The sequence below is a fragment of the Anoplophora glabripennis genome, unplaced genomic scaffold, assembly GCF_000390285.2.
Source record: "Anoplophora glabripennis isolate ALB-LARVAE unplaced genomic scaffold, Agla_2.0 scaffold443, whole genome shotgun sequence".
NCBI classification, from domain to species: Eukaryota; Metazoa; Arthropoda; class Insecta; order Coleoptera; family Cerambycidae; genus Anoplophora; species Anoplophora glabripennis.
The window spans coordinates 30082-102170 of record NW_019416591.1 but is presented as its reverse complement, the minus strand read 5'-3'; the positions used below and the strand labels follow the sequence as shown (position 1 = coordinate 102170).

Sequence of the window (72089 nt, the reverse complement as noted above, 5' to 3'; positions counted from 1 at the left end):
ATCAGAATTCATTTTATTTGAAAATGGTCCGTCGTTTGAGTGAAAGGGAAAGAATCGAAATTTTTATGATCAGTTACGGAGCATGAATATTATGTCAAAAACGTACGACCTTCAAGATGGAAGTTTTCGAGATAATAGACAGTTTAAAACACAAACTTGCGAGAACAAACTTCAACTATCAAAACTGTAATTTTTCCAGCGCTTCCTTGATAAATGATTAGTATTTTGTCATCGCTTGTATAATGCATTCTTGAAACTTTGGAACCGAATATCTCGAAAACTTCCATCTTGAAGGTCATGCGTTTTTGACATATTCGTACTCAGAAAAATGTGCTCTATCGAAATCCGTGGAAAAAAATATGGGTTGCCATTTAAAAAAATTGCCGATGACGTCATAGATCAAAAACAAACAAAACAAAAAAAAAGTCGATTGCTAATAAAAGTGACATTTTATAAACTAAAGTTGACGTGTCCGAGCATTTCCTGTCAAAACCCTTCAGTAACGATTTTTCGAATTTATTCCAAACTTTACGAGCTCAGTGTATGTCTATCTAATTCATTCTTTAGCTATAGATTCAATACACACGGTGTATCAATACAAACAATATGCAAAGCCGTTTCTAAAATTGGCATACTTCAAATAGGGAACTATATCCTGAAGATTTATAAGAAGCAATATCCTACATTATTTTGGCCTACTTTTATTTCAGCTGTGGGTTAATATAACCAGAAAAGAAATATTGTTTCTTGTTATTAAAAACACCACCTTTTTACATATTGCTCCATATTTCGCCGAAACGCATTTATACACATAAGCCCTGCTATAAAGATAACAAAAGAAACTCGTTTCTGCAACTTGTAGGATACCTATTATATTTTGGGTATAGAAAAAAAAACATCGAAAAGGTTATTTATATATACTGTGGTAAATGAATACAGAGCTATAAAGGAATTTTTCTTTACGATCGAGGTAGAGGAACATTTTTTTCACTCTTATGAGAGAAAAATACTTTTTTTGTATTGTACTTTTGTTTGATAAATTCTATAATCATCTAGGTACCTATTATTTTCACGAATTGTCATTAAGGTATAAGGAGTCAGTTTCATTAATTTTAACTAGTCCAACAGATACCTACATTAGTTTTGACGAATAAACCCGCCTGTATTCTGAAAGATATCCGAATCGTCCAACCCCAATCATCAAACCTTCAGAAATATTGAAAGACATCGCATCGCCAATACAGAGCTGGAACCTCTTCAAGAAAATCTTTTTGCTCTATTATAGGTATATGCAATTTTTTGATAGCACGCCATATTGGATTTTTACCATAGGTAATTTGTTTGTATACTTAAGGCTTCTACTACTTAATTATTATTTTAATGAAGAATGCCCTTTTCTCGTAAAATGAAAAATAAACATTTTTTACCTTCCGTCTCTTTCAAAGGAGGTCGATTCGTAGGTACACAAATTAAAATTATAATATAAATTTCAATTCTAAACAACTTTCCTTAATAACATATTTCTGTACTGTTAAAAACAAAGACAGTTTATTCCCGAACGATTTTTATATTTACCAATTTTCTGAGCACCCTGTACATGCCAGGTGAAAGTTCTCCATGTCAACCGCATTTTAATGACAAGCAAAAATTTTAATGAAGAATGCGTAAAATGAGAAATAAACATTTCCGTTTCTATCAAAGGAGGCCGATTCGTATACAAATTGAAATTATAATATAAATTTCAATTCTAAATATTTAATTAATACAAGTCTATTGATTCTGTAAGATGTAAAAAAATATTGACAGGTTTCGACCTCTAGTCCGTAGCGAAGAAAAGGCAACACGAAATTAATAAAAATGTATCTTTAGAGTAACGTCTTTAACTTTTTCGGCCGGTGTATTGCGCCCGAGCAAACTTATCTTCATTTCGGGATCAAATCGAGATAGATGTCGGCGCTCACAATGCATCCAAAATGATTTTTAAAACCGCCCAGTCGAATTGATGGCCCCTAGGGCCCACTTCGCTTAACAGTTTTTCGAAACCGCCAACATTTATCACGATTACACTACCGCGGCAGGGCGGAATATCGAAATGATGTTTTTCATTCGAGAATTAACACTTAGGGGATCGCACGGGGTCTATCATAAATTATTTGAGAGATGCCCCATTTGTCTTTCCGTGTATACAGGGTGATTCAGTCATAATGTCATTAATTTTAACCACGTATTCGGAAGGCTTAATAAAGACAGAAAATCGTAAATAAAAATTTTTACTCGACTTTTAAAAATGAAGGAAATCAACCCATAACTCCCGCTACGAGGGCTGCCCTGCCGATGCCCGGATGCTCGGAAAATTTTGTAACGTAATGTCACGAACAGTTGTCGGCTAAAGGAACAGCGTTGCCAAGTTCAGGTTCAAGCTCGCCAGGTTAGTATTTGACATATAACCGACCACTTCGTACACTCGATGCACCTGGGCGACTACAGCTACTACGAAAACAGCCGGTATTTTAGATTTTAAATTAAATTTGTTGATACGATTTTCCTTTGATAAAAGACCGACAACTTTTTGCTACTACACTCGTATTAGTCTAGGGGCTAGGGGCCAGATAGGTTTCCGTAGCCAAACAGAATTCCACGGCTGCAAATAACTTATTTTTAAGTATTTTGACTTCTCGAAACCAAAAAACTTGGTGGCAAAGCCTGAAAGTGGTCAGTTTAATTGTTGTTAACAAATTGAATGTTTAAATGGCTGTAAAAAGTTTATTTTTATAGCTAGTACAATTTTTTATCTGTTAATTATTACGTTTTCTCACAACAAACATATATTTTTTTGAAAATTAAAAAAAGATTAACTTTAACCAAAGTTATTGCAAATTTAGTGCAAATATATTACATTTTCCGTCTCTGCGCGCACCAATTTTACCATATCTCTGGTTCAATTGGACGGATTGAGACGCACATCTCATTTTAAAACTTAAACTTTATTTTACAAGATAGGTAAGTTCCATTGATTAATTAATTTATTTAAAAATTAATGGCAGCTTAGAAAGTTGTGGAATTTCAACGAAAATGTTGGCTTTATTGGTTTATAAAACTTTTTTTGTTATTCAATTTTTATGAAAAGCCAAAAAAGTTACCGGTTATTGTTCCTCGCATCCTAACAATGATTTCATGCCTTGCTTGATTGTTAGAATGCAAAGAACAATATCCGGTAACTTTTTTGGCTTTTCGTCGAAGTTGAATAATAAAAAAAACCTTATAAACAATTAAAACCGGCATTTTCGTTGAAATTTCACAACTTTCTAAGATGCCATTAATTATTAAATAAATTAATAAATAAATGGAACTTAGAACCAGATATGGTAAAATTAGTGCGCACGGAGACGGAAAATGTAAGAAATTTGCACTAAATTTGCAATAACTTTGGTTAAAGTTAATTTTTTTTAATTTCCAAAAAAATACATATTTGTTATGAGAAAACGTAACTATTAGCGAATAAATTGTACTAGCTATAAAAATAAACTTTTTACAGCCATTTAAACATTTAATTTGTTGATAACAATTAAACTGACCACTTTCAGGCTTTGCGACCAAGTTTCTTTGGATTCAAGAGGTCAAATATTTAAGAATAAGTTGTTTGCACATCTGGCTCCTGGACTATATGGTGCACGTGTGCAAATTAAAACTGGGTTAAAAGGTTACTGAACCACAGGTTACCCTAGGTCGGAAACACGACGTACCGAGTTGTTTATTTGTCTCCGTCCCATTGTTTTTTTATGGAATATACAAGTCTCTCTTCTAATTGCAGTCAATATTTAAATACTGCATACAATTTATCCTCTCTTTATAATTTATCTAGTGAGTGTTGGTTTTTTATGACATTATTTCTGTAACGAAATTGAAATGGTTATGAAATGAAATTTAAATTATTTGAACTTTTGGGGTTTTGTAACTTCAATATTAAATCTTATTTAAAGTGAAACAGCTAATTTCTTTGCAGCCATAATAGTCACATTTGGTCAGATGAAACACACTACTACCCGCACACTACTCGTCGGTGGTATAGCTTTCAGAGGAGATTCGGTGTCAATGTCAATGGCGATCGTTTAATTGGGCCGCATTTTCTACCTGAACATCTGAATGGGCCGCGTTACTAATTTTTAGTAGAATTGTTTGAAAACCTTCCCCTTCGGGCTTACAGCAAATGTTGTTAAAATATTAAAATTATGATGCTAATAAAAACTGATTTTTGGCAAGGCATGCTCAGACCTCGAGGTTCTTGCTGGGCAACAATAACAATTTAATATGTTGATTGCATAAATAAAAAATAATTTATAGCATTTTAAATTATTATTGGTTGACGTGAGCAAAACCGTTTATTTATTGTCTTTATATGAGCGAAAATATATAAATATGGCAACGTTGCATCTAGGGCGCGTTGTTCATAGGTTCATATCGTAGCCGTGCATAATATTGTGACGTCAGCCGGTCAGTAACAGCCTGAAAAGGGGGTTAAATAATGATTTGAAAATATTTTTTTCAGCTTAAATATGCATTTAAATTTTTTTTTAATCACGCCATCGTATTAAAATTAATGACATTATGACTGAATCACCCTGTATAGTGTTTAGGGTAGTAATTTCTCATTAACCTCGGCTGGGTCTCTATAGAGGCTGCAGACGGTACCCGTAGCAAAAAAGAATATGGACCCATCTCTAAAACGTATTCTTTTTACTTCACAACGATACGATACGAATTATTCTTTAGTATTTGTTATCAAAGGGTCTATAACTTAATTTTAGAGTAGCAAATCGATATTGTATTTCGACAAAGCGCGCTCTATATAAGAGAGACATTCGGGTAAGAGTCGGGCCTTTATTAAATTTGAAACTGAATGTGTAGTAAATTGAGAACAGCCCTCTTCAATTCCTATCCGTTTAGGGACTGTAATTTTCGATGGACAGGATTAGATAGTAAATCAGTAGCGGACAAAGAACTTTTCAGTTCTAGTTCGATTTGTATTTTAATGAAATGAAATATTACCACGTACCCAGTATGCCTTTCTAAATCATTTGATAGCTTTGACTGATTTGACATCACTAAAATCAATTTTAATTTAAATTTAGGCAAAACAAAATGTGTAAAAGTTAAAACATGACGTTTTTTGGATGTTAATTCTTATTGGACGATGAAAAACATGGGATTACATTATGAACGATTCGTCAAGGCTCAGGTTTACGACAAAATAATTGTAACTGGACGCGGATATATTGAAGCAGCTAAAATCAACACCTACGCATTATTCAACGGTCGAAAAGTGCCGCTGTGTCGCGCCCGTTTTGTTTAAAGGGCAAACCCAGCAGGATGAATGGGCTTCCTGACGACATATTCATTGGGGGGTGAATTTAACTCTTTTACCCTCGTCAAATTTGCACATTATCCACTGATTCAGCTGGTAATTTCTCCGGTTGCCCGGAACAGTCATTAGAAATGATTCAAGTACGCAAGGGTGTTCAAAATAAATGCCCACTTTTTTATTTTAATTAATACAAAAGAGAACTACCTTGTAGTTTTGCTGTTTCAGCATCACCCTTGACACACTTTTAATTTTGGATAATTATTTATTATTAACTATTTACTTAGGCATTGTTGGTGTAATTCAACACTAGTTGGAGCATGTATAGTTGTTTCCCGCAATATCAACAGTTAGGAATCATATATGATATATTTTGCAGACCTAGACTTCTGGTATCGAAGAATATTATTTGATTTCATTCGATAAGCAGTTGAATTTGTTTAAATTAGTAATAAAATAGAAAATAACATGTGTTCGTTATTTCGTTCACTTGTAAAAAAAGTAGTGTTTGTTCTTGTACTTTTTGGCGAATTGCAACTAAAGTGAGATAAACTTTCGGAATTATGTATAGAGTAGCGACTGTGCAGGTGGCAATCAACAGCTTAATTGGCTTCCGGGAAGTTAGTTTACCATTAAAGCCGTCTAAGATAAGCCCGGACGGCCAAGAAATCCGTATAAATGAGGAATTTATTAGCTCAAAATATCAGCAGTTGGAAAATCGTGAGCGAAACAAAACTTGGTAATCACGGCCGGACCGAACTTGGCACATAAATTACTCAAAATTAATACACTAGAGTCACGGAGTTCGCTTCTGGCCTTCGGCTGGTAATAAAACTTCCTCCGGAGCGAGATCAACGCTTGCGTCGACTGGAACTTTGTTAGTATTTTATAATTAAATTGTTGTTGGAGTTCAAGACGGATTATAGCGGTCGTTTTTGAGAAAAGCTGTACACAAAAATTTTATCTTTTAGCTTTTAAGTTCCTAAATATTTGTCTCGCTAACCAACGTTATTTTTAACGAGCATTTTTATTTTATTTTATGGGTTTTCATTACTACAACGTAGTGTCCCATTTGAAGCTTTTAATAACACAGTTATACGTTTTTTTCCAATCGCATACAACGGTAAAATAATTATTTAAAATATGTGCGTGTCTGGTAAGGACCCGTTTCGACCGATAGTTTCGAAACTGCACCTGCTTGATCATTGTTTACACGATTGGAATATGCAAGTAGACTCTACCAAATCCGAATACGTCATCGCTTCATTTTATTAAGTTTATTTTATTTTTCAATTTTTCGGTTTTTGGGGACGGTATTTTCGCTATTTTCCGCGTAAAGTATGTTTCCACTGAAATCGAAATGTGTATACTGCACGCTGTGTTTTATTAAGCTTATCTATGTTTTTATAACGTTTTAATCTCAGACTAATAAATAAAGGGGACGCCTTTATTTACATTCGATAGTGAAGTGTTGACATATGTGTATTTACAAACATTGGTACTTTGTGATGTCATTGACATTGATGCCAATGTTACATTTTTATCTTTATAGCTAGGTACAGCGGTCATTTTAATTGATTATCGTACAAGGATCTACCTCATTCTTGACCTCGACTTACAAATTAGTTACATTGTAATATGCATAAGACTACGACACTATTTTCTTGCCACTTGTTTTATAATTATAGATTTTGAATATCTGAAAAAAAATACATTATTGAAATTCCTAGCAATACAAACGCCGTAAGTGGCATCATTGCCTGGTATTAAACGGTTCTAAAGGGGACGCCATTATTACAGTCTATTGTTGTGAAATAGATATTAGCCGAGTTCAGTGTTTTGTGTCTTTTTAAACTGTTTTTTTATCTAATTTCAATAAAAATGCCAAAGCGGCGTATAATATGCCGACAATTACAGGAAAAGAGCCAAATATGTGCTACTTCTTTTCACAAGTAAGTTTGACATTGTTTCCATGGGCGTTCTTACAAGGGTGTAAGGTGTCCTAAGTATTTTATTTGTTAATTTATTATGTTTGTATTTTGATACTGACACTAGCTCTGTGTTTATTTGTAGAATACCATAAGATCCTGCGATACGAGCAGTGTGGCTAGAAAATTTCGCCATATCTGAATATGATTTTTCAAAGGATAATTATGTCTGTCGAAGCATTTCCGTGCTACAGATATTAAGGTAACAGTAACTGGAAAACGATGTCTCACACATGGAGCTGTGCCTATTAATACAACATTTGGAAGGTAATACGTTTTAGCACAGTGTTGATGAAATGGTTGTGCCGTCTCAAAGGTTCCCTCTTCGAGAAATTGCCAGTGAAGGAAATTTTATAGATGTTGCTATAAAACATCTTCAATCACATGTTGTCCCTGTTCCATAAGAGACGAGCTGTCAATGTTATGAGCTCAAAATTCAGCTTATTTTTGTTGCGTACATTTAAAACATGCTTATTTTCCCATACGATTAAATGTTGTTCAATGTAAATTCATTTTTCCGTTACTTTTAGTACAAATATGTTTTGTTTTCTTTGCATTGTTTATATTCCAGCAGATTTTAATTAAATATATTTTTGCTCCTTTTCTTGTAGTTTTATTTAAATTATTTATTTTAATAAATGTTCTTCCAGTAATCGAGAACTATGAAATAATAGAATTAATAGTAGGCAATGACATTGCTATAGCTATAGTATAATGATAGTTTCAATCGAGGAGTTTTCTTTAGTCACTCTTTTGTTCTGGAAATGTTTTTAAAATATTAATTATAGATTTTGAAGAAACCATTAACTTTTTCCTATTTATTGTCTATTTATTACAGATGAAAGCTTAAATAATCGAGCACTTCTGATTTTATTCTATTAAAAAGTGTAATTTTTATGGTTTCCTTATATTATGATAGATTTTAAACCTAAACTCGGTACGCCACTGTACCAGGGACCATTGTGTTTATGTATCATTTGTTTATCAAGATACAATAGGTTGAGGTTACATGTTAACATTGTGTACTGAAATAGGGAATGCGGCCTCCCCTTTATTTATTACTCTGAGGTTTTAACCATCACGTTCTCATTGGGAAGTTGAGTAATTTTCTGTTGGAAATTGAGTTTTTCCTGCTCGCTCAACTCGTTTGACTTTTATATGAAATGTTTTCACGAATCGTTTCATATTTAAAAGCGGATAAAGTGTGCCTTTTGATGATAATTTTAAAAATGAATTATTCTCATGAAAGACATTTCATTACTAAAATCACAGGGCAAAATGTAGGTTTCTGTCACCACTCCGTAGGTCTGGTTTGCCCACTTTTGCCAGGGCAGGCATTTCCATTTTAATCCACCTACAAGTTGTACCTGTCTCCTGGAGTTTTTTCGGAGTGACCCGTGTCAACGGAGGCTTTTATATTGTTTCTGACACGTCCGGGAATCACCGTTGTTCAACTAAGTGGGCACGCGATATTACTATTTTCCCTTCCTGGAGCGAAGGTCTCCTTGCGGAGAAAAATAGGAATAAAGTATGTTAACAAATGCGGGGCGTTGAGTTATACAAGACCGTTGGTCACAGAATACGGAGCGTTTTTTAACTCCAAGTCGTAATTTCAGGAGGTTGTTGAAGGTCTGAAGCTTTTGATTTACAAGAGACAGGATGTTGAAATTATAATAATTTTATACTAATAGACTAACACTTTACTAATGCACATGTAAACCAGCAAAATCAGGTCGGCGGAGATCGTCAGACGTAATTAAAAAATTTTACAGGTTAAAAATCGGATTCAATAGAATTCAAAATGAATGAAAACGATGAAATGAGACGATGTGCATACAGAGCCTTCAAGTTCAGTCAAAAAACGCGTTTGAAAAAAGTATTAAAGATGATTAGACTTCTTATTTTGTTTACATATTTCACTATCATTTTGTAGTTAAACGTGCTAATAAATAAAAAACTTTGACACCGTTTGATATTTTTCAGATTTTCATCGATTTATTGTAATTTGTTTGGATGGACATCAAGAACTAACTTAATACGTATCGTGTCTTTTAGGGACATCCTATACAAATTATGTTATGCTTGAAACTTTTGGTCTAAAATAACCGGAACGATAACTTTCTTACAGAACGTTCAGTCTATTTGTTGAAACGATCAAGTGTGAATATGATGATTTAAGCGAGGGGCGATCCGCTGATGTAATATTCGTACGTTTGCCCTGGAATCTTTATGTAATCTACGTAATCTTATCTGTAATCCTCGTTGTAATCTATGTAATCAGCTAATGAATTTCGTCGATGTAGTCGTTATACAACGCCCCCCCCCTACCTCATTTTCCAAAGAATGCCACAGAAACCTCGACAGAAACCTATATGGTGCGATTGGTGTGTTCCGAAGGGCAATCCGCCAAGGAAAAAACAGACGAAGATTACAAAATTTCTGAAATCTCTTGTAATGTATCTGCAGATTTCAATATCAATTCAAAAAATATTACAAATTTCATATAAATAATCAAGATTACAACACATTTCAGGAGATTTCAGAGTTATTTTAGTAGATTTCAATGATTACTTAAGATTTCAATAGGATTATTAGAAATTAAAAGAATATTTCAAAATTTCTTAATAAGGTTTCAAGGAATACGGGAAGATTACAATAAGTTTTGAATGTCCATTTGAACAAAAATAATTGAATTAACTTCAAATGTCATTCATTTCATTCATTAACAGTAGTACTTTGATTAAGAATTTCCAGTATCAGGCATTTTTTGGGCAAAAATTGTAACATTCTGATTAAGTTTTTTGTTCGAATGAACGTTAAAAACATTTTGTCATGACAAAAATGATAATGCTATTTTGAAAGTAGGTAAGTATTTTCCCAAAAACTAATAAATAAAAAATATATTAAGCTTTTATTAATACTTGCATTTAATACTTTACTTGTATACAGTGTGTTTAAAAAAGACGCGGCAATATTTAAGGGAGTGATTGCTCAGGTCAGTTTATAAAAAAAGTCCTATAAACATAGGTCCGCAAACGCTTCGTTACCGATCTACAGAATGTGAAATTTCATTAAAAAACAGTAAAAATTAAATTTCTCTAAAACGCAGCCCCTTATTATTACCTACTACAAACAACAGTATGTACCACATTTCAAAAATCAATCAAATTTGATAATTTGAATTTCTTTGTTCAATAATTTAAATTTCTCAATTAAAACAACATTGGGTTTAGGTGCGCAATAAAATGTTTTTTATTTTTTTACTCAATAACGGTGTGACGTACGGTGCGTATAATCTGAGGAAAGCTTTCTTCTTCATAATTGAACAAGGAATTAAAAAATTATATTTTTAGAAAAACCAGCGGGGTCCTATTTTTTTCATTAAAAATAGCTAGTCACTGGTAAGACTAAAAAATCGTTTTGTATTGCAAAGTACGCGTCTGCCATAGCTATTGACAGGCCTAAAATTTCATTATAATATCAAGAGGTTTTGGAGAAATTTAATTTTTACTGTTTTTTTAATGAAATTTCAACATTCTGTAGATCGGTAACGAAGCGTTTGCGGACGTATGTTTATAGGAACTTTTTTTTATAAAATGATCTGGGCAATCACCCCCTTAAATATTGCCGCGTCTTTTTTAAATACACTGTATACAGGTAAAGTATTAAATACAAGTGTTAATAAAAGCTTAAAATATTTCTTATTATTTATTTTTTGGGAAAATGTTTATTTTATGTTACTTTTTTTTTTTTTATTTTTATTAGTTTATTGGATTATTATATTTTTATCTTTCAATAAAAATATATACTTACCTACTTTCAAAATGGCGTTATCATTTTTGTCATGACAAAAAGTTTTTAACGTTCATTCGAACAAAAACTTAATCAGAATGTTACAATTTTTGCGTAAAAATGATACTGGAAATTCTTAATCAAAGCACTACTGTTAATGAATGAAATGAATGACAGTTGAAGTTAATTCAATTATTTTTGTTCAAATGGACATTCAAAACTTATTGTAATCTTCCCGTATTCCTTGAAATATTATTAAGAAATTTTGAAATCTTCTTTTAATTTCGAATAATCCTATTGAAATCTTAAATAATCATTGAAATCTACTAAAATAACTGAAATCTCCTGAAATGTTTTGTAATCGGTTGAAAGATATTGTAATCTTGATTATTTATATGAAATTTGTAATTTTTTTTTAATCGATATTGAAATCTGCAGATACATTACAAGAGATTTCAGAAATTTTGTAATCTTCGTACGTTTTTTCCTTAGCGGATCGCCCCTCAGTTTTAAGTTTCTACGAATGAACAGAAACTTTGTTATTGACGTATCCTGCAATAAACGTTTATACGTGACGCGATATGTACATACATATATCCGTACAAAAGGTTAATTTTAAATCAACAAATTGTGTACATTGTGTTAACTGGACGATCTATCTAAAAACGTAACATGGGCAAACGGGGTTTCAAATCGCGTCCCGTGCAGCTATGCCGATAGTGTGCGACAAATTTTAATTAAAATTGAAAAACAGGTGGTGCAAAACTAATTAATTGGCTCCGACGAGTATTTACGCGGCAGTCACAGTAGTCATTCAGCGGGGCCGGGTATTGTTAAGCTTTAACGCCTGATCGCTTCGATTTGGGACTTAATGGAATCGATATTAGTGTTATTTTTGTGTATTATGGACCATTAAAATTGAAAAATATTTCAGAATTCTCACAAAATGCCTGTAATACCTGTAATATGATGAGATTAGCCGCAATTAAAAGCCATGAAACTAATAATAAGTTTGTAGAAAAATTTGAGACTATTCTATGTATAATAGTTTCAGAAAATTATGCGGTGTTGCCAGATTTATTAAACATATTAAAATATCAATTTTTGAGGTTTTTTCTTACTTATATTATATCATTGAAAAGACAAAAAAATGCTCGGCTTAAAATTCAATATGGCCCCCATAAGAAAAAAAAAAAAGTTGATGGTGGTTTCTCACAACCGAAACGTCGCAGTGAAGATCTGAATATACGGTGAAATTCCTCGAAAAAACTTGCTGTGAAAAAGTGTCCTCAGATTTTAAAAATTTCTCTAGGTAAATAAAAAAGTTACATACGATTTTCGAAAACGCCACATTTACTATTTTCCAAAATAACTGAAAAATCTAAAATGCTAGGATAATAAAATACAGTTGCAAGCATTAATTATTATGTTACAATTATTAGTTTCCCCAACGACGCGACGGTGTTTTTTATATCTTCAAAGTTGATAGATCATGAAGTCTCTCAGGATGAATTAAAGCTTTGCAGCGGATGGTTTTCTCACAAGATTGCGTGACTACCTAATTTTAACCTGATACCTAATAAAAATTTGAATTGATCTTTACGAGGTGTGAACTTTCAACGCGTTTGTGTAAGAAACGAGATCCGGATTCGAATCGACATTTATTATTATAAGCAGTTCGACAAATCTTACTGACCTGAAAATATTCTAACAAATATAATCTTTGCTTGCCCATGTTTCGGTTAAATTAAATTAACTAAATATATTAAAAGATAGATAGAAGATAAAATTAGATAAATTTGGTTGGAATTCATTTTGTCACAATTTAAACACTGTATACAGGGTGATTCAGTCATAATGTCATTAATTTTAAGAGCAGATAGAGAAAAATGAGTATAATACGATGGCGTGATTAAAAAAAAATGTAAATGCATATTTAAGCTGAAAAAAAATATTTTCAAATCATTATTTAACCCCCTTTTCAGGCTGTTACTGACCGGCTGACGTCACAATATTATGCACGGCTACGATATGAACCTATGAACAACGCGCCCTAGATGCAACGTTGCCATATTTATATATTTTCGCTCATATAAAGACAATAAATAAACGGTTTTGCTCACGTCAGCCAATAATAATTTAAAATGCTATAAATTATTTTTTATTTATGCAATCAACATATTAAATTGTTATTGTTGCCCAGCAAGAACCTCGAGGTCTGAGCATGCCTTGCCAAAAATCAGTTTTTATTAGCATCATAATTTTAATATTTTAACAACATTTGCTGTAAGCCCGAAGGGGAAGGTTTTCAAACAATTCTACTAAAAATTAGTAACGCGGCCCATTCAGATGTTCAGGTAGAAAATGCGGCCCAATTAAACGATCGCCATTGACATTGACACCGAATCTCCTCTGAAAGCTATACCACCGACGAGTAGTGTGCGGGTAGTAGTGTGTTTCATCTGACCAAATGTGACTATTATGGCTGCAAAGAAATTAGCTGTTTCACTTTAAATAAGATTTAATATTGAAGTTACAAAACCCCAAAAGTTCAAATAATTTAAATTTCATTTCATAACCATTTCAATTTCGTTACAGAAATAATGTCATAAAAAACCAACACTCACTAGATAAATTATAAAGAGAGGATAAATTGTATGCAGTATTTAAATATTGACTGCAATTAGAAGAGAGACTTGTATATTCCATAAAAAAACAATGGGACGGAGACAAATAAACAACTCGGTACGTCGTGTTTCCGACCTAGGGTAACCTGTGGTTCAGTAACCTTTTAACCCAGTTTTAATTTGCACACGTGCACCATATAGTCCAGGAGCCCGATGTGCAAACAACTTATTCTTAAATATTTGACCTCTTGAATCCAAAGAAACTTGGTCGCAAAGCCTGAAAGTGGTCAGTTTAATTGTTATCAACAAATTAAATGTTTAAATGGCTGTAAAAAGTTTATTTTTATAGCTAGTACAATTTATTCGCTAATAGTTACGTTTTCTCATAACAAATATGTATTTTTTTGGAAATTAAAAAAAATTAACTTTAACCAAAGTTATTGCAAATTTAGTGCAAATTTCTTACATTTTCCGTCTCCGTGCGCACTAATTTTACCATATCTGGTTCTAAGTTCCATTTATTTATTAATTTATTTAATAATTAATGGCATCTTAGAAAGTTGTGAAATTTCAACGAAAATGCCGGTTTTAATTGTTTATAAGGTTTTTTTTATTATTCAACTTCGACGAAAAGCCAAAAAAGTTACCGGATATTGTTCTTTGCATTCTAACAATCAAGCAAGGCATGAAATCATTGTTAGGATGCGAGGAACAATAACCGGTAACTTTTTTGGCTTTTCATAAAAATTGAATAACAAAAAAAGTTTTATAAACCAATAAAGCCAACATTTTCGTTGAAATTCCACAACTTTCTAAGCTGCCATTAATTTTTAAATAAATTAATTAATCAATGGAACTTACCTATCTTGTAAAATAAAGTTTAAGTTTTAAAATGAGATGTGCGTCTCAATCCGTCCAATTGAACCAGAGATATGGTAAAATTGGTGCGCGCAGAGACGGAAAATGTAATATATTTGCACTAAATTTGCAATAACTTTGGTTAAAGTTAATCTTTTTTTAATTTTCAAAAAAATATATGTTTGTTGTGAGAAAACGTAATAATTAACAGATAAAAAATTGTACTAGCTATAAAAATAAACTTTTTACAGCCATTTAAACATTCAATTTGTTAACAACAATTAAACTGACCACTTTCAGGCTTTGCCACCAAGTTTTTTGGTTTCGAGAAGTCAAAATACTTAAAAATAAGTTATTTGCAGCCGTGGAATTCTGTTTGGCTACGGAAACCTATCTGGCCCCTAGCCCCTAGACTAATACGAGTGTAGTAGCAAAAAGTTGTCGGTCTTTTATCAAAGGAAAATCGTATCAACAAATTTAATTTAAAATCTAAAATACCGGCTATGTTTTCGTAGTAGCTGTAGTCGCCCAGGTGCATCGAGTGTACGAAGTGGTCGGTTATATGTCAAATACTAACCTGGCGAGCTTGAACCTGAACTTGGCAACGCTGTTCCTTTAGCCGACAACTGTTCGTGACATTACGTTACAAAATTTTCCGAGCATCCGGGCATCGGCAGGGTAGCCCTCGTAGCGGGAGTTATGGGTTGATTTCCTTCATTTTTAAAAGTCGAGTAAAAAATTTTTTTTCCGATTTTCTGTCTTTATTAAGCCTTTCGAATACGTGGTTAAAATTAATGACATTATGACTGAATCACCCTGTATACATATTATAATGACAGTCAAGTAATAAACAACACACAGAACGAATGGAAGATACTTATTTGTTTTCAACAAAACATTATATAGAATAGCTCCATAAAATGTCCGATGCTTTAAACTCTAAACCATTTTGTAATGAAGCCTTACTTTATCAAAATAGCCATAATGAAGGGGCATAATTAAAATTCGGAACTAAAATTTTATAACGGGACTAACGCCGGTTTTAACCCTTAAACTTACGGCGAATTATCTCCCGGAATGTCGCCTTCAAAATTTTACTACCCCTAAAAGAATAACACTCCGTAATAGGTTATTTTATCGCGCCTTTTATGGACCATTTAGGGTGTTACCGTGAAATATAAAAAATAAATTTCTCTGGTAACCGAATCAGTGTTTTACTGCCTCCGTCCTTCCCGTAATGTAGCCCGGAATCAGAAAGTCAATGAACAGGAACTACATCGCCAATACATCTCTGGAACAAAATGCGGGTCAGAGTTTCGCAGCGTCTTAAACCGTTGAGAGAGGGAGAGTCTGAAATGAAAACGCGGGGTTTTGATTGCTTTAATCAATACTCCTGCAATATTGAAGTTGCCTTTATTGTGCAAGTGCCAGTGGCGGTTTTACCATAAGAGCTGCGGAGCTGCAGAACACATAAAATTTTATGTATTTAATCATATTAAATATCAACAAAATATTTAAAGAATCCAAATGTACTCGCGCTAAAATAAATCTAGGAGCTTATATTATTATTTATTGCGACGCGAGCTACGCTCCTTAATATATGCAACCTCATATACACAATGTGTGGACAGCGAACAATTATATGCGTCCTTTGTTTTTATTGGCTGATCAGGCACGTGACCCAGTACACGGAGATAGGGGCTTTTGCGGCTGCAATAGTGACAGCCACTGCGCTGCAGTCTGCAGTAAATGCAGTAATATTTCGTACGTGGTATGTGGTGGTTTATTTCTGCGAGCGGCACGTGTGAATATTTTCGTTTAGGCGTCTACGGATATTATAGTTATTAAAATGAATAGCGTTTCGTTTAAAAAAAAACTTTATTTGGTTCTCTGCCTTATGAGGATAAACTAAAAATAAAAGAAGTAAAAGTTATAAAAAAACAATAATGTATACACAAAAGCAGAGTGGGTGTGCGGGTGTGATTTAAAATATTCACTGTTTTGTTTTCCGTGCTTACTTTTCGGTGGGGATAAAGCATGGACAATATACAGTGTGAAAGATTTAAGTCATTAAGTCTTTAGGTAAAATAAACATAAGAAGTCAGTTAGATTCTGCATATTGGGATAATATACGGAAACATATGAACAGGTAATGAAAAATCGTCATGTATTATTTAAAATCATAGATTGCATAAAATTTTGCGGAGCTTTCGAATTAGCACTTCTCGGACACGACGAGACAGAAAATTCGGACAACCCTGATGTGTTTCGTGGACTCATAAATTTTAGTGTAGATCTTGACGACATTTTAAAAGAACATCTAGCCACATTGGTATGACCGGGATTTTCTGTGATTGTACCGGGAATTAGCTGTATGGTCCCGGATTTCGGATTTGCACGTATAACTCCCGGAATATAATATAATGTACATATATATAAAAAAAGATAAAGAAAAAATCATAACACGCCGAGGAAAATTAAAATTCGTTGAATCGTTGGTAAATTTCACAAACGATTTTTTTTTATAAACAATATTCAATAATTTAATAAAATATATTTAGTTTATTCCAATTTATTATACCATCAGTAGGTAATTCGTAAATGGATATTTCAAAAAGGTATCAATTTCAAAAATCATTCTTGTGAAAATCTGTATTTTTTTTATAAATTCATTGTTCCTTGAAATTCAGAAGTGCCAGGAAAACGCGTGACCTTGAAAATTTTAAAATTTTTCGCCTGCGGCGCCATTTAGAGACTCCGGGCACTTAATATCCCGGAATTCAATTCAACAAATGTAACAACCCTAAGCAGAACACATTCAATCAATGTTCACGCGCCGCCACTGGCAAGTGCTCTTATTTATTTACATATACAAATTATTTACACAGCGCCAGCGGTGGAAGGCCAGTCACAGGATGAAGTTCACAACTGAATGAAAAGTATAAAAAAATAAAATATATACAGCGTGTAATTTTATATGGACCTCAGTTTTCTAGGGGTAATAATACGCGTTCTCAGAACGTACTTACTAATTTATTGTAAGTAAAATTATTTTTTTAAAATAATTCTCTACCGTTTTATAAAACGTCCGTAATAAAAAATAAATAAAAATACTGGCTAATCTGATAGATTTGAATTATGAATCTTTTAAAATCATTTCAAGTTTTTAGTGAAAATTATTTGTTTCAATTAAAAAAAAAACACTGTTTGACCCACTTTATTTTAGGTTGTTTGTGTTTTTTAGGTACATATTGTGAATATATAATATTTGCGGAAGAAGTGACTGATACGAAAAGTTAGTACAACTACTACCAGAAGCGCTCCCTTGTTTAATGACGTATTCATGAACGACAACGTGCCTCACATTGTAATCAAGTTGAGAGGAAGACTAGAGTAACAAAACTTTAATGGATCTAACGCATTTTGGTGTTAAAACTTAAGTAAGTTTTTGATATGACTCGACAACAAGTAATATAGACAAAACAAGCCCAAGACTATTATAAGTTGCTAAGTTGACCATGAAAACTTTGAAGAAATAATAAATGGTAAGTATGAACGTTATAAAAACGAATAGGTATACTAAAATACCTACTGAAGCCGTGACCCGACCATTTTTAATTTTCCTGATTTTTTGGTATTATTTAACATCCATTTAGAGTAGCTTTAATGAATTTTTACAAACTTTTATTTCAACTCCTGAAGAAGTTATGAGCATTTGAATATTTTGATTGAAAAATTTTCAAATACTGTAACTTGGCTAATACTAAACATATCGTAATTTTTTTTTATTTTGTTCGTTTTGTGATGTAGTTTTATAAAAAAAAAGTAATACATTTTGTTTTAAACTATGCAAGTGCTTTTTGAATATATTATATTTTTACTTCGAAAAATTCTCAAAAAAATTGTTATTCAATATGCAAAGTTATGAGACAGATTCTACAGTGGGATCTTTTTATTCTATTTCTTTTTTCGAATTAAAAAATATTCTAATTTTTTGCAGATAAAGTACGCTCTTAAACCAAATTTTACTAATGTAAATGGCGATGACGTTATTAAACAAGTTATATTAGCATCCAAGTGACATCATGTTATTTTTTATCACAATATTAAGTTTCATTTAAAACTATATAGAATGTTAAGTAGAATATTATGCTTATTTAACATAAATTTATAAAACTTGTATAAAAACAGCTGTAAGAAAATCCGGAAATCAGATTGCAGTAAACTCGTAACAAAGTGTGCTTTATTGTGTACGCTTCCAACGTAACTAGTATGTTATTAACTCCAACGCAACTTTCAAGAATCTATTTTGTAGTTTGTAGTTTTGATTATTACTAGCCATTATCCTGCAATTTATAAACAGTTCATCTTTTTTATCTACCTGTTCGTCATATTCAATTTTATCAGAACTTGAATAATTATTTTTGGTTTTCTTTGACAAAACAAGTTTGAAATATGTTTGGGAATAATCTGAACTCCACTTAAAATTACGCACTGTATAATTTGATATCTTTTAGTTCGTAATTTTTAAGATGACTCCGGTTTCATCCCTATTATTTGTTGTATAGGATTCTTTCGTATCGCACGCGGATTTTTTAGAATTTAATATGCTTACACACACATCCGAGAAGGTAGCGGGTATTCGGGTGTTGCCCTAAAATAACCAACGCACCCGCCAGCTCATACACTCGAAGCGGAAAAACAAAGGACTTAAGAAATTTTCCCCGCGCGCCTACCACCCGAATGGTATTATAATACGCATTCTTCGGAATGCTCATTCTCCTTTGTCTCCGGCCTCCCTGAGAAATACGAGACAGGGAGAAGCACAAATAATTCCATAAAGTGGGAAAAATTGCTCGCTTTTGTGTATTGTATCAACTGAATTTTTCTTTTGTTTGGGGCGTCGGTGTTCGTTATAGTTACAGTTATGCGGGCCATTTTGTCACACTCGCGAACATATGGAAAGGAATTTTCGACGCAGCCTTTCTGTCTGCCATTGGCGTAGGAGGTGGTGACGCGACTTAAAATTGTTGTCCATTGTTGCCTTTGGCACGTTATCAGTGAATAACAAGTATATTATCCACCGTTCCCTGGAAATGAACTACTAATAGTGCCTAGTTCTTATCGCCTTCTTTTGAATTGTCTACCTACATATATGTATACACTTTATATATGTATGTTTCAATAAATATCTACTTACCTAGTCAATGGTATATTGGTGAAAGCGTTTAAATACAGTAAAATTGTGTATTTACCCATATCAGTCGATATTACTTGACTGATACATAATTATTGTAAAATTCAAGATTGTTTGGGACAATGAAATAAAAAAATATCAAAATAGCAGTGCTCAATTTTGGTTATTGCCACGTGACCTTTAGAAATACGTACCAATAATTTATTTTCTAATATTATATTCCGTCGCGAGAACTTAATTTTTAGTAATTCTCATAAAAAAGCAAATTTCCACATTGAGTGGCGCAACGAGCCCTATCATCCCACAAAAACGAAAATTTAATTCTTTTAATTACTCAGTGTTAAGTTAATATTTATTAAATCACATAAAACTGTTCTTTTTTTTTGGTTTGATCTTAAAACTTAAGGTCAAGGTCAGATCCAGTCTAACTCATGATATATTACAACTATTATCTGAAACTTTTTTGATATGACAATAATGAAAAATTATCAGGGGGTCGGTGACATTTTGGGAGATTCTTTTAAGAACGGAAATTGAAGTCCCGTTTCATCTAACAAAGTACTACAATATTCATATAGATGTCGTTACAGGAAATACGTTTATAGTAAAAATAGTACGATTAATTCATTCTTTCAAATTCCGGCAAAACACACCTGAAAAAACGAGAAAATGCCAGGTGCACGCACACGTGCACGATAATGAGTTGTCCGGCCTATACGTCCATCCCACTCTCTTGCTATCTCATAATTGCATATGAAAAGAGAAGGGTAATAAAATAATAAAAACTCCAATTTGCGGCCGCCGGTTTTTTGTTCTGAAAATATTTCTATTTTCTATCTTCTACATATTATTATGTACATATTTACAAAAAAGGAGGATGGCAAGTGGTTGTACAAATTTATAATATTTGCAGCCAACTAAAAGTTTTATTTCATATTATTTTCTACATTTTAGTACTTATATGGATTCGGACCAGAGTAGGTGCGAATGTAATTATTTCTTGTATGGATCTTTGAGCTGTTATCTTTTATTGTTGCGTTGTGGCTGCGAAATATTTTATTTGTGGAGTTTACTATTTTTTATATGAAGGAAAAAACATTAACAGAGTAAGTATTACAATTTGCTAGGCATAGTTGTACTTAGTACTAAATTCAAGTAAATAATAGATATTAAAATAAATATGTAGGTATTGTATTTGATTATTTGAAAATAAAAATTACATATGCGACAATGGACTTTCCGCTTACTTAGCCGTAATATAAATATGACATATTGTCGTTGCAATGCACATACAGGCTGTTCCAATAGTGTGACAAAGTTTATAATTATTTTCAGTTATAGTTGTATAGGGCAAAATCTTCAGGCCAAAAACAAGATTTTCTGAACGTTTAATTCGGTCTGAAAATAATGAATAATGGAAATAATAATAAAATGTGAATCCGAGCAAGTAACTTTTTTCGTATCACTACTACAGGCAGTTATACTAAACTTTATCGCACTATTGTGGCACCCTATATATGACTAGATATATCATTATGGTAAATCAAAAGCATAATAGGTAAAAATGTATAATTATCTATGTTTATAACAAATATTATCTGGTAAAATTCTTTTCTTACTTTCAGATACAGAGACAGTTAAATATAACCGGAAGAAGTCTATATGTTATTTCGTAATATACCTATAGTGGTGAAAACAACCCACTCTATGTAGAACAAATTAAGAAATATGAAGAATTATGGAAAAAATCAATGGCAACAAATTTGGAACAATTTTATAAAAATTGTATACTACCAGAAATAATATACAAAAATATTCCACAGGGAAAAAGATGTATGGATCCAGAATATATTATAGAAGCTCAAATTAATAAAAAGAAATAATTTTATTTTATGATTTTTTAAATTTTTTCCTGTTCTACTGTACCTATTCTATTTATTTCTTTATTACTTTCATTTATTTACATATTTATTAAACTACACTGTTCCACAGAATTTCTGTTTATATTGGAGGTATTAAAGTACCTATAAGACAACTATTTTTTCAATTGAAGTGAACTGAATTACCTATTTCTCATAAAAAAAATTTAGACTCAAATCGTCCTTTTGTACATAATTCTTTACACATTTTTTGGACAAAATAAGTATATCGTACATATTTTTTATATTTTCTCATTATTATGTATATTCACAATTAAAATTCTATTTATATTAATATGCGAATTTTTTTTATCAAGAATTACTTAATATTAATTATTAAAAATATAATATTTTCCATTTCTGTTTATACCAAAGTAAGCCGCTTTATTCACAAATCGTAATTATAACGTAACTTTCCGTTATGAACAACTTTTCTTATTAACATTTTTTTATATTATCAAAAACAAAAGCAGTTTATTCTTCAACGTTATTAATTTTGTTAAATTTCTGATCACCCTGTATATATATAAATTACAGTTTTTCATGACAAACATATTCACTTAAAAAGCCGAGTCCATTCAAAAATTAATTTTTACTAGTGCGACATCAATTACAAATCAAGCGAATTAAAGGTCGGTGATAATGCTATTCATGAATGGATATTTTTTAATAATTTTATTCCAATATAACTTTTTAAATAATAAAGAGATGAACAAACTATGAAATAGAGTCTAATCAGTTTATTTATTTAAAGACAACTATATAAAAAATTGCATAATTCTATAATACTATGAAGAAATAATCGTTTCTTTGTAATAGTCCAAAAAACCTTCATATCTAGAAATTAATTTGTCACGAATTATTTACCTATCCCAATTAATTTTTGCTTTACTGTCTTCGTTTATACTTTGCCAAATGTGATATTAAATTTTATTTCTTTCTTCCATTGCTTTAAAAAGACATGTTGGAATAAAAAAAGGGCTGTTTTCTACCATTTTTCGGTATAATTTAGGCAACCAGAAATGCATCAGTTTCCATCCGTAATGGGATTTTATTTTGTAACTCTAGAATGAAATCAAACCGTTTCCTCGGCGGCGAGTGAAATCACTGCAAAGGGCTTATAATTTGTTTTCAATGAGATTTACATCTTCATCGAGAACGCTTTATTTGATCCCTCGAATTCGACTGCGTCCACTCCACGATTGCAAACAGACGGATTGTTGGCGAGCACAAAAGTGCCGCAAGTGCAACAATTTCGGCGTCTGACTATTCGATTTCGGCGTTTCGATGGAACTATTATTACCGCGCGGTCCTAGAGTGGCCACAGGAGAGCTCGACGCTGCATCGCGGCGGCCTTTAATTAAATCCGGCTCCAAATATGCGGCGGCGCCGGATGAGCGTGGTCAAACGGTAATCGCCAAGCAATAATTATGAAATACCGAGGACTGTAAAAATCGTGTATTTGAGGCGAAACAGAAACGGAGAAGGGTATGCTGTCTACAGTAAGGGATGCCACAAGGAAGAGGGCATTGAAATAACTAATTACCTTAAAAAAATCGTTTTTAATATTTCCAAATCTGCCACAAATTGTTATTTTTCACATCTGCACTGAGACAAATGTTTTGTTGAGTAAATAATTAGAAGGAATCGAACCCCACTTTATTTCTCGTCAATAAGTTTATTCTACTTAGATTGGATGAATATATGAATCGTTTTAGAATAAATATTTTATTAGATATTAGAAATTTGTATTTTACAAGCAACTAACGACCAAAATTGAATATTTGATAATATTTAGATGCCTTTGGTATTTCTCTATAACACATTTAAGAAGTTTAGGAAGCAATAAATATAACGAGCGTTCAAATAAAAACGTGGTCGAAGTTGGCTCTGACACATTGGACGTAGGGAGTAGCTTATAGCGACCAACTTAACCTCATTTCTCAACGAGCTGTATAGCAGCTGTCAGTTTCAATAACGTTAATGACTATATAACTTTATTTTAAAGAATAATCGTGATAACAATAACAAACAATTAAAGGAGCTGCGGAAAGTGTCCCCCTCCTTGTTATAACAATAAATTAAAGCAGCTGCTGAAAGTGTCCCCCTCCTTGTTCCAAGCACTTTTCACACCTGTTCCTCAAAGAATTAAAGACATTTTCTAAGATGCTCGGGGTATTGTTAATTTCACGAATCTTGTCTATAAGTCGAGCCTGCAGATGGTTTAAATCAGGAATAGGCAGTTCAAAAATAGTGTTTTTAAGGTAAGGCCACAAAAAGAAATCACACGGCGTAATATCACATGACCTCGGTGGAAATTCATGTTCAGCATTGAGACTTATTAGTCGATTTTGGAAAACTTCCCTCAACATATTCATCGTCTCGCCTGCCGTATGTGCCCTTGCGCCATCTTGTTGAAAGTAAAAGTTTGTAATTTCGTTTTCTTCCAGCTGGTTAACAAAAGGAGCGATAATTTCTTCTCTATACCTTTGCGCAGTAAGAGTACCATTAAAAAAAATAGGTCCATAAATCCTCCTTCGATTGAGAGCACACCAAACTCCAATTTTTTGAGCGTGTAGAGGGCCCTCGACAAAAAAGTTATCTGGTTTTTCAGAAGACCACATTCTCATATTCTGTGAGTTTACGTAACCACTTAAATGAAACCAGGCTTCATCAGAAAAAAAGGTGATATTATGAAGTTCACCGTAGTTGTTTAAAAACCATTCACAAAATACAGCCCGTCGCGGAAAATCAACTTCATGAAGTTCTTGCTGACAAGTTAAACGATAGGAGAACAAACGCAAATCTTTTTTTAACACTGTGTGGCAGGTACCGACTGATACTCCCACCATTTGTGATAAAACACGTACAGAAGTTCTTGGCGCATTTTCCATTATTTGTTGGACATTTTCTTTTAATTCTTCAGTCCGCTTTTTAGGTCGGCCGCTTCCTTCTTTTCTTGTTACACTGCCCGTTTCACGAAAAACATTAACACAACGCTGAACTGCACTTTGAAAAATTTTGTACTCAACAACGCCGGGAAATTGATTTTGAAATTCTATGAAACATTCCTCAATAGAATACTTCCATATTCCATCAATCTTGCGTCCATTTCTAAAGTAGGACTCTATGATAAACACTTTTTGTTCTTGAGAAAACACCATTTTAAACGCTTTTTAAAACGAAAATATTCAAATTGATAGCGGCGATATAGCGCTTTGACAGATGACGTTTAAGTTCATTTGCTATACGCTACGCCCTACGTCAAAATTTTCAGAACCAACTTGACCACGTTTTTATTTGAACGCTCAATACTTAGGCAAAATATATTTATTTCTATAATTTCTCGTGTTAATATTACACCAACTACGTAATTGTCAATTTCAATCCAATTTACAAGAAAATGTATTATTTTTAGTAAATTAAAAAATTTACAAACCATGGAATTTGTACTTACATTACAAAATAGAACTTAATTTTTTCAGCGTAGGACCCAAATTTGTGTTGGTAATTTGAAGCCCTCTAAAAATCTGTGTGTTTTAAAAGTTAACGAAACAAAGATTGATCTATTGACAAAAATATACAAAATTTGCTGTTAATATGGAAAATACACATAAAGTCTAAATTGCTGAAAACAATACGACTTAAAACTTCTCTTCCTATTTTTATAACCATTAACTACAAGAATTATAATAGGTAACTACATTTGCTGCTGTCGAGTGTCCATTTGAAGATAATATAATAATACATAATATAATATATAATGGTAATTGTAACAATATTAGGCCCTGTTATGTTCTTTACTTACTTATTTTATGCAAAAACTTTTTGTTTTAATTAATTTTTTTTAACTATAATTATCGTCTCACTGCCTACCCCTGCGGTAACTATAACATAGGTATATTATTTTATAACAAACGATAAAAGAGCTAAATTACTAACAACTTTTTTCCAATGTGTTCACATTTGCCGTACGTAGCTTGTCATTTAATTTTTACGCTTTTGATCTTTGAATTTTACAGTTTAAAGCTTTCATACATTCAAATCCGTTTTATAACTTCATAGGCAAGTTAAATAAACCAAAAACTCAGATCTATGATATACGCCTGTTACCTATATGACTAAAGAGTTCATTGTAAAGTATGTTTCAATACATCTAACAAAGCGATACAGACAAAACACAAATAAAAGGTTTTTACATAAAACATTGTGCACGTAGCGCATGTAAACGACAAAAATTTCATTTACATAGGCACCTTTGACAGCGCAGCGTGACAAGTTAATGTATTTACCATTTATAACGTATGTTCTCTTTCCATCTTTCCAATTCCTGCACAAATATTCGTATACATTATACAGAAAAAGACGAATAAAAACATTGGCATTTTAGTTGTTTAATATCCACCTACGACGTCATAGAAATCAAATATTTTTTAGTTTTCTTTCAAAGCAGTTATACGCTTTTTGAACCGTGACGCTAATTTTTGTTAGTGCGCCCGATGACAAACGGGCGAAGGAAGAAAAACTAGGAGCCACCCGCAGACCCATTAACATTTTGGTGAATGCAGCGCGCAAAATTTTCCAGGTGATGTATGGGGCCCGCTTACTCGCTGAAGGTTTTTTGTGTTATGCAAATTATTAACTCGAACGGGAACTGCGTTTCGGTGGTTTACATTTTATGCCGGGGCAATAAAAATAAATTCTACATATCAGCGGGGTTTAAAATGCATTACATTTAACGAATTACAACGCGGCGCAAATTTAAAGCCGTTTTGTGCAGTCCAAAACGCAGTCAAACGTAACAATAAAAGAGATTTAACTAGGTTTTTGTTTGGGGCGGATGAATTAATTTAATAACTCGTCTACACTGGGAAAACGATTTATTTACCAGAAAACACAGATATCTCATGCTTTAATGGATGGTTCTATAAACTTACTAAAACATTCGTATAAAGATGTGATCGGAACCTCGTGATCAAAATTAATGAATATATGTGGCTTGTTATAAATTGCGAAAACAGTTGAGAACCTTCATTTTATTCGTAGATAACGTGCTTGCTTAATTAATAATTATTTATAACGGGTGTTCAAATAAAAACGTGGTCAAGTTGGTTCTGAAAATTTGGACGTAGGGCGTAGCGTATAGCAAATGAACTTAAACGTCATCTGTCAAAGCGCTATATCGCCGCTATCAATTTGAATATTTTCGTTTTAAAAAGCGTTTAAAATGGTGTTTTCTCAAGAACAAAAAGTGTTTATCGTAGAGTCCTACTTTTGAAATGGACGCAAGATTGATGGAATATGGAAGTATTCTATTGAGGAATGTTTCATAGAATTTCAAAATCAATTTCCCGGCGTTGTTGAGTACAAAATTTTTCAAAGTGCAGTTCAGCGTTGTGTTAATGTTTTTCGTGAAACGGGCAGTGTAACAAGAAAAGAAGGAAGCGGCCGACCTAAAAAGCGGACTGAAGAATTAAAAGAAAATGTCCAACAAATAATGGAAAATGCGCCAAGAACTTCTGTATGTGTTTTATCACAAATGGTGGGAGTATCAGTCGGTACCTGCCACACAGTGTTAAAAGAAGATTTGCGTTTGTTCTCCTATCGTTTAACTTGTCAGCAAGAACTTCATGAAGTTGATTTTCCGCGACGGGCTGTATTTTGTGAATGGTTTTTAAACAACTACGGTGAACTTCATAATATCACTTTTTTTTTAAGATGAAGCCTGGTTTCATTTAAGTGGTTACGTAAACTCCCAGAATATGAGAATGTGGTCTTCTGAAAAACCAGATAACTTTTTTGTCGAGGGCCCTCTACACGCTCAAAAAATTGGAGTTTGGTGTGCCCTCAATCGAAGGAGGATTTATTTACCTATTTTTTGTAATGGTACTCTTACTGATCAAAGGTATAGAGAAGAAATTATCGCTCCTTTTGTTAATCAGCTGGAAGGAAACGAAATTACAAACTTTTACTTTCAACAAGATGGCGTAAGGGCACATACGGCAGGCGAGACGATGAATATGTTGAGGGAAGTTTTCCAAAATCGACTAATAAGTCTCAATGCTGAACATGAATTTCCACCGAGGTCATGTGATAATATTACGCCGTGTGATTTCTTTTTGTGGCCTTACCTTAAAAACACTTAAAAACACTATTTTTGAACTGCCTATTCCTGATTTAAACCATCGGCAGGCTCGACTTATAGACAAGATTCGTGAAATTAACAATACCCCGAGCATCTTAGAAAATGTCTTTAATTCTTTGAGGAACAGGTGTGAAAAGTGCTTGGAACAAGGAGGGGGACACTTTCCGCAGCTCCTTTAATTGTTTGTTATTGTTATCACGATTATTCTTTAAAATAAAGTTATATAGTCATTAACGTTATTGAAACTGACAGCTGCTATACAGCTCGTTGAGAAATGAGGTTAAGTTGGTCGCTATAAGCTACGCCCTACGTCCAATGTGTCAGAGCCAACTTCGACCACGTTTTTATTTGAACCCTCGTTATTTAAAATGTGGTGTCACTCAACATAGGGTGCCATTTAAAGTTTATGATGGGTATTTTACGCCTCTGCCTCTTAGGGTAGCTTCCAAAACACCAAAACTTACGCCATCACGTGCCCCCCTTGAAAAAAAAATCGACGAGTTTCAGTTTTTTTTTTAATTCCGATATATTCCAGGTGGGAAGTTTTAATTGGAACACCCTGTACATTCAATCGACTTAAAGATAGGTCAACATCGTACCTCTGTCTAATCGTAAGCAATAGGAAATAATTTTAATATAAATTCAGGGATGACGAGAACGGCTGGAGGGCCATTACAAAAAATAAACCGCCCTATAAAAATTCAGCCGGCAGGAACATTTATTCAGCAAGGAGGAAATCTTATTTGGGCTCACAATGGCGGAGTTAACGCGTCAGTTGAGAACTGCATATTTACCAACCACTTTGCCGAATGTGATGCAAACACGGAATCCGGGAAGTAAAGAGGCCGGCATTGTGCGCGCTTTACGGGACAACTCCCGTTTCCGTTATAAATAATTCATATAGGCAGTACGAGCCGGAAAGATGTGTGGGATAAGGCGGCGGCGGCGGCAAGGCCAGGAGGTGCATCAGAACGGGGCAGTGCGTGCACCAGCTGCAGAGGACCAGTTTCAACTAAAAATAGGGTTGCCATCGAAGCTGACCCGAAGAAATACATATTATTTCAAATAGTCGAAACCGGGCATCTAGAATTAGCCTGGTAAGTTGTATCAGAGCGTTGCCAGTTGATACCTTCTTAAATCAACTTTTAGAGAGCGACAAGTAATGGAAAATAATTTAGTGAAACAGATTGCTTTTGTATAACTTCGCGACGTGTTATTTTAGTCATCACATTTTTTTTGTCAATGTGGATGAAGCGCCGAAGATTAAAAATATTCTATTTGTAAGAATAAACGACTAATACCACTAAACACTTTATTATTGTCGATTTTATATTTTCAATTACAGCAGCGGCTTGAAGCCATACATTATTTATTATAAACAAAAGACATGCATTGCCATGGCTATAACTAATGATCACACTTTTTCACGAACTCACCCTCAAACCCGCACTGGGAGCATCACTTATTCTAACACTATTGTTTTAAAAAACTATTTTTAATTTTTACATAGTGTATTAAGTATTAACTAGCCTACCTAGATACACGTTACTAATTTCAAATAAAACTAATACAGGGTGTAACTAAATAAGTGTAAAACATTTAAGGGGGTGATTCCTCATCGAAAAAAAGATAGGATCTTTCATATAAAGAAACTTCATTGGAGCATCCCTTGTTAAGATACAGCCCCTTAAAGGGGGTACATAAAATTTGTTTAACAATTTTTTTCACAAGCACTAAACAAGTTACAATATTGAAATTAACCTGACATTTTCTACTACCAAAAAGACACTTACCCAGTAATTTATTTGGTTTATCCCATGGTTGTAAGGGGTGGAAAACGCAACCCCTAAAATTTATTTCCAACGTAACTTTTTGTCTTATTATTTGTTTACCATTTAAAAATTTATTTCCGATAGTCTGTTTCATTCTAAAAAAAAAGTCTCTTGAATTTTTTGCCCAAAATAAACCAGTTCGCAGCAAAAAATTATTTTACGAACAAGATACATATCGCCATAAAACGAAAATACGAAACTAATTTATCTAGTAGGCCGCTATTAGCGATAATGACAATTAAATTGAAATCAAGCTGTCAGTTTGTAAATTTTTGAAATTGAAGTAATACTAATTGTGTATTGTTGTTCTGTTCTTAATTTGTTACTTTAATAATTCACTTGTTATTAAAATGGCATACACAAATGAGGAAATGGCTGATATGCATTACGTTTACGGTCTGTCGCAGGGGAATGGGTTAGAAGCTTCTACAAGATATGCTGAAATGTATCCTCAACGGCAGCATCCTTCACATAGAATATTTGTCTGACTTCATCAACGATTACGTGAATATGGTTCATTCAACAAAAGAACGCAGGATTGTGGTCGCCATCGAGAAGTAAGAACACCACAGCTTGAGGCAGCAGTACTTAATTTGATAGAAGAACAACCTACTACCAGTACTAGAAAGATTGCTTTCCAGCTAAATGTTGATCATATGACGGTATTTCGAATTTTAAAGGAACATCTCTTATACCCTTACCATCTGCAACGAGTACAGGCACTGTTACCGCGAGACTTTCCGAACCGTCTTGAATTTTGCAATTGGATGCTGGAAATGATTAGAAGAAATCGTGACTTTCTGAAGACGATCGAATTCACAGACGAATGTAGTTTTTCTCGGGACAAGATTATTAATTTTCATAATTACCACATATGGGCTGATGAAAACCATCACGCTATTGTCGAAACTAACCATCAAGAACAGTTTTCTCTTAAGGTGTGGGTCGGAGTTATTGGGGATTATTTAATTGGGCCTCATTTTCTACCTCCTCGATTAAATGGTGAGGCATACGTTCAATTTTTAAGAAAAGTGCATCCCCCCGTACTGCTGGAGGAAGTTCCTTTGGGCGTCAGAAGGGATATGGTTTTTATGCATGATGGGGCTCCCGCCCATTTTAGTCAAGTAGCACGTCAGCATTTAACTGAAACATATGCAAATCAGTGGATAGGTCGAGGAGGACCACAGAATTGGCCCGCTCGATCCCCGGATCTCAATCCTCTGGATTTGTCTACTTGGGGCCATTTGCAGCATTTGGTTTATCGTACTCCTGTTCGCGATGTAGAGGACTTAAGAAACCGCATTATCGATGCGTGCAGGGTAATTAGAGAGACTCCAGGAATATTTGAGCGAATACGTGGCTCAATGCGCCGACGTCTAGACGCATGCGTAATGTCTGAAGGTAGACATATTGAACATTTACTATGATTTCTACATGTTGTATGTTTTGTTATTATTAAATTAGTTTTGATTATTCCCCTTTAATCATTTAATGCAGGTAGTAACTACAAAATAACAGTAAATCCAGTCCGCATTTATGACGATGTATCTCTGTAGTTGTTCGTAAAATAATTTTTTACTGCGAACTGGTTTAATTTGGGCAAAAAATTCAAGAGACATTTTTTTTTAGAATGAAACAGGCTATCGGAAATAATTTTTTAAATGGTAAAAAAATAATAAGACAAAAAATTACGTTGGAAATAAATTTTAGGGGTTGCGTTTTCCACCCCTTACTACCATGGGGTAAACCAAATAAATTACTGGCTAAGTGTCTTTTTGGTAGTAGAAAATGTCAGGTTAATTTCAATATTGTAACTTGTTTAGTGCTTGTGAAAAAAATTGTTAAACAAATTTTATGTACCCCTTTTAAGGGGCTGTATCTTAACAAGGGATGCTCCAATGAAGTTTCTTTATATGAAAGATCCTATCTTTTTTTCGATGAGGAATCACCCCCTTAAATGTTTTACACTTATTTAGTTACACCCTGTATATGTTTTAAAATTAATTATTTTTGCCGTTTTAGAAAGTGTATATATGTATGTAATAAAAAAAAATAAAAATAGTAATCTGATTGATCTGAAAAATTTTTTTAATGCATTTCAAGTTTTTACAAACAACTACCTGGTTTAGCTGAATTATACTACTGTCACTACGTAAAGTAGATAATAATAAAAAGTTATAAAATTAACAAAATACACTTTTTTCTTATTCGGCCACTTCAGAAGTTTATCGGTGCTAGACATATTAAATTTCAGCAGAATTCGATCCTGTTCCGAACGCTTACGAAGAGCAACGGAGGTTTAGTCTCCGGAGTTCAGTTAAAATTTCGAACAGCCTCTGAAAAATCACCGCTTTATTTGTTACATATTTATTTTAATTTTTGAAGTGCTTTTGTAGAGTGTAAGTGCCTACCTTATAATATTAATTATTTCCGTCTTTAGTGACGATACAGTGTAGTTTTGTGTGATATTATGAAAAAGCATGTATTCGAAATCAAGAAAGGGTTAAAACGGTTAGAGCCTACTTTTTGTCCAGAGAAAATGATGTTGTTGCAAAGGGATATCCTATAATTCAACAGGCCTGGTTAGTAAAACGCAGAGTTAAAAATCGTTATGCAGAATAAAAAAATAACTGTTGGGACCAAGTGCATTTTTTGCTTATTTTTTCCGTATAAAAACTAACTACATTAAAATTTATTTTGTTATTTGTACCCGTTTCGTTGTACTAAAGGAAAAACATTTCCTTTATCCGACTAATAAAGTAGAGTAATTTGGCAAATAGTGGAACGCACGATGAAATAACAAGGTCTGTATAAGAATAATACCGTACCAAGTCCGATCCTCCGGAGTAATGGTCGTGTTTACGACCAATAACTTTTACACAGGTGCTGCACTCTACGTGTGTGTAAATCAGTTACTACAGTCGGAGCTTACTTTATTTCCGTCATTTCCTTCCTTATTCTCTCTTTTAGGTCGTTTCGCGATAACTAAAAATAAGTTCCTGTTCATTATTCAATTACTTATTACGATTTGTAACAGAAAACAGAATGTCTCAAATACAAATGTCAAAATGTTAGTCACTCATCAAAAACAAATTGTGTCCAATAATATTGATTGAAGACAATATAATTTTATAAAATGCTTGTTATCCGTCACTTTTATTTAATTAATAATAAGCAAATAGATTCACAAAAAATTGATTGACCGATTAATACTAATATGTATTTTTATTTTTTAGGTTAGAAGGATTCAGAATACCGGACCAAAAATGTGAGGAAACAAGAAAAATATTAGATAAGAGTTGCCGTTTTTGATTTAAATATCTACATCGGCATGGTTATAATTTTGGCATTTATTTCTCGGCCACCCCGTACCACCGTACTCATCACTTTTATTAGGTATTTAAGAATATTGGGACCTAGATATATCTAATTATAAATATTTGTGGGTCTAAAATTAGCATGGCTTTTTTTATTACTTTAATCATTGTTACCTAATGTAATCATTACAGTGTTACAATTTCAGAAGCGCATCTAATAATACTGGGGTGCCTTAACATTCCGAATTACTGAAACATTTGGAAGACCAAATCTCAGACCCTTTAGGGTAAGTTTTTCTGTGTCAACCCTTATTAATTCCGAGGGAGGACAATGATACCCTTCCGATATTATCAAATATTCAACGGAACACCTTTTCCTGAATGTCCCTCCCCGAAGTTTTCAATGACGTTAGTTAGGAAGTTATTCCTAAAGGATAGACTGTAAACTTTCCGGGAAGGGTTCTTTGAAAAAGTTTCCCCGTTTTGCACGCGTTTTCACACTTATTCGGGATGAGATCTTATTGTCTCTCTATTTGTGAAGAATCCCGAATTGAATAAATTGGAGTTCGGCCTTTTTAAACGCGATAACTTACTAGGAAGGATAATTTGAAGGGGGATTCTCGAAGCAAGGGCGATACTTTGTGATTTTCATGCGATAAGGCTAAATTGTTATTAGAAGTTGCCGTTGAAATTCTACACCTTAATTTACAGTATACTTGTTTAGTACAAAAGTAATTATTTTCCGCTTCGTTAAGAAAGTTTGTAACCCCTCTTGCCGCTATTTGAAAACGTTGAAGTATACAGGGTATCACGAAAACAGTGTAACAAACTTTGAGGTCTGGTCTGGTCCGATAACCTCCTTATTAAAGGTTAATTCTGTATAAAATATTTCTCATATCTGTGAGTGTAGTGACTAGAACCTTGTGCATACTAGATATCAACAAGTTCAATTTTTTCCAATTTTTCTGCGAAGAAAACAGTTTTTCCAAAACTCAATTTTTCCAGAAATTTTAAGCCCTAGGTTTAGGCCATTGGTGGGGGTGTTTTCCGTTTAACTTCATTGTAACACATTTTAGGGTAAATGTTCAAATGAACAATCTCTCTTATTTTGGTTAATTTAGTAGATATTACACCATTTTTTGGCACAGTTAAGTATATGATGTACAATTTTCGATAATTTGCTATTTATTCAAATACGTACCTGTTCGTTTTCGCTCATTTAGAGTAATTACTATCATGCATTAAAGATTCTTTAAAAATTTACAGTGCCACGAGAAAGTGAAATAATATTCTAAACAATACGTGATTCTTTTTTACCATGAGAAATAAATTTAAGAGGACATACATTTTTTAATTTTGAAATGTATTGACGTTTGACAAATAAAAACAAAATACATTTGACTTTTAAGTGAGTTTTATAATAGGCTTTTTTTCGCGAGTGAAGTCGTATGTTGTAGTATGTGTAGTATGAGTGAATATTACGTTTTTGCGAGAAGAGTCAGTCATTTAAACTACTATTTGACGTCACAAGTTTAGTTCAAATGACTGAACTCTTCACCCTTCAGCTGAATATTCTGTTGGTATATTCAACTAGTATTGTCAGCCGGTAACTTAACCTTTTTCTTTTTGACATTTTGTTTGAATGAGGATAAAAATCGTTCAGCAAAATGATGGATTCTGATACGGCTGTGGAAGTGGTCAGTTTAAATTTAAATTTTAGAGGCACAGATGTTTTAGTAAACGTAGACGTTGAAACAGCAAATATTTTACTTAATGGTAAGATTAATTTTTTATATGGGATATATTTGCGATCCACTTTGCTTCAGGATTATCCTCTTTTTTTTTTGTGACCTAGGCCAGGGATAATATTGGTGGAATCATTTGTAATTCAGGTCTTTTTCGTATGAATTACATAAAAAACCGACCTCTTTCTAGTTTAATTTTTTTTTATAAAAAGTTTAACATACTTTTCACGCTTTTTAAATTTGCCACTTAAAAATATTCCAATGAAAGCATTGATATATTCCTTCAGTTTTATTCGAAGCAAATACATTATTATTTAGTGAGATAACACCAATTCCCACAACACAAGCAATAAAGGATGACAAATTATGGTTACTGGTTAGAAGTTAGAACCCATATGTCAAAGTCGTCAAAATACATATTACAATATGACAGGTTGCACCACTGAATAGTGAATATATACATTTTCGCGATCTGTTCAGGTTAGACAAGGTTAGAAAAAAGATGAAAAGAGATAGAAACAGTAACTACAAGTCAGACGTATTCACCAATATTCACTCGCGAAAAAAAGCCTAATTAAAGTTTCGATAACGGAAACAGAAAGTACTTTGTTAATAATTTATTGTTTCAATGATAACTGAGTAGTAATTATGAAGACTGTTAAGCAAAACAAATTTATAAAATCAACCCCTTAAAATGAGAAATGCCAAATAAGAAGAGTTTGATGTGTTTTTTTTTTATATTTTTATTGAGAACAATAATATTTTTATTAAATGCACCCCAGTTATATCCTTTCTTATATTAAAATGATGTATTAAAAAAATTTGTTTTTTTTTGGGAAAAAATATATTTACTGTCCTATTTACATTTTCAAAACGTGTCGGGTTCACTTTTGATCTCTAACTCTGGTTCCCAAATCATTTCAGCTTTCGGTTTTGGTATGGAATGTTCATCGCTTGTGTTTTTATACAGAAGTTCTATGCTACTCGTAGTCGGTAACTTGGCAAAATGGTCAATTACTTGCGAATACCACTGAGTATTCTTCCCCATCTCGAGCAGTAGGTCCCTTTCTATAGCCAGCACGGCCAGTCCGCTCCTGGGTTCTTCTTTTTTCTGCGAACCGCAGTAAGAATTGATCCGGTTCAGAACGCACAACATCCCTTCTAACGGTTCAGCGTACGAAGGGACGGTCACAACTAGTTCAAGAAGCTTGTACAGCTCCGGAACGTTATCTCTTATGTCGTTGTCGTGGACGAACTTTAAGATGTCCTTAATCTGGTTTATGTTGCGCTCTCCAAAGCCGCCTATAGAGGGGTCGCCGTAGAGCAAATCCAGGTCGCTTCTCAACTTAGTGGTGTCGAAAAATTTGGGGTAGTTCTCCCTTATGCTTAGGAGTAGAGCGCTATCTAAAGGTTTGGTTTGTGCTGCGTCCAAGGCGAAATTTTCCACGCCCACCAGTACGAAGAAGTCACCCAGTTCTATGTCCAGAAACCTTCCTTCTATTTCGTGGATGAGGTTGTCCAGAATTTGCACGTTTAACGCGAACATGTTGGCTATAGTGGACGCGCTTATATCTGCACTGGGAGCTTGAACGGCATTTCGGATTAAATAATTAAAATCCGAATTAACTTTGTATATCTTTAAATTTTTTATCAAAGAGTTGACCTCTCTGCGACACTCCTTGGCGTTTAGGATTCTCCCTTGGATGCGGTTGATAAATTCTCCGATCAGCGAGAAGAATTTGGCGAACATCGTGACGAAGATCAGGAACCTGAAGTTTTTCATGTGATTTATTAAGTTGACGGCTGCAGCGACGCGGGTTAGGGCGTTTTCATACTGTTCGTCCGTAGTGATGTATTCCAGGAGCCTCAGCAACGGTTCATATTGGGTTTTTAAGTTCGCAACACACGTCGGGATGGATTCGAATAGCTTCTTGTCCGGTTGAAAGTTCAGGTCTTGGAAAAATTTGCAGAACAGCGCTATCACGGAAAAGAACAGTTTGCATTCTTGGACAGAGCTCAGAGCTTGCGACAGGACTACCCCGAAGTCCAACGCGTAGTAGTGCACCAGCTGAGCTTGGCAGTGGGGATGTTGCCGACTTTTCACGTTTTGTTGCAGACTGTACAGCTCTGTTGCTTTCACCACCCGACCGTCGTAGCTCTGGGTGATCATCTTTTCTTTGTAATTGAATCTGTCGAGAGCCGTGTCCAATATGGCGGCTACCTCTTCCGCTTTTGCTCCGTGGTTGACTTCGAAGAGTCCGATGAATCTTTCTACGGGCACCCCATTGGTTACGTACCTTATAGAAACAGATATGCGTTTGAATTGTATGTCGGAATTCATCTCGCCCACCATTAGAGAGAAAAAAGTCGCCCTAGACACTTCTTCTGCTATCCTTTGGTGGATCGCCTGTTCCATAGACTGAATTAAACCGATTTGAATCGTAGACGTCAAACCGTGGAAACTGTGACCCTGCTCAAGCTGGGTGCGGACGACGTCGTCGTATTTTTTCATCAGGTGTACCATACCTTAAAACAAAAATGTTTTAATATTTCTTATTATTCCCCGAAAAAATTTTAGTGGGCGCCTATGAGCATAGTCTTAGAGATTGTGGGAAGATAAAGTGAAAGTCATGTGAAAGATTCCTCTAATTTTTGTTTTTCGGATTAATATGGAGGTGGAAAATTACAAAGTTCTAATAAGAGCGTATAAAATATATTTTTTTAAAATATCATAAAAAGAAGGAATAGGGTAATGTCGATGAAGTATAGTGGATGCTCCTGCTAAAACAGGGAGTTAAAGAAGTAAAATTACAGTGATTTTTATGAAAATGAATTGCTATATTTTTTTTTTTAGTGAAAGGCTAACGATTTAATACCATATAAAACATATCATAAAACATACAAAATAGGATGTTAATTATCATATTATTAGTCGTGCTTATAGTTTCTTCTTAGAATGAGATCAATTACGAATGCAATACCTCATAATTTTTTTTGGATATTGTTTTTACTTAAATTTGTGTAAGTACTTGCACACAATGAAAATATCAATGAAAAACAAATGCAGGATAAACATAATTTACACACAAAAAAAAGAAAAATTACTTGACTCGTCTTTATTCAGAAGTCACAATAATTTGATTTTGCACAAGGTAGAAAAAAACATATTTTTTTAAATGACAGGGTCTAATTAATTTTAAATAAACTATAGAACGAGGGGCGATCCGCTGATGTAATCTTCGTGCGTTTGCCCTGGAATCTTTATGTAATCTACGTAATCTTATCTGTAATCTATGTAATCTATCTGTAATCTACGTAATCTTATCTGTAATCCTCGCTGTAATCTATGTAATCAGCTAATGAATTTCGTCGATGTAGTCGTTATACAACCCCCCCCCCCCTACCTCATTTTCCAAAGAATGCCACAGAAACCTCGACAGAAACCTATATGGTGCGATTGGTGTGTTCCGAAGGGCAATCCGCCAAGGAAAAAACAGACGAAGATTACAAAATTTCTGAAATCTCTTGTAATGTATCTGCAGATTTCAATATCAATTCAAAAAATATTACAAATTTCATATAAATAATCAAGATTACAACACATTTCAGGAGATTTCAGAGTTATTTTAGTAGATTTCAATGATTACTTAAGATTTCAATAGGATTATTAGAAATTAAAAGAATATTTCAAAATTTCTTAATAAGGTTTCAAGGAATACGGGAAGATTACAATAAGTTTTGAATGTCCATTTGAACAAAAATAATTGAATTAACTTCAAATGTCATTCATTTCATTCATTAACAGTAGTACTTTGATTAAGAATTTCCAGTATCAGGCATTTTTTGGGCAAAAATTGTAACATTCTGATTAAGTTTTTTGTTCGAATGAACGTTAAAAACATTTTGTCATGACAAAAATGATAATGCTATTTTGAAAGTAGGTAAGTATTTTCCCAAAAACTAATAAATAAAAAATATATTAAGCTTTTATTAATACTTGCATTTAATACTTTACTTGTATACAGTGTGTTTAAAAAAGACGCGGCAATATTTAAGGGAGTGATTGCTCAGGTCAGTTTATAAAAAAAGTCCTATAAACATAGGTCCGCAAACGCTTCGTTACCGATCTACAGAATGTGAAATTTCATTAAAAAACAGTAAAAATTAAATTTCTCTAAAACGCAGCCCCTTATTATTACCTACTACAAACAACAGTATGTACCACATTTCAAAAATCAATCAAATTTGATAATTTGAATTTCTTTGTTCAATAATTTAAATTTCTCAATTAAAACAACATTGGGTTTAGGTGCGCAATAAAATGTTTTTTATTTTTTTACTCAATAACGGTGTGACGTACGGTGCGTATAATCTGAGGAAAGCTTTCTTCTTCATAATTGAACAAGGAATTAAAAAATTATATTTTTAGAAAAACCAGCGGGGTCCTATTTTTTTCATTAAAAATAGCTAGTCACTGGTAAGACTAAAAAATCGTTTTGTATTGCAAAGTACGCGTCTGCCATAGCTATTGACAGGCCTAAAATTTCATTATAATATCAAGAGGTTTTGGAGAAATTTAATTTTTACTGTTTTTTTAATGAAATTTCAACATTCTGTAGATCGGTAACGAAGCGTTTGCGGACGTATGTTTATAGGAACTTTTTTTTATAAAATGATCTGGGCAATCACCCCCTTAAATATTGCCGCGTCTTTTTTAAATACACTGTATACAGGTAAAGTATTAAATACAAGTGTTAATAAAAGCTTAAAATATTTCTTATTATTTATTTTTTGGGAAAATGTTTATTTTATGTTACTTTTTTTTTTTTATTTTTATTAGTTTATTGGATTATTATATTTTTATCTTTCAATAAAAATATATACTTACCTACTTTCAAAATGGCGTTATCATTTTTGTCATGACAAAAAGTTTTTAACGTTCATTCGAACAAAAACTTAATCAGAATGTTACAATTTTTGCGTAAAAATGATACTGGAAATTCTTAATCAAAGCACTACTGTTAATGAATGAAATGAATGACAGTTGAAGTTAATTCAATTATTTTTGTTCAAATGGACATTCAAAACTTATTGTAATCTTCCCGTATTCCTTGAAATATTATTAAGAAATTTTGAAATCTTCTTTTAATTTCGAATAATCCTATTGAAATCTTAAATAATCATTGAAATCTACTAAAATAACTCTGAAATCTCCTGAAATGTTTTGTAATCGGTTGGAAGATATTGTAATCTTGATTATTTATATGAAATTTGTAATTTTTTTTTAATCGATATTGAAATCTGCAGATACATTACAAGAGATTTCAGAAATTTTGTAATCTTCGTACGTTTTTTCCTTAGCGGATCGCCCCTCGCTATAGAACGTTGAATGATAAAATATAGGGAAAAATTTTGGTTTGATATTATTTTGTGTATAACTGCTTGTGGTTTTCCATCATTTTATTATGATAAATGGTCCATTTAATTTTCTGTGCATGTACTATTAATAGACTGTTATATTTGTACGAAAAAGAAATGAAAATATTGATGTTACAAAATTTATTTACAATTTATTGCACCCACTTCTACTAGCAGTAATAATTTAGTAACGCCACTGGCTCGGGCAAACATACTCACTTCCGTACAAGTCTTCCTCGTCTTCCCCCCCTCTGAGCGGCACTCCGACACGAGCTAACGTACCAGCAATATCGATTAACCTTTCCAAGTATTCCCTGTTTCTTTTCACCTCTATTTTTTTCCCATGATCCTCCACGCTCTCGGTTTTTTTCTGGCCCTTTTTGCACAACAGTCTCAACTTGACGGTCGCGTAGATATGCTCCCGACTCTCCTCGTGCTTTTTCGTGGCTTGCGAGAGATTCCTCAGGTCGTCGAAGCCCATTTTGTTCCACGTCCTGTTACTGCCCGAAGGGAAAAGGATACAGTTCCAACAGTACAGCTTCTTGTTGACGGTATTGCCTGACAGCCATGTTACTTTCTGGTACCACGTCGTCCAGAACGTACGCTTCTTACCCTTGTCGCTATGCGAGAGGTTCGTCAGGTCGGTAAATCGGCCCTTGCGCACAATCTCCAGCTGCTCCTCTTTGGTGAAACACTTGAAGGGCTTCTCCAGCAGCTCGTTGAGGGAATCCACGCACATTTGGAAGGAATATCGGCACTTTTTTCCAAGCGAAATGCGGCGTAAACAAAGCAACGTCTCGCACAGTGGAGTCGATCGCGGCCGACCTTGCTTTCGAATGGCTACAAGCCGGCGTTCCCAGAGTCTCGCCGACACTCGCGCAGCCCAGGCCAGACAGTTGAGCATCACGTGCGGATGGGTATCGTCGATTCAGCCGGCAACGCAATCTGGTTGAATTAGTGCAGTAGCGCGGTCGAGGTGGCGGCGCGGGGGTCCCTACATTTACGAAAATCATCGCGGAAGGCGATACGATTTGGTTGAAAGTGATATTTTCGCGTATACAAGGTGTAAGTAAATGAATGGGATAATCTCGTGTACAAAATGATACTTCGGCCAAAACAGCTTGATCCAAGGTTGTCAAGCCTAGGAAAATTTCCCTATTCTGAGGAAACTAGCAAACCTCTAGGGAAATAGGGAAACTCAAGCGAAATCTAGGGAAATTTCGTATTTATTTGTTAAAGTCTTATAATAACAACATTTATGGTTTTAACGTTGGTACCTACAGAAAAAATTTACCTATAAATTCAAAAATACAGGGTGATTCAGTCATAATGTCATTAATTTTAACCACGTATTCGGAAGGCTTAATAAAGACAGAAAATCGGAAAAAAAAATTTTTTACTCGACTTTTAAAAATGAAGGAAATCAACCCATAACTCCCGCTACGAGGGCTGCCCTGCCGATGCCCGGATGCTCGGAAAATTTTGTAACGTAATGTCACGAACAGTTGTCGGCTAAAGGAACAGCGTTGCCAAGTTCAGGTTCAAGCTCGCCAGGTTAGTATTTGACATATAACCGACCACTTCGTACACTCGATGCACCTGGGCGACTACAGCTACTACGAAAACAGCCGGTATTTTAGATTTTAAATTAAATTTGTTGATACGATTTTCCTTTGATAAAAGACCGACAACTTTTTGCTACTACACTCGTATTAGTCTAGGGGCTAGGGGCCAGATAGGTTTCCGTAGCCAAACAGAATTCCACGGCTGCAAATAACTTATTTTTAAGTATTTTGACTTCTCGAAACCAAAAAACTTGGTGGCAAAGCCTGAAAGTGGTCAGTTTAATTGTTGTTAACAAATTGAATGTTTAAATGGCTGTAAAAAGTTTATTTTTATAGCTAGTACAATTTTTTATCTGTTAATTATTACGTTTTCTCACAACAAACATATATTTTTTTGAAAATTAAAAAAAGATTAACTTTAACCAAAGTTATTGCAAATTTAGTGCAAATATATTACATTTTCCGTCTCTGCGCGCACCAATTTTACCATATCTCTGGTTCAATTGGACGGATTGAGACGCACATCTCATTTTAAAACTTAAACTTTATTTTACAAGATAGGTAAGTTCCATTGATTAATTAATTTATTTAAAAATTAATGGCAGCTTAGAAAGTTGTGGAATTTCAACGAAAATGTTGGCTTTATTGGTTTATAAAACTTTTTTTGTTATTCAATTTTTATGAAAAGCCAAAAAAGTTACCGGTTATTGTTCCTCGCATCCTAACAATGATTTCATGCCTTGCTTGATTGTTAGAATGCAAAGAACAATATCCGGTAACTTTTTTGGCTTTTCGTCGAAGTTGAATAATAAAAAAAACCTTATAAACAATTAAAACCGGCATTTTCGTTGAAATTTCACAACTTTCTAAGATGCCATTAATTATTAAATAAATTAATAAATAAATGGAACTTAGAACCAGATATGGTAAAATTAGTGCGCACGGAGACGGAAAATGTAAGAAATTTGCACTAAATTTGCAATAACTTTGGTTAAAGTTAATTTTTTTTAATTTCCAAAAAAATACATATTTGTTATGAGAAAACGTAACTATTAGCGAATAAATTGTACTAGCTATAAAAATAAACTTTTTACAGCCATTTAAACATTTAATTTGTTGATAACAATTAAACTGACCACTTTCAGGCTTTGCGACCAAGTTTCTTTGGATTCAAGAGGTCAAATATTTAAGAATAAGTTGTTTGCACATCTGGCTCCTGGACTATATGGTGCACGTGTGCAAATTAAAACTGGGTTAAAAGGTTACTGAACCACAGGTTACCCTAGGTCGGAAACACGACGTACCGAGTTGTTTATTTGTCTCCGTCCCATTGTTTTTTTATGGAATATACAAGTCTCTCTTCTAATTGCAGTCAATATTTAAATACTGCATACAATTTATCCTCTCTTTATAATTTATCTAGTGAGTGTTGGTTTTTTATGACATTATTTCTGTAACGAAATTGAAATGGTTATGAAATGAAATTTAAATTATTTGAACTTTTGGGGTTTTGTAACTTCAATATTAAATCTTATTTAAAGTGAAACAGCTAATTTCTTTGCAGCCATAATAGTCACATTTGGTCAGATGAAACACACTACTACCCGCACACTACTCGTCGGTGGTATAGCTTTCAGAGGAGATTCGGTGTCAATGTCAATGGCGATCGTTTAATTGGGCCGCATTTTCTACCTGAACATCTGAATGGGCCGCGTTACTAATTTTTAGTAGAATTGTTTGAAAACCTTCCCCTTCGGGCTTACAGCAAATGTTGTTAAAATATTAAAATTATGATGCTAATAAAAACTGATTTTTGGCAAGGCATGCTCAGACCTCGAGGTTCTTGCTGGGCAACAATAACAATTTAATATGTTGATTGCATAAATAAAAAATAATTTATAGCATTTTAAATTATTATTGGCTGACGTGAGCAAAACCGTTTATTTTTTTTCTTTATTTTAGTGAAAATATATAAATATGGCAACGTTGCATCTAGGGCGCGTTGTTCATAGGTTCATATCGTAGCCGTGCATAATATTGTGACGTCAGCCGGTCAGTAACAGCCTGAAAATAATGATTTGAAAATATTTTTTTTCAGCTTAAATATGCATTTAATTTTTTTTTAATCACGCCATCGTATTATACCCATTTTTCTCTATCTGCTCTTAAAATTAATGACATTATATGACTGAATCACCCTGTATAGATGTAAGTTTTAGACCTAAATGAGTTTTTATTTATTTTTAGATGTATTCAATGTTGATTTGTACTGAACACATATTAAACTATTGAAGCCGTAGAATTTAGATTTCCAGTTATTTCTTAAACTAATTTTATAAACCCAACTAAATAAATCTAGAGAAAAATACATCAATTTAGGGAAAGTACACAGGTACTTACTTTCTTTTAGAATTGATTGTCAACTCTGTCTTGGTCCAAAGTTGTTTCAGCCCGGGACTGCAAGTTTCACTGAGGCCCTTTTTCTTAAAAAAAAGATATAAAATTTCAAAACGTAAATACTTTCTGGTTTGATTCTAAAAAAAAAGTAAAATCTAAACACCCTTGTTGCATGTTTCCAGAACTTGCCGCGAGGCACAGATACCCTAATATCTAATAAAAGTTTGACATAGATTTATGCCATGTTGTAATAATATAAGTAAATAAAATATCCCTTTTATTTCTCCCTTTCGCAATTGTAATATGAATGATTAATAGAATAGAATAATAAATTAAAATTACATGAATCACACCAAATTTCGAATTGCTGCACTGCACTGCTAGGCAATTTGTCTCTTACAGAGTTTTTAACTATGCATTAAGCACTAGATATACATCTTGAACGATTTTCATAACGGAGGGTTCCATAACTTCCACATTAACAACCGGATCGTTCCACAGCGTAGAATTTCCAAAATTCATCGCGTTTCAGAAGACACGTTGGTGTCAATTCATCAGTTTACGTTTCCGTGTATTTTCAGAAGCAATCTCCTCCATCGTGTCGATTCGTTGTCAGCGTAATTATAGCGGATTCATTTTCGTTCTTCTCTTCGCCGGGCGAATAAAAAAAAACGTTTACGTTCTCTAGGTGCTTAAAAAACAGAGAGGTTCGCTCTCGGTTCTGCCGGTCGGAAGGGCGATAAAATCTGATGAAAGTCGGCTCGAACGGCGCCCCGCGCCTTCCCTAACCGAATTATAGACGGAAGAGCGGAAGGCGACCTCGAGTTTTATTTGGTCGAGAGAGCCGTCTGTACATAATTAATTCTGGCGTTTATAAATAACCGTTCGTGTTGAAAATCGGGAAAGCGGCGAGCGCCGAAAGGCCGAACCAATTAGCGGCTCGTTTCCGGGGAATGCTACAGGGTGGTCCGCCTGCGCCCGATTCGGGGTAATTCGCCCTCCTGCATTCCTAACCACGCGTGAACGTTTGGAGTCGAATTATGTCTGTGTCGGCATTAGTTTGTGACAGTATGACGAATATGGATGGAGTCAAAACCTACTTACAATGCATGCGATTGAAAAGATGTAGGGTTGCCAACATCGAGTAGGTATGTACATAGGTACTGATCGTATTAACTTACGACTAACGTCGCAAAAAGGAAAGTAAATAATTTTTAACGATAGTGAAAAAAGACAAAGATTCCATTTGTAAGAAAAAATAAATACGTATTTATAAATATAAAAAAATAACTTTAATTTGATTTATTCCATAAAATGAACATAATTGAACATAATGGCGGCAAAAAAAAAGAAGAATTTGGAAATATGGTTATACCTAAGTTTTGTATAACAGTGGGGTAAAGAAAAAGATGCCTGTTACGAGACAGTTCCGACTATGAGGCACCGGACTTTCTCGGGAAATTAGGCCATTTTTTGAAAAGAGCGCCACTGTTCTATATTACCGGCAGTTCACCTTCTATCGTGTTAACTAGGCCGTGTCGCGCGGGAAAGCAGTTGGCTGTGCGGCAAGTTTCTGTGTGCCGGTCGCCAAAGTACTTGCAGTGCAGCGTACAGTGTTGTTTATTATTAACATAAAGCTAACATGACGTAGTATCTACTTATCATGCCGTTGAGTCAATTTTTTTCATGCTTTTACCAACTAACCTAAAACTGAAAATTTCTTAAGACCCTAGTACAGGGGTCGGCAACCTTTTTTGGCTGCGGGTTAAAATCAACCACAGTGTGAATATTAAATGGACGTTTGGGTCAGTGATATTTTCATTTTAAAACAGTCGTTTAGTGAGAGTAAGAAACATTTTATTAAGAAAATAATTACGATACGCTTTTAAACTTTAATTATTATTATAAAAACTAATAAAATTCTAATTATTATAAAAAGAAACATTTAGAAGTTACCTAAGTGAAATAATTATTATTATTTAAAAAAATATATTGCCAGGAACAAACAAAAAGCAAAAAGAGGTTATTTCAAGATTGACGTGCGCGCAAAAACAAAGCATCTATTTTCAATTTTTTTTATTCTCAAAATATTCGTTTCATGTTTATTTTATAATTTATTTTTATATATTATACTTTTTTAGGAAATAAAGTGGGTCACTTGAAATTAGTAAATGGGTCACTCGGTGACCCGCGGGTCATAGGTTGCCGACCCCTGCCCTAGTATGAGACACCTGAGAGCTCCTAATATGAGGTAACTCATATTACGGGACAAGGCGTCGCATATAACGGTAAAGCATTTTCACCACTGGGTAACTAGTATAGATGAGCGAAACAAGAGCGAGAGATGCAAAGATAGGTCTAGTCGTGCAGGTTCAGCTAGCTTGATAACATCTCCGTACAAACTACAGAAGAAGCTTTGAAGAGAAAAAAAGGAAAAGGAGGCAAAAAAAAGGAAAAACAAAGAAAGCCAAGGAAAAGTGCTGCAAAAGGAAAAGGAACAGGGAAAAGGAGAGTTTTTACTGAATCATCAACGTTCAGTAAAGATTTGTTATAAAAACTTTTCATATACTTACCTAATATGGAATTTTAGAAAATTTCTAGAAACGTCCTTAATATTCATTTGTTTGGCATAAATCTACTTAAGAACTAACAGAAATTCCCGTAGTCAATCTGAATTAAGCCGTATAACGGCAACCGCTCTAAAACAAACAGAAAGCAGTTGGCTTGATAAAATTGTAAAAATTTTAAAACAAACGTCGAAATAAAGCAAGATTATAAACTAATAGTCCAATTAACTAAGCCTTTACATCGAAATTTTGTCAACTTGGCTGAATTTTTGATATGAGTTAGTTTAAGGTATATTATAACAATAAGTGAGAGTAATTTTTTGTTCAACCCCCGGCCAAGGGTGGAAAAAGATAAAACAAAGGGCTTTTTCAAGATAACTCAAAAAGGGTAAGAGCTAGAAAAAAAAGTTTTTCATGAAAGTTGTAAAGCAGACAATTCTACATAAAAATGGTCCCTTAGCTTTTTCTTGTACTATTAAAATTAACAGAGTTAGGGAGGCTAGAAGTTAAGGGAAGATTTCAGAAATTTAATTTTGTTAAATCATTAAAATTAACGATTAAAAATTTGATTTTTTGTTATAACTTTCTTATTAAAAATTAAAAAATATATCTATTTCTCTGAAAAGAAAAGTTACATATTTTAGAGCAGATTGAAAAAAAAAATTACAAAATTCAATCATTTTTCTGTTTGTTATGACTTTTTTTAAATTTCTGAAATCTTCCCTTAACTTCTAGCCTCCCTAACTCTGTTAATTTTAATAGTACAAGAAAAAGCTAAGAGACCATTTTTATGTAGAATTGTATGCTCTATGACTTTTATAAGAAACTTATTTTTTTAGCCGTTGCCCCTTTCGAGTTATCTTGAAAAAGCCCTTTGTTTTATCTTTTTCCACCCTTGGCCGGGGGTTGAACAAAAAATTACTCTCACTTATTGTTATAATATACCTTAAACTAACTCATATCAAAAATTCAGCCAAGTTGGCAAAATTTCGATTTAAAGGCTTAGTTAATTGGACTATAAACTGAAATAACTGATAAAGTATAAACATTACCTTAATATACAAACAAGTTTTATCTGCGAATAACTAATTATTTCCAGAATAGCAGAGAAAAAAATCAAGTTAAGCAAAAACCTGAAAAATATTTTTCCGTTTACCTACCTGTCAGGCGCAAAATTAGAACATTCAGGACTAAAGTAAATTTACTATTAATTTGTAAAAATTGACCATTATCTGTAGAGGAATTAATTAAACATTTTGAAGACAAAACAAAAGATAAAGATAAATCGCCTATTTAGCGGGATATTCAAATATCTGCCTTATTTGGTTGAGGTATCACAGATATATGAAAATGACGGTAGGTATTCGCCAATTTATTACCAATTCCCCTCTCGGAACTGGGACGGCAACACATTACGAGTAAATTGTAAATTGTTCAGACACAAAGCGGTTCTCTAGCAATCGATCCGCCGCCATTATCATCAATCTATCCTGCGTAAATTGTTTGCACGTGACGGTAACAAACTAATAACTAATTGCTTACTTTGCGCGACCGTGTTATTTGCATACATCTAAACATTATATATAGCATTTTCCTTCTCCCGTGGATCAGATAAATCAGGCCCTCGTGCGCTATAAATCAAAACTTTCCGGTAGCAACATGTGAGCCGCTGGGATGTAATTGTTGTAGTGATTAGCGGACAATGTAGTCGGTTTCGGGGGGTGGAGGGGAGGGGAACTTATTACGGGGATTTCGTTTGTATAAATATAGGCATAACAGAACTTTCATCAAAATTCGAAGAAATCGTTGAAATCAGTTCTAGAACTGTGGTGTAGCTAACAGGAAAATATACCTGCTTACATGTTTTAAATACTTTCGTTGAATCAATTAATTTAAATTTTTAAATTCAATTCGAACTGAAAATTTTTAGGTATTTGAAAATTTTGATAACTAGAAACTTTATTAACATTTTATGGGTCTGAACGATATCTTCCAGAATAAATTTTTAAATTTGTAAACCAGTAATTACTAAAGACCGGCACGGCATAAAAATTACGTACATAATAATATAAATTAACGCGCGCATCTCTATAATAATTTTTAGGCTAGCTCATAATTTAATGCATTAATTGTAACCCCACAGGAAAAGAAATGGGAACGGTTATGTATAGAATGAGATGGATATTATGTAGATTAGGACAATTTTAAAACCAAAGCCGCTCTTTATTCATTATTTATTTATTTTTTTTCAATGGAAATTCAGTTAAAATAAATTAACTATTTGAATTTAACCAAAAATACATTCTTCAAAAAAATGTTTTTTCAATGTATTGTCTTTGCGTCTTTCTTTAAGTTTGTGGGATCAAAATAATTTTCTCCTAAACAAAAAATCCTAGAATTCAAAATATTTCCCATCTGACGCAAATTTTATGGTGAGAACTGTATAATTTTTTTAATATACTTGTTGAATTTTCCGGAAATTTTGAACCTTCTTTTTACTATATTTCTCATGCTTCTTTTTCTGACGGGAAAGGAATTTTAAAAACAAGAAAGCAGTATTTGCGACTATATGGATACACATCGCATTACGGTGACACTATTACAACGCTTTTTTGGTAGAAGCATTTAGTCCCATGGCCTCGCATAGTTTTCGCATTTTCAAAATAACTCCGAGCACCCTTCTCAACCCAAACTAAGTTTAACAATTACCAATTACTGAGTTGTCATCCCTAGGGGATCGAGTTCCTGCAAATGTATCGCAGGAAATGGAGAGGCGGCGGGGGAAGCTAATCGCGGGAGATTGTTTACCCTACAAAAATTAAAATATAATTTCTAAGTCAAATATCCACATTTTAAAAAGTTTTTCATTGAATTTTCTGAAAAGAATACTTTTTTGAAGATTTATCTGTGTAAATAGGAAATTAAGTATGTAGTTGCTACAGTATTCGTACGAATTGACATTGTATCTTTACGAAGTAGATAAGATTTTTTCTAAAATCCGTGGTGATTTTTCAGTATGGCAAATGTTCCAAATCATTGGCTGTAATATAGTCCATCATTATGTAAACTTTAAACTTTTTAAACATTTTGTTAAATTGCCATGGAAATTTACCATATTATACCTATTTTGGAAAATTCATATTTTAATTTTTACTGTAATTTTCGTATACCTACCTATGTATTTCAAGTTCTTTTTGGTTGTATATTTTCTCATTATTTATAACAAAGAATATCTAGTTGTAAATTTCACCAAGTACAACGTATCATATGTGCCTACAGAAGGGACAAGAAAACGCAGAAATACAGTTCTATAGACATAACATAACCGCTTTGTTTCATGGTATCGTGGTACATAAAATAATTTCCTGTTTTCAATGCGCTTCTAAGAGAAAAAATAATGTCTATCAGTGAAATAACGGTGTTACTAATACCCCCGAGTGAGGAGCGCAGCTCACAAAGAGTTCAATGATTGGATTTCCTTTAACACACATTTGAAGGAAAGTTGGGAAATTGAAAAATAGTTTAATGTCCCGTGGAACGCCAGTAGGGAAAATAAATTGAAGGGGGCTCTTTCGGTTCAACAAGGAAAGGAGTAATTTAACTTTGAAGTGCATAACTTATATCACTGGTGCTTGCTTGGAAGCGAATTCGACGGGTTAGTGAGATCGCTCTATTTTTCCTAACAGATTCGCCAAGTTCGTAAGTATTAGGACGTTAAATTTCTGTGCCCTATAGCAGAGCTGGGTAATTCCTGGTGAAAAAGTAATTAGCTATTACAATTCCCTTTTTTTTCCTGTAATTGTAATTGTATTTTAAGTACTTTTTTTTATTAAAGTAATTAGGAATTGTAATTGCTGCAAAATTGTTATAGGAATTGCAATTTGTAATTATATTATTTGTACTATCGAATTACAAATTACTTCTATAAGTACAAATACTTTTTCCAATTGCAATTACTTTTTCTAATAATTATAATTACTTTTAAGATCATGCGTATTGCGTATTTGCGTATAGACTTGCAGACTTCTATTATTTCATTTGAGGAAAGCCTTGTGCCGCGTGAACAATAAAAAATGATTTGGTGAATTAACCTCAGAATTAACAGAGTACATACATTTTATTTTATCATAATTATTATTAATTTAGAAAATATACGAAGTAAAAATATGTTGTCTATAGTATCAAGTTTTATAAAAATATATACTATGTATCTATGTGTTACTGCTCTTATTTTGAGTTGAGAAAACTTCTGGTTCGGTTACTCAGCCTTTCACTCGTACTTGTTCGATTCGTAATTTTTTTAATAATAATTATTGCTTTCAAGTCTACCCAAAATTACTGTATTCTATGTTTTGCAAATGTAGTAACAACCAAAAAAAGAGCATCGGGTTGAATTAATTACCTGACCAATAATATAAAATTATAGTATAAACTGAACTAGTTTAAATTATTAAATTAGGAATAAAAATATAAAAATTCTATATCAGAAAATGAATAAGAATAATCTTTTCATTTTAGTATCAATTCTAATAAATAATAAAACGCAATATTACACAACACTGTTAATTTAAATTTTTAACTTAACTTTTTCCTTTTTCTCTGTTTGGTCACTATAATTTACTTTATCATAAAAGTAATTAGAAAAGTAATTGCTAAATCCATTTTCCATGTAACTGTAATTAAATTAATATAATTCCTTTTTTAAAGAATATACTTTGTAATTATAATTAGTTCCTTTTTTTAAAAAAGTAATTTGTAATTGTAACTATTTTTAAATTAAAAGTAATTACCCAGCTCTGCCCTATAGTAAGGGTTACAGTTTCTATACTAGCAACCTAATATCTCAATATACGGGATGCGATCTTAATATTACGATAGGTATCAACAATGTTTTGAAAAAAATATTTGGACTGCATAAAGCCTTAACCCCGTAATAGAGTTATTTGAAAAGAATATCGCTTGAAAAATACGAAAAATCGCTATTCTGGGCTCCTCCTATATAAATATTTTTAAATAAAACTGGAAATGATCGAAGCCCCAGTGTGATCAATTAAAATTCTGTAGATAATCTTAAATGGAAAAATTCAAACTCCAAACTGTTTCAATTCAATTTATTATTTTAGTACGGTTAAAATTTAAGTTATTGTTACATCTGAAACGTAAGTAATTACTCCCTGGCATTCATTCCAATAATTAAGTTAAATGAACTGGTAAATTAGTTACTCAACACAACTTTTTAATGATGTCGATTTTCATAAATGAAACTTTTAGATTAACCTGCAAACGCAAATTTATTGATATTTTCCGTGTGTACTGTGCACGTATTCAATACCATGGCTAAGTCTTTCCAACTTCTAAATGAACTTTCTCTACGTAACCTCGCGTCACGGTAATACAAAATTTATAGTGGCGTCGTCAGTTTATTCAGATTTTTCAGTTTAAGGAATGGGTAAACGAATTTAATGGATATAAATTGCAATAATCTAATACACGTGACATAAAGAATTAACCGTATTTGCGGGATAAGAATAAAACGACCCAATATCGGCTTTGAGTTACATATTTCTGCAATGAATTTCTTTCAAGGGTACAGTAGCGATATCGTGCAACCTTAACGATCTGATCCAAAACTTTGTTCATTTTAGCAGATAATTATTACCGGGAACACATTATAAGAATGTGACGTGGAGTATAATTTAATGTAATCTACCTAATAATTATCTTCTTGACATTTCTTAACAAACCATTGTTAACATACTTTATATGGAATACATGAAAATTAGAGTAAATTTACCTGGTAATACGTACCTACTACAAAATTCCATAAAATATACGTAATAAAATGAAGGACAATACTAAAGAAAATTATAAAGCACTGAAGAGTATATTGAAAATTTCCAGTTTCACCGTAAAACTGCAGAATAATATAATTATAAGCATACTTATTAGTGTCTTTTTTCCATGTAAACTTTTACTGCAAACTTATACTTTGATTTAATTTGTTGTGCAACGCAACATTTTCTGTAAACGATTTGAATAGTAAAAACTTTTAAATTTTAAACAGACAATATTTATATGGTAATAGCATCTAAATGCATTTCTGTATATCACATCTAAAAAGTTTGCAGAGCAATTTATTTATCTTAAGCAAAATGCACCTAATTATATACAAAAAAACTAGGATAAATACAAATAAGGAAAATGATCTAATTATGTATGACTGATTTGTGATGATTTATCACTTAAACCGACACAGTAAAATATTACTGGGTATATAGAAAAAATAATATTTTTATTTGTAAATATTGATTTCGTAAAAATACAATTAAAACTAGAGTTATTAAATTGTTAATTGTAAATTCTCACTCATTACACCAATAACGTAATTATCCATTTAACCTGAAAAAATTGTTTTTTTTTTGTTAAATTAAATTACAAAATTTTGTTAAGAAATTATGCCTTAATTTTTCGCCTTATACACTTTTTTTTCGAATGCTAAGATATGACAACACATTCAGATATAAATCCACGACGGGAGACGCCCTAATTTCTCACAAAATCAACCATTTGTACACAATTAAGTTACATTATTCTCGTCACATAAATATAACATGTAGCTAATATAGACTTCCCCCAACATGTTACCCTTCTGGGAAAATTTATTGTAGCAAGAACGTTTCCCTTTTGCCCTTCATTAAGTTTTTATACAACATACGGCTACGTCCCGTGAATTTTTCCGATCGCTCTTTGCTTCGGTGGTCTTAATTTGAAACGTACAGAAGTTACTGACGAAACCAACTTTTAGTTTTACAAATTAGATCGTTCAGATTTTGATATATTTTCTAATGATTTGTGCGACGCAGAAGAAGAAAACGCGATTTTAATGGAACTTATTCAATTAGTAAATTGAATGCGAACAACATAAAAGGATTAGGTTACGGGAGTGAAAGACCAGTCTGCAGCATAAGTGTTTCTTTCCTCCGCTCAGAGCTGCGAGGGGGAGATTCGCGAGGGTGAATCAATTTATTCACCGTTTACTCGTGATTAATTTATAATATTATTCGAGATAGCTGTAGAGCACGAATGACTGGATACATTAAGATGTTCTAGGGAGCAGAACGAACCAGATAGTTATCAAGTTTGAATTGAATTATTTTAATTTTAAAGCACTTTCGCATAGTCCTTTACTCAATATATAAATTTGCAATTCGACGAACCTACGTATATTTACCACACTTAATGTTTAATTTTCTTAAGAAACAGGGATGCTTGTAAGATGAAAGAAAAATGTAGGCATTATTACATTGTGATATTTCTACAAAGAATATATTTTTTCTAGCTGGCAAGGTACGACATACCTAAAAGAAATAATTTCGAGGTTTCTAAACACCTTGTATATCTAGTCCTTTAAAACGATATATTTTCATTGGAATTCCGTATACGCCTACCGTTTTACAACCACTTCAAAAATTGAACCTACCCGCGGATGTACATTTTTATCAGTGCGTTTCATTCCCCTCACGAGCTACATCTAAACAGCTTCCGCAAGGATAAAACTCATAAAAGCCCTTGACCAGGCGTGAGTAATGTACCCAGAAAGGATACAGTCAGGGCCATAATCTTCATCCTTCGAGCGAAGCCGATCCGTGTTTTTAGTCCGCGAACTACGACCTCTTAGCCTTTATGAGTACATATATGCTTGGAGGATTGTAAAATTTTTGTGGTCCTCGATGTAGCCGATAGGGACATGAGATGTCTGCTGCTTTTCTTGGGCTACAACTTAACCGTAGTTTCAATTATCATTCGTTTGCGAGGTTCGATATCTTTTTTAATTATTAATTAACTTAACACCTTTAAAAAATAGTAAACAGGGTTAATAATAGAATATATGTATTTTTGAATAAGACAACAAATCAAAAATTCCAATATTGCTTTGAACTCAAGTAATTCTATAATTCTGTAGTGGAAAACAGTGGAAATATCACTCAGCATTAGTGAAAATATCGCTTATTTGCTTGACAATTTTAAAACCGAAAAATCTTTCCTTTGGTGCTACCACTCCTCGCTAAAAACTACTTTGTATGTGCAAAAGAATTGAAAAATACACTAGATCTAGACTAATAGCATTTCTTAAGAAGAAATCAGGGTTAAAAATCCAGCGTATTTAGCGCAGAAGAGGCGATAGATTCTTTATGAAAGCATCAGACGTAATTTTTTTTATGACGAACATCACAATGCACTCCATAATAATATTAAAAAGAAGTTTTGAAATAATGCACCGTATTCGTTAATCCAAACTAGTGTTTATAGTTACAAATTTTTATGCACACCTCCCTATACTGAAATATTGTTGCCGCATACTAAATAATTTCGCCGTTTACTATTTTCGGTACAAGTTTAATAGTTAATTAATTACGCATTATGTATATATGGCTTTAACAAAACGAATTTAACAAAATCAATTTAACAAAGCTTTGTGTCCCGCTTTAAATTTATGAAAACCGCCATTCCCATTAGTTGCTACAATATATGCTGAATTGGAAAGCTCCAACGCGATGGCATAATATACAGTAAAACGTTAATTAAAACTCACTTTTTGCCTGAGGAAGCGAGCGAGAGATGGTTTACAGACTATAACGCTCATTAACATTTCCAATTAACAAATGAACAAATTAATTAGTGTGATCGAGCTAATTTGATGGTATGAAAGTTAATTTTGATATCGTCATTAAATTATTTTGATCTAACAGAATTGACGGGTCTAAAAAACGGTAACACGGACATAATTTACGTTATTGGGATTTCGATCAGGTACTGGCTAAGTGTATGTGTTTGCATTTTGTCAACAATCGAAAATTTAGAAAACCATTAAAATCTACAGGAATGTTTAAATTTCTGTAAAATACCTAATTTTCAAACTTATTCAAATTATGTAGTAGACAGGTTAATATGTATATGATGCTATAAAGTATACAATAATTTTAAATAGTAAAACTTGTTTTCTTTAACTACGAAAATTATTAATTATACTGGTAACTTTTCAAACCGTAAGCGAGCAAGCAAATAAATTAATAGAAATTTTGCTTAGAAATTACGCCTTGATTTCTCGCAGTCTATGAAAGAAATCCTAAAAAATTTCGTGTTCCGAATTAGATTATCGCCAAGCGTACATTAATTAACATCACAACTCCATTCATCCCGCGGCCTCGCAATGAAAACGAATAAATCAACCGGCGCATAACCATGGTGCCGCCTCGGCCCTTTGTCTAAATTTCACCTCTAGTGTAAAGACGTGTTTGCGCTAAAAGACCGAGCAGAAATATATACGCCCCCGGTTTCCTATTACAGGTTATACCGGAACGCCTATTTATCACAATCTCTCTCCTATTCATTTACTAAATCATTTAGATTGTTATCAGCGGCTCCTATCACGCTTGCTCCTAATTTGTATCGGAAAGCGGAAAATTATCGACTAAATTATTTAACGACAGTACACGAATAAGGCGCAATTTATTACTTAACTCTACGCGGATGCTATTTGGGAGGTTCTTATACGAGTAGCTCTGATACAACAACGGCTCATTTAGCATTTTTTTTTTAAATTCAGAGCCATAGTGGCATCCGCAACTGGTCGCATCCAACGGAAGCGATTCCGTCCGTAACGGAATCCCAGATCAGACCCAAAAACCGAAATGAACATCAATACGGACCTAGGGGTTCTAATAGTTCTAACTGGTGGTGGTGACCAGGTACAAAGTCCACCCGAAAAAAACATTAAAACCACTATTAGATACATTCTTGAACGTTTCAAATTCGGTTAAAAAATCTCACTTGCCATTATTATTCATTAACGTTAAATTTTACTGCTGCTAGCTCGTTTATAACGAGCGTTCAAATAAAAACGTGGTCGAAGTTGGCTCTGACACATTGGACGTAGGGCGTAGCTGATAGCGACCAACTTACCCTCATTTCCACATACTTCTATCCTATACTGATCATTTTGCAATTGACTTGAAGCCGAAAAGTGGGGCGACGTACCAGCGTATTCATACGCATGCGTTTACTTTACGAGTTTTGATTGGTTGAAAAGAACCAAGAACGGTGAGCGCCGAGCGGTAAAAAGCCAAACCGAGCTAACCTAAAAAATATTCTCATTTTGTTTTGTGTCGTGCTAGTGCTTTGGTGAAACTGTTATGGTATAGTGTATATTTTAATAAATAAATAAATAAATGTATCTTTTGAGTTTTATTTCATAATCTGTTTAAACCTGCACTAATTCTTCTATTAATTTGTCTTGTGTTGATATTTAGTAAAAATGTTTCAAAATTATACTCGATAAGAGCCTTCCTTAAGGGCCTTTAAATAGTGTTTTCCGCAAAGACAAATAATTTCAAACATTTAATAACTGAATAATCTAAAGTTTATCAAATAATAGGAATGTTATGTCATGCCACCTGAGTATTTTCAAAGACGCCGCAGTAAAACGAATAAACAGGTGCAAAAAACGATCAAACCATCAAGATTTTAGGTACTGAAATCTACGAAAATACTACCTTTTTTATATATAACTCCACATGTAAATATTCTTACATTTACTTCCTTAGTCCTACATATAAAATTGTTTACTTTTATTTATAAGTACGTGAAAATAATTCTTAAAATGTGGGGTTAGGATAAACAGAAAACGCATGTTTTACAAACGCTTTTTTTTTGTTATTATTTTATTTGGGTAAATTTAAATGGTAACAATGAATAAATAAAACATCAAGGATTTTATTTTTGTGCTTACTTTTGTTCTACACGTTTTACTTTTCAAGATTTCAGTACCTAAATATGCCAGAAATTTCACCATTTCTCGGCCACCTTAATCGTGGACATTATTATCGGATTGGTCTGTTACAGATATTTTATAGCATGTTTTTTTATATTATCAAATAAACTGCAGAAACCATTATAATAAATAATTATATAATGAACTTTTTTTATAAAAAAAAGATTGTCAGTTGTGCTCGGCTTGAGCGAATAGTAGCGATTTTTTGAAATACTAAGTCTTGTTTATTAAATACACTAATGTCATTTAAAAAATGTCCAAAATTACGAACATGCATATGTATATAGTTTTAAAAGCATATAAATTTGTATTCTGTTTTATTTTATTTGAGCCTGCAAAATATTAAATAGGTTATGCAGATACTTACGTTATTTATAATATCTTATATGTATATAATCGGCTATAGTACAGAGCATGCCGTGACAATCTTTTAAATTTGAATGCACCCGCGCCTAATTATGGAACATGCGCAAAACACACGGAGTACGTCTCGCCCCCCCCTTTTTGGAAACAAGGTCATCCATTGAAACTATAGGTAATGATCAGTATAGGATAGAAGTATGTGCTCATTTCTCAACGAGCTGTATAGCAGCTGTCAGTTTCAATAACAAAGCGGCGATATAGCGCTTTGATAGATGACGTTTAAGTTCATTTGCTATACGCTACGCCCTACGTCCAAATTTTCAGAACCAACTTGACCACGTTTTTATTTGAACGCTCGTTATTACATGAACTGTCAATGTAAAACTTTTTGGAAATAATAAGCCTTTGATTTTCCCTAAAATCCTGGTTCAATACGTCCAATAATTAATTAACAATTAACATTAGGTATACAAAAAGTTATCTTGCGAACAAAGAGGCGCAGGTGATTCCTCTTTTTAAATAAAATTACCGAAAAAATAAGCTCTATTTAGCTAACACAAAAAGATCGAATTCCCGAGCGGCTTTTGCCTCACCCTGGGACAATTTGTTTATAACGTTGTTTTGCACGTCGGACTTTGTTAGTTGTCAAGGGCAACTTAATTTTATAACTTTTTGAAATTTTTTCTTTTTCCAGAAAATTGAATGAAAAATTGACAAAATATAGAAATTTTGCTTAGAAATTGTACCTCCGTGCAGTGTGAATAAAAGAATCATTAATTTACAATACATCGGAAAAACTTAACTTTGAACTTAAGCTGTTTAACAAACAGTGCACGAAAATGTAGACTGTGCGTAAAAAACAGTAAGGCATCGAGGCTTTTGTCAGGCCTCGTAGTGTAGAATGAAAGCCCAATAAAACGCGAGAGTAAAAACCACGTACTGGTTTTTTTTTGAACCACCGGGAGCATTAAATGCTCGTAAAAACCGATTTCGTCTCTGACATTTGATTTAGACCGGGGCTGAATACGAAATGGGGCATCACGAACGATCTGGGTAGCGAGCGGGACGGATATACGGAATAGATGGTAATTTGGTAGATATTTAAAGTGACAGTTCAATAAAGCGATACGGGACTTAACCACTCGCAGAGGTTCCGGTTAACGAGAAAGACACGATGACGAAAAATGCAACGATGTCCGAAGCTGATGAGATGAGAAGTTTGAGACAGTCGCAATCGAGAATTATTGAGGTCATTATCGGGGTGTCTAATTTAATTTTTTACACAAGTACACACAAAAAGTAAATATTTGAAATGAACATAATCAGCTTGTAGTCTCATATATTCGCAAGAAGATATTTATTTGAAATGAAAAATATATATTCTTGTTTGTAGCAAAAGATATTCTTAATTTAATAGCGCCATAGTTCAAAATAAAACTAAATGCATCATTTCAAATAATTTCGACTCTTGTTTTGAGAAAATCATGTTCTCACATTGATTATAATTTATTCATATGGAGAAAATCTAACAAGCACTTCAATTCTATCATTTACTCAATGTGAATATACCGATATTAGTCCAATTAACTAAGCCTTTAAATCGAAATTTTGCCAACTTGGCTGAATTTTTGATATGAGTTAGTTTAAGGTATATTATAACAATAAGTGAGAGTAATTTTTTGTTCAACCCCCGGCCAAGGGTGGAAAAAGATAAAACAAAGGGCTTTTTCAAGATAACTCAAAAAGGGTAAGAGCTAGAAAAAAAAGTTTTTCATGAAAGTTGTAAAGCAGACAATTCTACATAAAAATGGCCTCTTAACTTTTTCTTGTACTATTACAATTAACAGAGTTAGGGAGGCTAGAAGTTAAGGGAAGATTTCAGAAATTTAAAAAAAATCATAGAAAAATGATTGAATTTTGTAATTTTTTTTCAATCTGCTCTAAAATATGTAACTTTTCTTTTCAGAGAAATAGATATGTTTTTTAATTTTTAATAAGAAAGTTATAACAAAAAATCAAATTTTTAATCGTTAATTTTAATGATTTAACAAAATTAAATTTTTGAAATCTTCCCTTAACTTCTAGCCTCCCTAACTCTGTTAATTTTAATAGTACAAGAAAAAGCTAAGAGACCATTTTTATGTAGAATTGTCTGCTTTACAACTTTCATGAAAAACTTTTTTTTCTAGAAATTTAAAAAAAATCATAACAAACAGAAAAATGATTGAATTTTGTAATTTTTTTTTTCAATCTGCTCTAAAATATGTAACTTTTCTTTTCAGAGAAATAGATATGTTTTTTAATTTTTAATAAGAAAGTTATAACAAAAAATCAAATTTTTAATCGTTAATTTTAATGATTTAACAAAATTAAATTTTTGAAATCTTCCCTTAACTTCTAGCCTCCCTAACTCTGTTAATTTTAATAGTACAAGAAAAAGCTAAGAGACCATTTTTATGTAGAATTGTCTGCTTTACAACTTTTTTTTCTAGCTCTTACCCTTTTTGAGTTATCTTGAAAAAGCCCTTTGTTTTATCTTTTTCCACCCTTGGCCGGGGGTTGAACAAAAAATTACTCTCACTTATTGTTATAATATACCTTAAACTAACTCATATCAAAAATTCAGCCAAGTTGACAAAATTTCGATTTAAAGGCTTAGTTAATTGGACTAATATCTTATGTAAATGATATTCGTTTTCTTGATCCGAGAAATTTACATGGTTTAGATATAATATTTTATTGGCACTCTTTAAATTACAGAAAGTATTAATTTTAATAGAAAAAATATTAATATAAGCTAATCGATTATTCTACACAAAGACTTTCCGACTCGGTACGAATTTATGATGTATTCCCAACAAAAAATAAAAGAAATAGCTTTAAGTTTATTAATGGTTCCCTTGAAATCAAATAGTGTTTTTAACGAAATAGAAGTTTACATCAAATAGATTAAACCAAATGTTCATAGTGATAAGAATATATATTTATAGTATATAATTATATACCTATATTTACATATGTACATAAATACATTTACATTGGATATTTCGATTATTCCAAATTATTCCAAAATGCCAATATCGCTGTTTGGGAAAGTTCTTTCAAAGTCCAAGTTAATCTGAAAAAAAAACACTATATGAAACAAAACCAAATAAATCAAACTCAAACAAAGCTTAATGTTATACAGAAAATAGTTAAAACTATACACAAGTTAATTTTTGTGAAATGCATAAATGTTAAAATAGGTATTGGGAATATTACAAAACGGGCAAATTTGACTTGGTAAATTTGAATTTTTAATCAAAACGAAGTAGTTCTTCAAGTAATAAAAAGCGACAATTTTTTTATGGCAACACTTGGGAAAATTCATGTATTAAATGAATATCTTTACAAATGATTTTCCGGATAATTTAAATAACTAGAAGCTGATGGGTTAAAAAGTTAACAAATATAAATTTAGGGCGAAAAGTCTTATTATTAGAGCAGGATTTGCATGTACCTAAAAACATCTGCACGGTTTCACTAGAAAGTCTCAAATCTGTTACCTAGTAATTGCTCCGTACTTGCTTCAACTGGTTGTAAAAAGCTTAATTAAGTACACTTTTATACTCCAACTCTTAAAAAACCGACGCTCTTGCTGTAAACATAAATGCTATTGTACTCTGTAATGCATAGGCATATTTACAACATGCAGTTACTTACCTATGTGCAAAATGCAAATGGCGGTGAATACCTAATGCTAAACTAAACAACGAAACGTTAAGTATGAACTGCTGAACAGAAAAGGAAAAGATGCGAGCTTCAGACAAACGAAACATCTAGAATACGTTGCCTCGGCTAACTTCGCAAAATGCGCCGACGCACTTCACCGTGCCCTCCCACACTACTACATTTAAGAAACATCGTTTTTTCAATTTAATGATAGTTTCTTTCCTTCAAGAAACAAGTAGATCTAAAATAGTGAGCCTCGTATTCATTTTAATTCCAGATCTATTTCAATTAAGCTCTGTTAAATACTCAAACTGAGAATATATTATTCTCAATGAAATCAAGAACTAAATTGAAGAAACATCATTTTCTTAATTTAATGATATTTTCTCCGTTTGATACTATTGTTTATTTAAAAACTTGAGAAAATCTGCATTCTCTCTTTGAATATTTACTTTTTTGTGTGTAGTTGTCATGCATAGCTATTGTCGATATATGTCTGGACTACGTATACGGGGTGATTCTATAATATGTAGCCAAACTAGAGTGCAAAATAGGTTGTTCAGACCTAATTTATCCAGATTCTCTAGATAGAGAATAGAGAGATACCTAAAGAACTCTGAAAGAGTAATAATTTAGTTTTAGTTAATGTTACATTCACGGAACATACAACATTTGTTTCATTTGTGCTTAGTCTATCTTACGCTGGAGTAATGGCAGTCAAACTGCTAACTCACTGTATATAGAAAACGTTGATACAAAGGCAGTATGTATTATTTTCGCATTTACAAAAGGCTCGACAGACAGCAATCAAAATACACGGGCATGAATGCTGTACAACGCAGGGTAAATTTTACATGACAAAGTGCATCAAGGAAGGCGGTTAGATCATTAATTACGATAAAATTGCCCCAACAAAAGGTTAAAGGGAACACTCCCGCATAAAAAGTGGTCCGCATTATGATGTCCACGACAGTAATCAATAACTGTAATGAGAGATGTTTATCGCCTTCTGGAGAATGGTTAACTGTGGCGAGCACTTGTCAAACGAGATTCCTGGCAGTTAAAAACAACTCGACGAAATTCTTAGAAAATATGCACTAAACCCCATGCGTTTATTCGTGAACTAGTGCCCTTTCACATCTCCCTCGAGTATAAAGAGACCAATGACTTTTTCTATGATATTTTTAATTATTATAAACATACAACAAATAAGTAGTTATTTAACCTTCCCACTATTACAGAGAAACAAAATACCGGAAATTTGGTACTTTTCTATTAGGCTCAACTTTGTGTGTCGTAAAACAATTCACTCTTGAAATATCCAACTTTTTGTAATTTCCTGGAGGACGTGCGTGAGGCAAAAGTTACAAACGCTCCACTCGGCTGAAACGGCGCGATTAAGTCTCATCTCTGTTCCGTTATCGCCGCAAAATAATCAAATAAACGTCGGAAGAAATTACTCCTCCGCAATACTTCACGGGAATGGCCCCACTGTGGGGAATAATCATAATAAAATGCTCCGAAGGCGGTAAACTTTAAAATAATTCACATTTGAATATGAAAACCATAAAAGGAGCGTTCAGGCGCGAAAGCAAACAATTTCGTTAATGAAGTTACTTTACGAACTTGTTTTAAAATAATACGTAAAATGTACTCAGAAATACATATTAAGGTAAAAAATGGGATTACTAGATTTTTAAACTTGTCTAGAATGGAAAAAAAAAGTCGCGGAGGATATCAGACATTCTCAAGAGGTTTTAACAGTTACTATTATTAATTTAAGCAGCGTTTTGCAGCTTTAGCAAGTTTGATTATCTTATGAAATAGTATACAAAATGAAGTCAGAAGAAAAATGTGCCTTTCCAGAAAATTTCGTTTAGTTTGATTAAACTGTAGAACTCCGTTTCAGTCTGCACAGAACCAACCTCGATTCGAAAACGGAACTGTCTCTACATTCTAAAAGGGAACGAGACGTGTACGCGTAGACTGACATCTCTTCGTGTATGTTATTAAAACTACACGCAGCGAACCTAAAATCCTCATATCACAGCCAGTCAGACGGCATTTTATCTGAATACTCGAACGCAGAAGGAAATTCCGAATAAAGTTCCTCACCCGCTTAAGCCTGGCATTTTCCTTCCAGTGTGTATGTGTTTACTTCCTGCACTGAAACAGACAACATAAAGCCGAAAGACAAATATGGTTCGTCACTCTTCCTACATCAGTCGGTCGTAGGAAGGATCGCAGGAAAAGCCGGACGTTGCCGGATGTTCCTAACTAGCGAAAAGTGCTTGCAGTTGCTTTATCTAGCACTGGTACCACTTTTTTTCGTTAAGGTACAATAAATTTTTAATGGAATCAGCTTATTTAAAAAATTAATAAAATATTAGGTCAAGTACCAAAGAAAAAATTAATTTATTTTACTAAAGTTTTTAATCCATGTTTCATTAATCTATGTCAAACATATTCATAAATAACGAGCGTTCAAATAAAAATGTGGTCAAGTTGGTTCTGAAAATTTGGACATAGGGCGTAGCGTATAGCAAATGAACTTAAACGTCATCTGTCAAAGCGCTATATCGCCGCTATCAATTTGAATATTTTCGTTTTAAAAAGCGTTTAAAATGATGTTTTCTCAAGAACAAAAAGTGTTTATCATAGAGTCCTACTATAGAAATGGACGCAAGATTGATGGAATATGGAAGTATGTATTCTATTGAGGAATGTTTCATAGAATTTCAAAATCAATTTCCCGGCGTTGTTGAGTACAAAATTTTTCAAAGTGCAGTTCAGCGTTGTGTTAATGTTTTTTGTGAAACGGGCAGTGTAACAAGAAAAGAAGGAAGCGGCCGACCTAAAAAGCGGACTGAAGAATTAAAAGAAAATGTCCAACAAATAATGGAAAATACGCCAAGAACTTCTGTACGTGTTTTATCACAAATGGTGGGAGTATCAGTCGGTACCTGCCACACAGTGTTAAAAAAAGATTTGCGTTTGTTCTCCTATCGTTTAACTTGTCAGCAAGAACTTCATGAAGTTGATTTTCCGCGACGGGCTGTATTTTGTGAATGGTTTTTAAACAACTACGGTGAACTTCATATCACCTTTTTTTCTGATGAAGCCTGGTTTCATTTAAGTGGTTACGTAAACTCGCAGAATATGATAATGTGGTCTTCTGAAAAACCAGATAATTTTTTTGTCGAGGGCCCTCTACACGCTCAAAAAATTGGAGTTTGGTGTGCTCTCAATCGAAAGAGGATTTATGGACCAATCTTTTTTTAATGGTACTCTTACTGCGCAAAGGTATAGAGAAGAAATTATCGCTCCTTTTGTTAACCAGCTGGAAGAAAACGAAATTACAAACTTTTACTTTCAACAAGATGGCGCAAGGGCACATACGGCAGGCGAGACGATGAATATGTTGAGGGAAGTTTTCCAAAATCGACTAATAAGTCTCAATGCTGAACATGAAATTCCACCGAGGTCCCATCTGCAGGCTCGACTTATAGACAAGATTCGTGAAATTAACCCCGAGCATCTTAGAAAATGTCTTTAATTCTTTGAGGAACAGGTGTGAAAAGTGCTTGGAACAAGGAGGGGGACACTTTCAGCAGCTGCTTTAATTTATTGTTATAACAAGGAGGGGGACACTTTCCGCAGCTCCTTTAATTGTTTGTTATTGTTATCACGATTATTATTTAAAATAAAGTTATATAGTCTTTAACGTTATTGAAACTGACAGCTGCTATACAGCTCGTTGAGAAATGAGGTTAAGTTGGTCGCTATAAGCTACTCCCTACGTCCAATGTGTCAGAGCCAACTTCGACCACGTTTTTATTTGGACGCTCGTTAATAGAATAAAGGGAGCATTTATTATTATTTCGACATGTCGTATCCCGAAAGCCGCTGACTTGGTGTCTATTATAAAATAATCCAAGAAGCAGCCTCCTGAAGCTAAGAGCTGCATTTTAAAGCTTTGAAGAAAAAAAATAAAGGTACACTGCAAGAAAAATTGGACTTATTTTCTCTCAATAATGTACGTACGTATTAGTACGGCTACAACTAAAATTTTGAGTGTTAGTTCAAATATTATCAAAAATGTGTAATATGGAAAAGTGAGGATGATAGGTAAATAAGTAAAAGGAAACCCTCATCCTGTGATCGGCCAGAATTTGTAACAGAAACCGATGTCACCAACTATTAGCAACAATAGTTCGTCCTACAACGTACTATGTACTTGAAAAATAGACGACTTCCCGATGAATATGAATGAAAACCAATATATTTCTTAATAAATTCCCAAAAGAATACCATATATATGAAATTTTAACACAACTGTACACCAATATACCAGGAAAATTTAGTGCATTTTGGAAAATTTATAATTATACTTTCACTCCAATTTTTATACAGGATGTCCAAGAATATACAGATTTTTGGGGCCAAAACAAGATGATTTAGACAAATTTTTCTTTATACGCGAATACATAGGTATGTTATTTATTCCGTTGTAATTGTTATGAGTTTATGGAGTTTTTCTCAGCAGTATGCGATTACCGGATTGGCCTTCTTTTCTAGAACACCCTGTATATTCCAGGTAATTTTGTCGAATTTAATAGAAAAAAAACTTGTGAAAGTATTTTTTCTGTTAATTATAATACATCAACTTTTAATCGGACGAAATCTTTATTATATTTATATTTATTTATTATTTTCCTGAAAAATCAAATGAATAATAAATCCATTGGGATAGGCAAAGGCGACTCGATGAAGCCGGTGCTCGTTTAATATTCCTTTGGCGTGCGATTTCATTCTCGTCCGGAGGCTCCGTCGTTGCTCGGCGCCTAGAAAGTATCCGCGGCGGCAACCGGAGGCGGGGGTGCCATCTGCTCCCGTCATTATATCCCGGCTTCGGATTAGAGTCTTCATTACGCCGGGGATTAGGGCCACCTCGCACTGCTTTAAATTTACTAATTGTTTAATCCCAACTTATGCCGCGTTCATCACACATCTACCTCTGCCTGTGTGCATGTGTGTGCCCCTGCGTAATATTATCTGTATGTGGATATTAAACTATTAATGCGGCCCACAGCGGTGCCGGGATCCTCGAGATGAGCCTTGGAGGAGATTTTAACGAGGGCAATCTGATGAGGTGTGTTCTTGTCACTTTACTTTCTGGATGAACGGGGAGTGGGAGTATTAAAGTGTTTCTCTAGAGTAGAATAATATATTATATAACGATTATTTAAACTTTTATAAAAAATATACAACTTTTATTTAAAAAAAACTCATGTTCATACTCATTGCTCTATAAGTTCAACTGTATTGCACTTACTACGCATTATGTTATGAATTCGTTACACAGGGTGTTCCCTTTTCAAACGTACTATAACAGTTCATAGAGGACTTGGTTTTTCCGAGATCCCTGTAGTGAGAAGCGAATTTGTAACACCCTGTATATTTAAAAAATTGCTAAAAATTCAAACTCATTTTAAAAATATTTGAACAGTATAAAAAATAATCTATTTGCATCACCTTTTTATTTATCACCTGCCTTCGAATATCAAATACGTACTTATTAAACGGAAAACGGCAAATTACCCCATTTTATTAAACTTGTTTCAATCTCGGTTAATCATTGAAAGAGTCTGCTATGCTTTTTCATGAGAACTTCTCTCAATATCGTCTTAATAAACAAGAGAGTAATGAAAAACTGGCCCGAGATTAATATTTTCCCTCCCCTTATTCCATTCAATAAATCATAATCAAACGAAAAGCTCGCTTGATTCGTTGGTGCCATTGAAAAGTTGGGCAAAAAAGTTTATATTTGTAGTTACTAATAATCAGCTCCCTCGATCTTAATGAAAAAAAAGTTAAGGCAGCACCGAGAACTCAAATACGCGCTTTTGTTAATAAAAGTAATTTTGCTTTCGCGAGAGGCACCTACTTCGGAAACATTTTCTTTGGAAAATGGACCCAGAAGACGAGACAACGATCTGGTTGATCGCAAAAGTACACAAACGTGCTATAAAGTTTACACAAACAGACGACACAAACAAGGAAATTGTCGGTTATATTTTAGATTTAAGGTGTAATCCTATTTATACATAACAGGAATCCCTGAGCTAGGTCAACGCGATTATATTAAACGATATATTTATGTTGATGAGTTGCTGCAGATACGTGTGAGTACTATATATATGAATGGATGCGAATATAAATAATACAGTACCTACCATTTTTGACTTTTAACATTACTAAAAAACCTTGTATGCGCTTTTTAAATTGAAATTATGTTAAATGTACAAAATTTCTGGGACCAGTATAGTGTTAGATTTTTTAAGACGTAGAAAATTAAGATGTGACGTAATGAGATCAAAAGTTGTTAGAATTATTATTAGTCGCCGATGGCTGCAAAATAAAGAATGTAGTGTCACAATGTTACAATTTTCCCGCGATAACCTTAATTCGAGCGTAACAATTTGCCCTGTATAGTTTTATGCGCTTTGCATGACCATCCGGGAATTTATAAAGGGAATACTTTTTACACGGAATGTGAGAGAAATTTGATATGCATAAAATGTATTCGTACTAAAAGTTTTATGGTAAATACATAAAGATCGTTTTATTGCCCACTATTATCCTTTCATTGTAGGAGTGTCGCTGAATTCAATTTATTAGAGGAAATGTACCATTATATGTATGATATACCTACGTAACAAAAAATAATAACAATTTTTGTTAAAAGATGGTATCTACGTATAATTTATGCACTAAATACCTTTGTTTTCTGTTTTCTAAAAATTACCTGGAATAATATATACCGGGTGTTTCGTAAGTACGGTCCTTAACTTCAGGACACAATTTCTTATGGTAGATATTTAAAAAAAAGTTCCTATAAACATGTTGCCACAAGCGCATGGACTCCGAGATATACATACAGGGTGGGCCACCAGTAACGCCTCGGTCGCTAGTGACCAAACGGCAAATGTTACAGAAACCTGTTTAGGTGGGTATGTGTAGGTTGAGTACGGCTACATTTTAAAAATATTTTGAAATATACAGGGTGTCCAGGAAAAGCGTACCATATCAAAGTTATGTTTTTTTAAATGGAACACCCTGTATTTTACTGCATTTTTGAAAGCACCGTAAAAAAATAGGTGAACTTTATTAAAGGTTCTGCATACCTAGGACTTACAGTTTGTGAGATATTTCAATTTTAGTGAAAATGCAGGCATAGCGTAGAAATTTAATATTAGCAATAAAAAAATAATTTTAAGGAAGCAGCTTTGGAGGGTCTATTTTAGATCCTTGAAGTTATAAATTGTTATATTTGTCGTCACTTAGTATTATACAGGGTGTTCAAAAAACTGCTGAATACTTCTCTCAACTTTAAACAGCAATAACTTGGTTATTTTAAATGGAACACCCAGTATATTTTTACTTTGGGAGTTGGGAAATTTAAAACTCTTTCAAACTGTGTATAGGTTCCCTATACCTATCTCTAACGGTATTGGAGATATTTGTGCCGTTTCGTTTTTTATCGATTTTTTTTTTGTAAGATGTATCCACGTGTCTTTATCGAGGTCTTTACTGAATTGGTTTGAGTTCTTCTTGATGACGTCTCTTTAAATATAAGGAGAAAAATGTGAATGCAATTAGATGGCGCACCTGCACATTTTTCATATTCAGTGAGGAATTATATAAATCGATAAATAAGTAATAAATGAGTAGGTAAGAATGGTCCATGTCAGTGGCTACCACAGGTGTCCAAACCTCTCGTAATAGACTTCTTTGTTTCGGGCTGTATAAATATATATCTTGTACACAGTGTTCCACCTACTACTTGCGATGATATGAAGAAAAGGATTAGATATATCACCCCAAATAACTATTCTAAGGAATGTGAGAATATCATTTGAAGATAGAATAAGATGCTGTATTCAAGAGAAAGGTTATCAATTCGAACATCTATTAAAATTTTTCTTTGTTTCTTCTAAAAGTAAAATTTTCTTTAATAAATATTTTTCTTGTTCATAAATAATTCAGTTACTTACTACAAACATATTTATACAAAATTAATAACTTTTTATAATCATTCTGCTTATAAAATAATATTTTTTATTAGAAAACTTTTTTGAATATTTTCATGATAATGATAAAAGGAACTTTTACTTTTAGAAAAAACAAAGAAAAATTTTAATTGATGTTCGAATTGATAACCATTCTCCTGAATACAGCATCTTATTCTATCTTCAAATGATATTCTCACGCAAATGCATCTCTAATCCTTCCCTCCAATATCATCGCAAGTAATAGGTGGAACATTGTATACAAGATTTTTTATATAGCTCGCAACAAAGAAGTCCATTACGGTGAGGTCTGGACACCTACGTGGCCACTGACATGCACCATTCCTACTTATCCATTTATTACTAAATTTTCGATTTAAATAATTTCTCACTGAATATGAAAAATTTGCAGGTGCGCCATCTAATTGCATCCTCATTTTTCTCAATATATTTAAAGAGACGTCATCAAGAAGAACCCAAACCAATTCAGTAAAGACCTCGATAAAGACACGTGGATACATCTTAAAAAAAAAATCGATAAAAAACGAAACGGCACAAATATCTCCAATACCGTTAGAGATAGGTATAGGGAACCTATACACAGTTTGAAAGAGTTTTAAATTTCCCAACTCCCAAAGTAAAAATATACTGGGTGTTCCATTTAAAATAACCAAGTTATTGCTGTTTAAAGTTGAGAGAAGTATTCAGCAGTTTTTTGAACACCCTGTATAATACTAAGTGACGACAAATATAACAATTTATAACTTCAAGGATCTAAAATAGACCCTCCAAAGCTGCTTCCTTAAAATTATTTTTTTATTGCTAATATTAAATTTCTACGCTATGCCTGCATTTTCACTAAAATTGAAATATCTCACAAACTGTAAGTCCTAGGTATGCAGAACCTTTAATAAAGTTCACCTATTTTTTTACGGTGCTTTCAAAAATGCAGTAAAATACAGGGTGTTCCATTTAAAAAAACATAACTTTGATATGGTACGCTTTTCCTGGACACCCTGTATATTTCAAAATATTTTTTAAATGTAGCCGTAATCAACCTACACATACCCACCTAAACAGGTTTCTGTAACATTTGCCGTTTGGTCACTAGCGACCGAGGCGTTACTGGTGGCCCACCCTGTATATTATATCAATATAAATTTTGGCGTGTAGTGCATTTATAGTATTTCTGTAACCGATTTAAGTGGTAAGAACGTATTTATAAAATATCGAAATTTTGTTTAGAAATTATACCTCCACTTTTTGCAGAGTGCATTTGGAAATTGTTTTTTTGAAAGTAAAGCAATTTTTAAAGTAACAAAAACTTTCGCCACATATTCTCTTCTTACCCAAATCCTCCGACTTTGTGATAAATCGCGCGCCGATGATGCTTTCATGAGATTTCCGGAAACAGGTAACGGCGTCGTTTTCTGTAACTTTAGCAAAATTGCAGATTATAAATTATATTCAATCGAAATGTGCCGAAATCCAAAGAGAAATACCTCCCTATAACTTTGTTCCGCCACGCTTGCCCACAGGACAAATCGCCCGAATTCCAACTCCTTCCTAATCTGCCCCCCGATGTTGGGGAGTTGCACAAGTGCGGCCCCCAGGACTTGACGGGGCATCGATGGCAATCACACACTCGGCTTGCCACCGAGTCCGTACAGAGCTCTGAAAATATTTGGATTACCCCGCCCCCTTGTTTCTGCGTATGTAACAGCAGTTTTATTGCGAACCCGTTCGAGGATGGCCCTCGAACCGTCCGTCGGACGCGCAATTTCCTAAAAAGGGTCCAGAAAAACTGCCCTAGATATTAACGTCAATGAAAAATATGTAGGGTGTCCCAAAAATAAGTGCCAAAGTTTTAACCACATATTTAACCCATCAACAACTTCTAATCTAGGATTTTTTTTGAAATTTAATGTTTGCTCAGGATTTTTTACTAATTAAAATAACACCAACGGAGGCTGTTGATGGATTAAAAAAATACACTCATATAAATTGTATGTAAAATTATACATGAGTATGAGTTTATGACTATTTTAGAACATAGATCTGTACGTTGCACTTCTGGAGCAAGTTTGTGTAAACTTTTTTGGTTATTTTTAACTCAGGAACGTCCCCGAATCCACTTACGAGTGTAATTCTAAAATCCTAAACATCCGATTACTATACGCATCAAAGTATTTCTTTCCTAAAAAATAGCATTCATCCTTCTCTTCCGCCACATCTGCTGTAGGATTTATCTGGATTGACGTTTCAATCTCTATCGCACGGATGATGTGCTTGCCAATGCAAAGAAGCCTATTGGATATAATCGAATTCGCGAGGGCTCATCCGACATATAAGGATAAAAAAAGCGTATTATTGTAAAAACATAAAT

The 72089-nt window shown here is 33.3% G+C and overlaps 1 protein-coding gene and 1 long non-coding RNA gene across 2 annotated transcripts; one reads left to right on the top strand and one right to left on the bottom strand.

Moving 5' to 3' along the window:
• The first annotated feature begins 7047 nt into the window (after positions 1 to 7047).
• LOC108909098 lies at positions 7048 to 7950 on the top strand. Its single transcript, XR_001964402.1, has 2 exons — positions 7048 to 7311; positions 7433 to 7950. It is a non-coding gene; the product is annotated as an uncharacterized LOC108909098 (long non-coding RNA).
• Positions 7951 to 35537: 27587 nt separating this feature from the next.
• On the bottom strand, positions 35538 to 41019 carry LOC108909096 (zinc finger MYM-type protein 1-like). The gene is made up of 2 exons (XM_018713329.1): positions 40417 to 41019; positions 35538 to 37305 (listed from the first exon to the last, which is right to left on the bottom strand). Exons 1-2 carry the CDS (start codon positions 40934 to 40936, stop codon positions 35648 to 35650), a joined length of 2178 nt encoding a protein of 725 aa, XP_018568845.1. The 5' UTR covers positions 40937 to 41019; the 3' UTR covers positions 35538 to 35647.
• Between the last annotated feature and the right edge of the window lie 31070 nt (positions 41020 to 72089).

Excerpts from the sequence above, each read along its gene's own strand:
- LOC108909096 (XM_018713329.1), bottom strand. The coding sequence starts at position 40,936 with ATGTGCGTGGATTCCCTCAACGAGCTGCTGGAGAAGCCCTTCAAGTGT. Across the intron at positions 37,306-40,416 it reads CGAGGAAGACTTGTACGGAA|GTATGGTACACCTGATGAAA; the intron begins GTGAGTATGTTT and ends TTTTGTTTTAAG.